This window comes from Dipteris shenzhenensis, chromosome 12 (assembly GCF_047967505.1).
Source record: "Dipteris shenzhenensis isolate YYH24624 ecotype China chromosome 12, Dip_SZ_1.0, whole genome shotgun sequence".
NCBI lineage: Eukaryota > Viridiplantae > Streptophyta > Polypodiopsida > Gleicheniales > Dipteridaceae > Dipteris > Dipteris shenzhenensis.
Window position 1 is genome coordinate 29,673,551 of NC_141607.1, and position 72,089 is coordinate 29,745,639.

At 43.0% G+C, this 72,089-nt stretch overlaps 1 protein-coding gene across 3 annotated transcripts; it reads right to left on the minus strand.

Annotated features, from left to right (window-relative positions):
• Window positions 1–7,065: 7,065 nt before the first annotated feature.
• On the minus strand, window positions 7,066–45,444 carry LOC147896073 (uncharacterized). Of its 3 annotated transcripts, XM_087382970.1 has the most exons (6): window positions 45,319–45,444; window positions 44,983–45,276; window positions 44,527–44,774; window positions 44,204–44,423; window positions 8,746–8,787; window positions 7,066–8,623 (listed from the first exon to the last, which is right to left on the minus strand). In XM_087382970.1, the coding sequence occupies exons 3-6, from the start codon at window positions 44,770–44,772 to the stop codon at window positions 7,599–7,601; spliced, it is 1,533 nt and encodes a 510-aa protein (XP_087239096.1). In that variant the 5' UTR covers window positions 44,773–44,774; window positions 44,983–45,276; window positions 45,319–45,444; the 3' UTR covers window positions 7,066–7,598. The 3 variants fall into 3 exon arrangements, with proteins under 3 accessions (XP_087239096.1, XP_087239097.1, XP_087239095.1); XM_087382971.1 differs by having other exon boundaries at window positions 44,983–45,372; XM_087382969.1 differs by lacking the exons at window positions 44,983–45,276; window positions 45,319–45,444 and having other exon boundaries at window positions 44,527–44,939.
• Window positions 45,445–72,089: the final 26,645 nt, after the last annotated feature.

Sequence of the window (72,089 nt, forward strand, 5' to 3'; positions counted from 1 at the left end):
AGCGGACTCTGACAATAGATTGCACTATTTAGATACATAATCCTATTTTCTTTTGAGAGAAGCAACTAGGAAATCATATATTTCATGTAATATTGAGTCATTATTTCTCCATAATGAGGCTGATGTGACAGCATGAAGAGGAAGGAGAGATGCAATATTATTTTTGGGCATGACTACTCTCTCTAATGATATTGTGATTAATCATATAGTGGGTAAAGGGCTTGCTCGCTTGCATGTTGTTTAATCATGCTCGCTTATTTGGGCTCGTTTGTGTCTCCTTGCTCGCTTTTTTGTAATCCTCGACCTTGTAGAGTCTAGAGCCCCATCAATGGATTGAATGTAAGAGCCATAGAGGATGATATAGCACACCGAGTGGAAGACATGCTTGAGATGGGTGACCACTTTGTAGCCCTTCAAACGACAATGATGAGGATTATCACATGGTGCTATGCAAGCAACCCAAAAGAGTCATGTTAGAGAGAGTCAAGGATGGCTGGGGTAATGTGCTCAAAATTGGAGATGAAGTGGTCTATGGAATCTTCTATGCAAAACTCCCTAGTGGAAGAAGCAATTATCTCCTATGTGATGAGGCACCACCTGCTATAGTGCATGTTGATGCATTGTTGGAAATCAAGTTCTAGATATTGCAAGTAAAGCACGAGGTTAGAGGCCATAGAATAGTGTATCGTGTCCTCCGAGAGGTGTATGAAAAAATATTGGAAAACATTTTGTTGTGAGGTCTTCATGATAGCGAAGAGAACAATATGCAAATCCAACTTGGACATCAAATACTTTTGTTTTAGTACTTCTTTCATCTCACTGGTTTAGTACTAATTTTGTCATGATTTAGTACTGGTTCACAATTGATTGATAGTGTTTTATACAAAAGAGGCGTTGATCAAGTTATAACAATGTCTATTTCTGATTTTAAGAAAGATGCAATCCTTTCAGAGGCCTGTTAGAGAGAACTGTTGCATTCATATCTATGTGTACATCATTTCAAAATTTGTATACTAGCCAAATGTAGGAGCAAAGAGAGGCTTTCATCATGAGGATTTGTTCTAAGCTCATTAGAGGTATTCATTCCCTATTTAGAAAAAGAAAGCAAACCACAACACTCTCCCCCATTGCCAGCATGGTGTCAAAGCATGTCATGTTCCCTAACACCAATTTAAAGTTTTAATCTACAGATCTCCATTCTAGAAGATGGCCAATAAAAAGATCAGTGATTTTTTGAACCAAAAAGAGGGATAACTTATAAAAAGAGGGATATTTTATTACAGAACCAAAAAGACTTCATTATATGTACATCTCCATTCAAATGAGCAAATCAAAATTTGAGGCGAGTGCAACTAGGGTAAGTAAACTGGATTCTAGACTCCAGGGGCATAACAAGATACAGCTCAAGGCAAGTAAAGCAGGGTAAGTAAAGTGGATTCTTCAGTCCTCCTTTGCTCCATTCTCAAACAACACATTCCAAATTCTATGTGTAATTACCAAATGCTCACTCGCAAGAGTAACGTCCTTCTTGAGGTTGTCGTGGACCTTATTAATAAGGGCATCTTCTACTTCAAAATAAAACTTTTGGGCCTAAATGCATCAACCAAGAAACACCTACATTTGGTATTAATTTGATACACTGCTTACCAAATGGAAATTGGCATCTCTAAGTCTAATTTAGTCCAACGAATCCTCCTAACACAACATCTCTTTGGATTTTATATGTGGTTTGGTCTCATACTTTGATACAAAAACAATGAACAATATTCAATCATCATTAGCTAAACTAACATATTTTCTGGCCATTTAGGACAAAACTTTCATCAGTAAAAGAGTGGCCACTAAGTCTTTGTTTAATGCTCCTAGTGGCAACCATAAGGAAAGTCACAACTAAATTCCTAGGCATCAATGTATCAAATATTTCATTGAAAAAGTAGAATCCATTATCTAGTCTCCCCTAGCATTATCAAAAATTGGGTCCTCAATGGAGCCAATGTTTTAATCAATAACATCATATTTTACTTTGGAAGTGGCTATATTTAGTTTTGTGGGAATTGGCAGGGTGAGTTTAGATGCCAATGATGTTGATGCTCTATGGTCCTTGAGTGGTTGTGCACCTCGAAGTGATCATTTGCTCAATGACTGCACAGGCCTTTGATAGAGTAGTTTTGGGAGGAGCATAGTAGGGCATCACCAGTTTTTAAGAGGGCATCGAGATAGAGGGTTTTGCAAGGTGTTTACATTGAGTATAGGGCATGTTTTCATGAGTCTATCTAGACAGAGTTGTGCACTCATTTTGTGGAGGCACATTCCCACTTCATAATTTAGTCAGTGAGCTTCTAAGATACGTAAGCCATGGTCTGTGTGATACTCTTGGGAAAGCAATATGTTTTGATGTTAATATTAGTCCGTATGTGAGTTCACCTACTCCATATTGTGTCCATGAGATGACAATGTGTTGTATCATTCTCTTCATTATGTGGTAGGAAGACGTGCCATGTGGTGACTTGGCTAGACTTCCCAAGGTTGAGGAGGATGTTAGTGACATGGAGCTAGAGCATCCTCCTCAAACCTCTTATGGTTATGCAGATGGCATAGTGACTCTAGCATCACCACGATTTGGAGCTACTTTGAAACCAAGCGTGGGAAAGGGAAAGCACGATGGTGCAAGGGCATGCCTATGAGTGGTGTGCATAGCACTTGAGTTCTATTGTAGCCTCTTCTTATCAATCATGTGGTGATATGGTGGCGAGGCAATTCGTTGGTGTGTGGATGGTGGGAGCATTGACCAATCTAGTGCTTATGATTGACCATCAAGTGTATGATATTTTGGATTTCCATTCTACTAGGAGCACTAATTTTGGGGAACCCACAATCGTCTCTCAACGGTTTGCTTGTTAGGCCTATATTGATGATGATGGGGGGAGATGTTTCTGTTGAGACGCAAGAAGGATAATGATTAATTAATAGATCCAATAAATGTTGATGATGTATTTAAAGTGATTGCTCCTAAGGGGAAGGACTACAGTTGAGATGCTCTATATGCTCGACAAGGACATTTCGGATGGCCATGGGATGTCTTTTTATGCTCATAGCACGGTGTTGGTCGCTACCACTTCCAACAAGTACAGAGTCGTGACATCTTCTTCGAGTACAATATATGGTTGGCGGAGATGCATACATGTTTTCTTATCTTGGCATTGTGATTAAGATTTAGCTTTATTGTATGCACTCTTGCAAAGGTCATTCCACTCCACAAGGGCAACTTGTTATGGAGGATCATGAGAGCATACTTGTTACTATTTGCAGGAGAGTAGATCCCAAGGAGTAGTTTTTTTATCATCGTATTTTTTTTTCATGTTTTGAGTGGATAGTTGTATTCATCATTTCATCATTGCCTTGAGGATCCACTTTATCCTTGTATTGGCCATTTCATAAGTTGAGCACACCATTGTATCAAGTATTTGCACACCATTGTATCAAGTATTTGAATTCTTTTTGTATTCACATTTTCATTGTATCCAATGCTTATCTTAGTTTCATTGTATTTACTATTCAGTTTTTTGAGTGGATTGTTGTATTCATCATTTCATTATTGCCTTGAGGATCCACTTTATCCTTGTATTGGCCACTTCATAAGTTGAGCACACCATTGTATCAAGTATTTGAATTCTTCTTGTATTCGCATTTTCATTGTGTCCTGTGCTTATTTAGTTTCATTGTATTTAGTATTCAGCTTTTTGAGTGGATTGTTGTATTTAGAACTATTATCATGGTATGCATGTGTCAGTTATTGCCAATTCACTATATGGTATGGTTTACGGTTTTTTCAATCTTGCATATTCGATTGGATGCTCATATATGAGATATGGTATTCCATCAATCTATTTAGTATTCGATCCAATGTATGATTCTTTTCATACACATTTGCATGCACACGTGAAATTGGGGCATTTGGCCTGCCTGCCTGCACAATTGGAGTCCAAACAACAAGAAAATTTACAATGTATGCAAGGAACATGAAACAACACACATGCAAATTTGGAGCACATTTTTCCTACATACACGTTTGCACATGCAAATAGGGGCATTGCTTTGCCCATTCCAAAAATCAATGTCGAAGGCTTAAAAAACACCTGCGAAATTTTAAATTTTGAAACCTAGACAAGTGCAAGTTGATCACCATTGCATATTTTTTCCACTTGCACATGCAAAATTGGGATATTCGGCCTTCCCACGCACATAATCGGTGTCTAAACCACATGAAAATTTGCAAGCACATGCAACCAACATGAAACAACACATGTGCAAAGTGTGGAACTATTCCAATACTTTATGGTATTGAAACAATGAACCAATTCATAATTGTACCATCTTGATTCAACCTCATTCTATAATGCACATGCATCCCCAATGGGATTCATGATTAGTCTAGCGTTTCATGAGAGCATTGTACTCCTCGTCCCCATGGCATGCTTCCATTTAGAAAAAGAAGTATGCTTTTGGCCATTAAACTTTTATTTTCATGCTATTGACTAGTTTTGGCAATTTCCTCCCCTCAAATATTCAAGAATTAATGTCCCATTATCATCGGAGTGTTTGATCTTATATAGGATGAGCCATAATCGATAATGATTTTGTTTGCTTTTGTCTAGCTTGACACTGTAGAGCAAGACTATGTCTTTTACAAATTCTCTCTTTTTTATGTAAGCCTTCATCCTCCTTTGGATTGCACTTTTTGATCAAAGTGCAATTTACCAATCTTTCTTGATTCATCCAATGTGTTTCTCTAATGATTCCTCTTGACCATTCATATGCTGCATTACCCTTAATCTTGGTACAAAAAATTCCACTAGTACTACTGCCTCTTGACCAAATTGAGATTTAGCGTCAATTTATCTAGAACCTCTTCGAAAAGGATTTCTTGATTCATTCAATAGACTTATCTGGTATCGTCGTGGGAAATACATCAAGGACTCCCCATCTATATTGTATTGCAATATCTCCATCATTTACAAATGAGAATGGGGCTTTTAAGCCTCTTGTCTCTTAGACTGAGCACTCTGTTGGACTTGTGTCACTCCCTCGCCTTCATGGATTGGGTGGAGTACTACTACTTGGTCCTTTATGCCAAGATACACTTGGTCTCCCTTCAGATGTAGAGCCTTGGCTCTCTTAGCCATCTTTCAATCCTCCCTCTTTGATGTCCTAAGCTTCAAATCCAATTTTTAACTGCTCAAGTTTTCCACTCTCTTTCCCATCTTGGATTTCGTCATCCTTAGCAATAACCTTCCAAGAGTTTTCTAATCCACTCTTCTCTTCTCTACTGATATCTTTTTATTAGGTACAAAGTGATGTCAGCTTTGAAGATGACGATCATAAGGAAGGAGACCTGAGGCCTTTCCTTGACCGTTGGGCTCCATGGTAGAGGTTCAAGAACGATCAAGGTTGAGGATGAGGCACGAGAGGCAATGAAAACATTGAGGGAGCACAAATGATTGCAGGTGCCAATAGCGTGTCTGTCTCTACTAGTAGACTATTGCAGAACCGAGATAATCACAACTCCCTTGAGCTTTGGACTTTGTTACAGAACTGAAGGGGTGATGGCACCACCAACTTTGCGTGCTCAATTGCACAACCACACATACTTGTGTAAGGTCTTAAGAATCCTTTAGCTTTGCACGGGGCATGATGAATGAGGCAAGGCTCTCACAAGCCTTTTGTTAATCCTTTGGAGCCTTCCAAGGCTCCTTGAGACTTGAACTTGTGCTTGGGGGTCGCATTGGTCAAGAGCTTAGAAAGTACTAAAATATGCTCCAACGGGAGCTTCAATTGAACAAATGGGACACCAAAAGATGAAGCTGGAGATACTTCGAGAGCCACACGCGAAGACACCAAAATAAGGAAACTTGAACCTTCTCTACAAACCTTCATGACCTTTTACTCTCTTCCTTTATACATAGGCTTACAATACACTCACAATCCCTTCTCATAACATTCAAAAACACTCAAAAGAACATGCCTTGCCTTCACTCAAAATACATCTCTATCACCATAGCTCCATTTCATGAGTTTTATAAGCTAAAACATCAATGCCTAGAGGGGAGTGCTTCAACACACACAATATGAATAAGCACTATTATGAGAGTAGTGTGTCAGAGTGTGGAGTTAGTTACTCCACCCTCCCATTCGATTGAGGAGGAGGGACATAGATACGAGATGGATATACTCCATCGGGAACCCAAGGGAACCACTTTGCCTAGCTAATCCTTCTAATACTCATTTCTGCCAACATGAATCATCCATTGAGAGTGAGTGTGCATGCATGCGCGCGCGCATGTGTGTGTGTGTGTGTGTGTGTGTGTGTGTGTGTGTGTGTGTGAGAGAGAGAGAGAGCACCATATTCAAACTTCGTCATTTGCATCTTCGAGAAGAAGTCCAAGTTCTCCAGTTTTGGCATTCGAGTTCAAATAACACTTTGGCGTCATAATCAAGCCTTTGTCGATTAGGAGCATTGTTCCAATTTAAATCAGCCCCTTTTTAAAATCTCTCTCTCTCTCTCTCTCTCTCTCTCTCTCTCTCTTCTGCAACCATCAAGTTGCACAACAATCAACGATTCCACATGTTCTGCCTGCTTTTTGTACAACAGGGCATAATTAACATTAGCTTGTCACATTGGCATCACAGCGTACAAACTAAATAAAATCCATCCATGCCTAGAAATTCACCTCCAAGTCCATCATGACAGCTATTCTAGCGAAGAAAAACCATCACATATGGTATCGTGGAAGCTTTAGCCAAATGATAGGTATCATGGAATCTCTAGCCAGATGATAGAGAGGGATACAGCTCCAACCCCCTCGGCTCTTTCTTGATGTTGCTAATAATAGGGATCCACCATTGTTGGCGCCCTCGAGTCCAATTAATGCATAGACTATTGAAGGATAGATACTTCCCCAAATCTAACAAAACTTTCAATATGTAGGGTATTTAGATACAACAATGGAAGGAGTCAGGACAGACCAAAAGCACGTAATAAAGTTGTCCCCCTGTTTGTATAGGACATTATAGATATGAAAAAGACTCTTTTTATTCAAACGTTAAGTCTTCAATGAAGATTTGAGCGCATAAAATTGAATACATATCTACCTTACAAAAGCAGTACAAGATTCTTCACTTCACATTACCTGACAAGCAGCAAAACTTCTAACCCCATCAGATAAAACAAAAACAAAAAACAAACACCAGCACTCCACTACCCAAACGTTAATAGTTCATCGAGAACATAACCCAGTGTAAGCCATATCAGAGAAACCAAAGACATTGTAGAAAAGCACATTAAAGAACCACCTGCAACATTGCCAATCCACTTCTGCAGCGAGGCAAAGTATCGAGTCTTCAAGGTGATCTTTCTTGGTCGTTCAACCCAATTGAGATTTCCCAAATACAGGCAGGACTCACAGCCAGTCCAAGGCACTCATGCCCTCATCTCCCAACAATCCCATCCTATGGGATGTGGTATCCATTTTGAGTTCCTGGATCACCCATTCAGGCAACTGGCGTATCTTGCAAGTTGAGATTACTCATTTGAGTGCATATTACAGTCTCAACTGACTCAAAACCTGCCGAGTTGCTGCTTCTCCATTTGATTCATTTTCAGAGTGTTCAAATGAACGCGGTGGAGTGGAGCAGACAGGGACCATTTGCCGCACTCTTACTGGTGGAGCGAGGGATGTTGCACCTTGAAAAGGCCCTTCAAATTTATGATCTTCACATTCAGATGGATGTGGCGGAGAAGAGCAGACTGGGACCATTTGCCGTACTCTTACTAATGGAGCCAGGGAAGTTGCAGCTCGAAACGGTGCTGAAACTGGTTGAACACTCTGCTCCCCTTCCACATTCGACCACTGATTAGGATGCGGCCAAAGCATCGGACTGTAAGATGTCTGCACTAACGGGAGGCCTGCACCTATGGGATTGAAGTCATTATTTTCCATTCTTATAATGACTCTGGAAGTGTCCCCTGGAAACCACTCTTCCTCATCCCTCTGGTGTTTTTCCATTGCAAAAAGAGTAGTATGCCTTTCTATTCCAGGCTCTACAGACAATGTGCGGACCGGCATTGGAATTGGCCTCAAAGTGTTGCCACGTTGTGAACCAATTCTAATTGCAGTATTCAACTCCCTAGTGAATGAAGAGGCATCAGTGACTACCCCTGCTGAAAGATGCTGACCATGAGGAATTATGGGATGATATGAAGATCCACTCTTAATCAAGAAATTCCCATGCTGATGACCAGAAACAGGTATTTGTCCTGAACTAGTATCAATCTTTGAATCCATAGAAGTCCAGGCCAACGAATTATAAGGTGCTTGCATAGCAGTACAAGCCTGAGCAGAAGATTCTGAGAATGGAGTTATCTTGATTCTTGCATTTGTAGGCTTTGCAAATATTGACTGAGATTGTGCACTGGAATTATGATGCATTGGTTGTGCTGTTTGCGTCTTGAAACACTTGGCATCTTTGGCTGCATTTGTAAGAGCGTGAGCAATGCTTATCTGCTCCTGCTCTTCATTTGTACCTGACTCTAATGGCTGAGAAGAACTGCCACTGTGAACAGAAACTGCAAAGCAAAACCAGAAAAAAAAAGGTATCTAGATTACAAACTTATGGCTCATAGTCCTCATATTGTGTGCATTTATACGAAAACGAGCCATGATATTTTTTCTTCCTCTTCGTTCGTACCTGATTCTGACAACTGAGATGAGCTGCCACTCTTGGCCGCAACTGCCATGAAAAAAACACAGAAACCAAGGACCCCCAGTAAGCTAAATTCAAGCAATGGTAAAGTGCATGGATTCTAGCAGACCATACTTATCATCCTTGGTACATGTATATCAAGAAAAAGCCCATAAGAGTGGAAACGCAGATCCATATGAATATATTTTGCAAGGCTGCACTAGAAAACTTGAAAAAACCGAATTTGCCATCAACCCAAGTACATTTTCATGAAGGCAGGGGTGCGCATTCACCCTTTAACATTGTTGAAAACAAGAGATTGCATCAGTGATCAAAACAAGAAGAACGAGAATGAAAGAAACGACCATGCAAAACAAAGACAAAACTCTGACTAAAAAGATAATAACAAGCATGTTCTATGCTTATAACATCATCAGTATTCCCTGCCACAAGATTTCAAGTGATACTAAAATTGAGGCACATCCGGTGCTGACGGAACTGGTAAGCAGGGGAAAGGAAAAGGGCACATGCTTTTTCTCCGTTTTTTGTGGGTGAGAAACGAGGTAAAAAAGGGCATACATTATGAGTAGACCTTTGCAGTCACTTCAAGAATGACCACGATTCGCTGTGTTGCTGCTATGGTTGAACATTTTGGTTGGCATGTGCCTCAGTCAGACATAAAAACGGCCTTTCTTAATGGGGACTTGCAGCTTGCTAGAAGAGGTGTATGTCAATCAGCCCATTGACTTTGTGATGCGTGGTAAGGAGAATAAAGTAATTGAGAAATCCGTGTATGGATTAAAAGAGGTGGCAACAGAAAGCAGACTTTAAAGCTGAAGTATAGTCTATATTTGAGATGTCAGACTTGGGATTGCTGCACTATAATTTGGGTATTCAGTTTATGAAGACTGATATGGGCATAGTGTCGACACAGTCAAATATATTCACAAACTGCGAGAGAAGTTAAGATTTCAGGATTGAAGCCTATGTCCAGCCCTAAGGCTTAAATTGGATATTCATGATGGCAGTGAACCTGTTGATGCCACTATTTACAGTCAAGCAGTAGGATGCCTCATATATTTGTGCAATACGAGACCTGATATTCAGTTTGTGTCACGACTCACAGTTGAGCAGATATGTGCATAGCCCAAGGACACAATATTGGAAAGTGGTTAAGCTTGTATTCCATTATTTGCGGGACACATAGGCATATGCATTGTTATTTCCCAAGGGGGGTGACTTGCAGCTACCATCTTTCAGTAATTCACATTGGGCTGGATATTTTGATACCCTGCACTAGTAGCAATTGTTTCTGTTATGTCCATGATTGGACTAACTAGGGTATAGTCTTATCAGAGCCTAGGCCTGACCAACCTTGGATCTAAGAATAATTATAAGGTTAGACGTGGTCTAACTCAGGGTTAGGAATAACCTAGGGTTAATACCATACCTAGCAAAGGTGAGGTCTAGATCTTGTGGATAGAGCTAGCCCGCTAAAGGCAAGGCATGGCTGAGTTATACTTGGCAAAGGGTGGCCACAAAGTAAAGTAAAGTTACTTTACGCATGCATGCTAAAGTACAGGCTCACAGCTGAAGATAGCTGCGGCCTGGTCTATAAGTATAGGCCAGGGGCTCATTATCAGGGGTTCAAGGAGTTGCTGGCCTCGAAGCAGGAGCTAGAGGAAAGGGCATGTGATGTGGGACGCATGTCTGGGCTTTGAGGCTAGCTGGTTCTTTTGCAGTGGTCTAGACCTCTAGCTCGGGGGTGACTCAACGTACTAAGCCTAGGGCTGGGAGGTGAGCTGCTAGCTCCAACCCTTATGGGTTGTTTGTGGGAGCATCCTATGGTTTGATTGGACTCTGGCTTGAAGTTGTACCTTACCATGGTCTAGGGCTTACCAGACTTGGTTAGGGGCTGTTTCATTTTCTTTCTTGGAAACTCATGCATTTCTTTCGAGTAAGAAACAGCCTACGATGGCTACCTCATCATGTGAACTTGAGTACAGGGCAGCTTTCACTAGGACGGTGGAATGTGTATGGCTTAGGAGATTGCTTGCGGATTTTCATGTTAAGTTGGAGACTGTAGGCCATCTTCTCCCAGTTCTAGTGATGCCCTATGGGCCCTGGTATGTGCCTTGTAGGCATAGGTATAGGCACTTTATTTTGTGCCTTTTATGCCACATAGGACACTTAGTCCTATGTGACACCTAGGACACTTAGTCCTAGGGTCTAGGTACAAGTGCTATGTACTTCTCTTTTCTATTACACTAGTTGACGTGACGGCTGCTATCTTCAATTCTTTGTACCTTGCACTCTCTCTCTCTCTCGTTAATCGATCCTACAGTGGTATCAGAGCGAGGACCTGCTCCATGACCCCGGACCTTCATTGCTTTCTGCCACCCCTTTCCGTACAGTCCGTACGACTGTACGGACGTCCGTCCGTACCTACGCCGTACATCTTGCCTGCGTTCTGTACAACAACCGTAGCATTCCGTACCTGAGCCATCGTACCAACATTTCGTACTTGAGCCACCGTACGTGCATCCTACCTGTGCCGCCGTACAACCGTACAACTCCGTACCTACGCCGTCGTACAACCGTACAAAAGGCTCCGTACTGCGTTCCGTACACCGTACAGCTTAGTACATGCTTCCATACACTCATACACCTTGCATCCGTACATTGTACCAGTTCCGTACCTGCTCACGGTTGTACGTACACAGTACATTGGACATGCTCCGTACATCCGTACAATTGTACGTGTTTCAGGATCTCCGTACAGGTTTTGCACGTGCGAAGTAATATTCAGAACATTCTCAAAATTTGGGGCTTTTGAGGGCTTTTGCTGTCCTTACCTTCCTTTTACTGTTTGAAATCTTCTCAAGCCATTTCAACAGTTTGAAACGCCTACCTCTTGAGGTCTATACTTTGGGACAATTGCACTTTTGAAGTCAATTTGTGGACAGCAAGTCCTAATTCTGCAGTTGAAAGCCCTGACGCTGTCTTTTGGGATTTGGTCTGCAATTTCTTATTTGATTGCAGTACATTTGGGTCAGATTGCAGGACATTGAGTCACATTTGCAAGACATTGAGTCACATTTGCAGGACATTGAGTCAGATTACAATACATTGGGTCACATTTGCAAAAATCTCAGCAAAATTTGGGGCTTTTCTGCATTTGCCCTCTTTTGGCCTATTTGCCCTCATTAAATTGGGGCTTTTGCCAGATTTGCTGTTTTTGCAATGAACATTGCCGGACACAATCACATTTGGGTCAAATCTGCATTTGCCCTTTGATTTGGGTTGGAAATTTGCAGATATTTGCTGTCATTTTTGGACAGCCAGCTCTTTGCAGTGTTAGCCTTGAGGCTTTTGGGTTTTCAGGTCTTTTTCAGGGTATCACATTTGCAATGGCTGGGAACAATCAAGATCTATTTGGCATTCTTCGTGAAGATGATAAGTTGGATGGCACCAACTATCCGATGTAATCTTATCTCATGAAACATATTCTTGTTGCAAAGCATTTGTGGAATATTGTTTCTGGGGTTGATCTGAGGCCATTCAATGCCACAGTGGTTGCCTCTACTGCTGGTCCCTCTGCAGGGGGTACTCCTCCTGATGCCTTATCTTCTAGCACTCCTATTGCTGCTCCCCCAACTCAAGAACAATCAAGATGGGATGCAAGAGATGCAAATGCACATTCCTGTATTGCTTTATCATGCAAGAGAATCATTATTCCACACATCCGGTCTTGCAGGACAGCAAAGGATGCTTGGGACAAATTGGGCTTCTCTTTATCAGATTCGCAATGAGGAACGTGTTGCATTTTTAAGAAGACAGTCGTAGGAAGTCAGTATGAATGAAGGTGATTCCATGGATGCATACCTGACAAAGGTCAAGGACCTCATGGAACAACTTGCCAATATTGATGAGGTGGTGCCAAATTCTCAGCTTGTCAGTACCACATTGAATGGACTGCCAGATACATATCAAGGGTTTGCTACAACCCTTCGGTTAGTGACCATGGGTAATCCATACCACTACTCTTTTGATCAGCTAGTTACTTTGCTTTTGCAGGAAGAGCAAAGTCGTGCTAATAGACAAGCCATTATTCCTGATCATGCATTTGCTTCACAGCAGACAGGAAGAGGCAAAGCTTCCAAGCCTATGGGGAAGCCTAAGTGTGCACATAGCAGTGGCAATTCTTCCAATGCATCTAAAAATACAGCATATAAGTCAAAGAAGAAAAGATGTAACTATTGTCGCAAGCCTGGACATGACATTTCAAAATGCAGAAAGCGCATTGCTTCGGAGAAAAAGAAAGCCGGATTGACAGTTAATGCCTCACATGTAATTGAATCCCACGAGCCAGCAGATGCTTCACATGCACATGCTCTCCAGGATGATTGGGCATGGGCTGTCCATTGTTCATTTGATCCCTCCAAAGTTGATGCACTCTTTACTCCTAATAATGCTCAGTCTTGGTATTTTGATAGTGGTGCTTCCAAGCACGTCACATCTTGCAGACAGTTGTTTCATTCTTTAGCTGATGCACCTCGAGGGGGGACTGTCACATGTGCTAATAATGCTTCCTATGCTATAAAAGGAATTGGAGATGTGCAGCTCACATCCATTTCAAGCCATCCTGTCACTTTAACAAATGTTCTCTTTGTGCCTGGAATTGAAGTCAACTTCGTGATGACAATGCCATAGTTCTCACTGGCACTTTGAAAAAGGGGCTTTATCACCTTGATGATCACTCAGCTGCACTCTCTATTGAAGCATTTGCTATTTCAGATTCACAGCTTGCTGAAACTCATCTTTGGCATGAGAGAATGGGTTATCTCAATTATAGAGCTCTTGCAAAGCTACACTCACAGCAGATGGCAAATGATGTACCTCAAACTCACACAGTTTCCAAACATGTGTGTGAGGGTTGTCTTTTGGGTAAGATGCATCGGTTTCCTTTTCAAAAGAATTGTCCAAAACTCTCACAAAGGAAATTGCAGCTAGTGCACAGTGATGTCTGTGGCCCAATGAGGACAAATGCCATTGGGGGGTACAAATATTTCATGACTCTCATTGATGATTTCACAAGATATTGCTCGGTATATCCCTTAAAAGCCAAATCTGAAGTGTTCTCATGCTTTCAGAGGTGGCTGAATATGGTTGAGAATGAATCAGGATGCAAGCTTGTCACCCTCAACACAGATAGGGGGGGAGAGTATATATATACATACCTTTGTAAGACTAGAATAAGTCCAATCATACAGATAGGGGGGGAGAGTATATGTCAAAGGAGTTTGATGCATTTTTGTCTTCACGGGGCATTGTTCACTCATGCACTACTCCTTACACTCAGCATAATCTTGTTCCTGAAAGGAAAAACAGGTCTACTATGGAGATGCCCAGATGCATGCTTAAGGCCAAGTCTTTGCCCAATAAATTTTGACTTGATGCAGTGATGTGTGCCAACTATGTGCTGAATAGATCACCTACAAGGGCATTGAAGGCTGTTACACCTTATGAAGCATGGAAAGGCAGGAAGCCTTCACTTTCACATATGAGAGTTTTTGGGTCTCTTGCATATGTTCATGTACCATCTCAGCTGAGACATAAGCTTGATGACAAGGCAATCAAATGCATATTTATTGGTTACACTCAGGAGAGCAGAGGGTATAGGTTATACCAACCAAATACTGGGAAGATTATTGCCAGTAGAGATGTAATCTTTGCTGAACATTCAGCTTCTCCTCTTGTGGACTGCAAAGCTAAGCCAGAAGTTGATATGTTTGATGCCTTTGACTCTTCGTTACCTCTGCCTTCCTCAGAAGGGGACTTTGACCAGCAACATGAGCCTCCTGCAGGCCCTCCAACAAGCAATGATCAGCCAGTACCCCATGCTGATTTGCAGTTTTCTCTTCCAGCACAAAATCACAAAATGATCCCACTATTCATGATGCAGTGATTGAAGAAAGAGTTGTCAATAGACAGCAAAGGCAAGTTCCCAGATGGCTTCTTGATACATTGAGGGACAGCAAACAAGATCAGCCTTTTGCTGCCCGGACAAGGTCAGGGAATAGACAGATGCATGGTCACTTTCTTGAGTTTGCACTCCTTGCTACAGCTTGCAATGAAGAGCCTTTGTGCCATAAAGATGCTTTTGACAGCAAAGAGTGGATGGATGCAATGAGAGCTGAGTTACAATCCATTGCCAAAAATGACACATGGGAATTAGTAGATCTCCCTCCCGGCAAGCATGCCATTGGTACCCGGTGGGTCTACAAATTAAAAAGGAAACCTGATGGCAGTATAGATCGACACAAAGCCCGTCTTGTTGCAAAAGGGTATGCCCAACAACAAGGCATTGACTTTGAGGAGACATTTGCTCCCACATCCAGGATTACTACCATTAGATGTGTCATTGCCATTGCAGCCCATCATCATTGGCAAGTGCACCAACTTGACATCAAGACTGCTTTTCTTCATGGGGATCTGCAGGAAGAAGTCTATGTCACACAACCTCTTGGCTTTGAGGTTGTTAATTCTGAAAACAAGGTATGCCGGCTTAGAAAAGCCCTTTATGGTTTGAAGCAGGCACCCAGGGCATGGTATGCTAAAATTCATGCACACTTACTATCTCTTGGTTTTCAGAATAGTCCCACAGAACCCACTCTTTATGTCCGTGGGAGTGGATCTGATTTTTTAGTGCTGATTTTATATGTGGATGATATGCTCATCACGGGCCCAGATACTCAGCATATTGCAGCTTTCAAGGCTGATTTGCAGCAGTTTTTGAAATGTCAGACATGGGACAGATCCACTATTATTTGGGTATTCAGTTTGCTCATGTTGAGGGGGGTATCATGATGTCACAGTCCAAGCATATTGGTCAGCTCCTTGATCGTTTTCAATTCGAGGATTGCAAGCCAATCTCTACTCCAGTGGACCCTGGCTTCAAATTCTCAGCTCATGATGGGAGCCCACCATGTGATATCACTCTTTACCCATTTATTTATGTCACACCAACCTGACTTACAGTATGCAGTATCTCAGCTCAGCAGATTCATGCACATGCCCAGCTCACAGCATTGGTAGACAGTGAAGAGAGTTTTTAGAAATCTCAAAGGCACTCAGAATTTAGCCCTCTTCTATGGTGATCAGGGCTCACTTACCATGCATGCTTACACGGATAGTGACTGGGCAAGATGTTCCGACACTAGAGTGTCACATACTGGCAATTGTTTTTTGCTTGGCAATTCATGTATCTCTTGGCTTAGCAAGAAGCAACCAATAGTTGCCACATCTAGTTGTGAGGCTAAGTACAGGGCAGCTTTCACTGCTACAGTAGAGTGTGTTTGGCTTCGACAATTACTTACAGATCTTGGTATTCGCCAAACATCCTCCACTATGGTCTACACTGACAACCAGAGTGCCTTGGCCATTGCACGTAACCCAGTGTTTCATGCACGTACCAAGCACATTGAAGTTTATTATCATTATATTCGAGAGTGGTTGTCAGCAGGAGACATAGAGTTGTCCTATCTTCCCACAGAGGACAACATAGCATATCTGTTTACAAAGGCACTTCCTCGTCCCAAGTTCGAAGTCTTCCGCTAGGCTTTACACTTGGATCCCTTTGTTACGTGATCTGACATACCTTGTACATTCATACGTGGCTATATCCTTTTGGATGAACATGTGCCACCATGATCAGAAAATACCCGGTATTCTAAGACGTTTCCAAAATACTTCAGCCCATACCATGGAGGGGGGTTTGTAGGCCATCTTCTCCCAGTTCTAGTGATGCCCTATGGGCCCTGGTATGTGCCTTGTAGGCATAGGTATAGGCACTTAGTTTATTTTGTGCCTTTTATGCCACATAGGACACTTAGTCCTATGTGACACCTAGGACACTTAGTCCTAGGGTCTAGGTACAAGTACTATGTACTTCTCTTTTCTATTACACTAGTTGACGTGACGGCTGCCATCTTCAATTCTTTGTACCTTGCACTCTCTCTCTCTCTCTCTCTCTCGTTAATCGATCCTACAGAGACATGGATTCCAATCACAGACAATCAGTGCTATTGCGATAGCATGTTTCATTCCTGCATGAAACACATTGAAACAAATTACCATAATGTTAGAGAGACATTTCATGCAAGGGAAATCAGCTTGGTCTAGTGTTGGAATGGTCACCTCCCCATCTGTAAGCCCCCAAATGAGGAGAGCGTGGGGGAGGGAGACCTAGGGCAGAAGATGCCCAGAGAAGAGAAAGGGAGGGGGACTGCCACATGGGCAGCACCTCACACAAAGCAAGAAGGGTACGTGGCAAGTCGTGGAGCAACTGATGTACAGGGCAGACACGTGGACATCAGGGACCTGCAGAAGCCTGATTGCGCAGGGATTTCCAGCAAGGACAGACGGCGCAGCAGTACAGAAGGGTACGGTATGCGTACGTGGCTGTACGGGGCTGGTGAGGGCCTGGCAGGAGGCAAGGATGCTGCAGCAGGAAGGCGCCTGCATGAAGAAAGATAAGGGGCAGATGGCAGAGGCTATGGGCAGGAGTACAGCCTGCAATAGGGTCTCCAGCAGCAGCAAAGGGCAGCCTAGCAGCAGCCCAAAAGGGCCTGGCTAGGGCCCTTATATAGGGCTGGGCCCTTGCCTTAATTGGAGGGCCAAAGGCCCTAGAAGTTTGGGCCAAAGGGCCCCGGTTTTAGAGCCCTTAAAGGGCTGGACCAGCAGCAGACTGGTCGGCCAGTATGAGGCAGGCTGGTCGGTTTTTATGACAGGCCCCTGGGCCTATAAAAGGAGGGCCTCCAGCCCTCATTCATCATCCAACAGTTCAGCAAAAGCAGGAGCAGACAGGAGCAGCCAGGAGCCACTCCCTTGGGCCTCACACTGGGGGTGAAGGAGAGTTGAAGGTGAGCTGCAGACTGAGTTCCTAGAGGCTGGACCTTGGCTGTCTTCTAGGGCAGCAAGGTGTTGTGATCACATTCTCTGAAGCAGCCCTCTGACAGCAGACAGGAGCAGCAAGAAGGCAAGCCTTGGGCCTATACACAGGAGGTGAAGGTGACCCTGAAGGAGCTGCACACTGAGCTTGAGTGGCAGCCCACCTAGGCTGGTTTCCAGACAGCAAGGTGGAGAGGATCGTTCTGGACGGAAAGTCTATAGACGCTCGAGGTGGAGAGAAGGACCTTGTCGTTAGATCAGAGGACCACACCATTGGTGGGACTCTGAATCTATCTATTTTGTATTGTGTCCATAGTTTTGGACGGAAATATATATTTTGGTGGTTTCTCTATCTGGCTGGTTCATTGTCTATTGATGAGTTTGGACATCTATATTATGCACATTAAGTTAAGAAGTTTGTGATTCCACACCCACACCACACTGTGTGAGCTCCTGGGCATTACTATAAGTCTTCCGCTGTGCGTACCCTCTGTTGGGTCATTTCTAACATGGTATCAGAGCCCAAGTAGGAGGCTCACAGGTGTGGGAGCTTGAAGGCAAGGACCTTGTTGGACGACCCTGATTCAAAATCTCTAGGGAATCGACTTCCACGACTGGAGGATTGTGCCCTTGTGAGAAGGAGGGTGACTCAGGTTCAGTCAGGTGCGTTCAGAGTTCTGGTCTACTGAAATTGAGTTTGGCTGACTTTGCTATGTGGTATAAACAGCAGAGATGTCGACCTCAACAGCCTCTTCAACCCCTGCTCTCCCTTCCTCCTCCCCCAGTTTTCTCTCATTCACTATCCCTAACTTTGGAGAGTTTGGGAAACTGGACGAGACCAACTACCCAATCTAAAAAGTGAAGATCCGGAGTCATTTAGTGGCTCGGAAGTTGTGGAAGCTGACCACGGGAGTGGAGGCGAAGCCGGAGGACAGTGTGGATAGGCAAGGGAAGATATTCATGGCAGTAGACAAAGAGGAGCTCGAAGCTTGGGAAGAAAGAGATGCCCATGCCTTGGCAATAATCATAGGGACTACGGCAGACTCCGTTCTTCCACATATCCAGCTCGTCGAGACATCAGTAGAGACATGGGTCACCTTGAAGGATATGTATGAGACGGACAACACCTCCCCGATTTTGCTTCTACAGCATCAACTCTACAATCTTGATATGGAAGAAGGAGATACGGTACATAGCCATTTGACGAAGGTCAAGGTGGTGAGGGATCAACTGGCAGCAGAAGACAGACTCATGCCATTTGGCCTTGATGGTACTAAGGAAGCTACCTCGGAGTTTCAAGAGTTTTGTTACGACTGTGACAGCAGGACAGAGGACCACACCTCTGACGTTTGAGGAGTTGGATCCATTACTGCTACAGGAGGAAGCTCGGGAGAAGCTCTATAACGAGGACAAAGACGACAAGGCGATGCTGGCGAAGGATTCCGCTGGCAAAGGAAAGGGCAAGCCTAACAGTGGCAAGTCCAAGAAAGACGACTCTGATGACGAGGGGACTTCTAAAAGTAAGTAGAAGAAGAAGTGCTTCTACTATGAAATGCCAGGACATTTTGCAAAGGACTGCAGAAAGAAAAAGGCGGATCAGAAAAACAAAAAGGAGTCTGACTCAGATTCAGAGGGAGAGACCAAAGCAAATGTGGTAATCAAAGAGTTGTTCCTGGTGACATCACCGAGTGTTACCGAGGTCAGATATGTTAATCCAGAAATCACAGTAAGGATGTCTGACATAGAGATGTGGGTCAACGAGGAGTCAAATGCCTTTGTGAAGGTGAAGGACAGCATGGAGCACTTGGTACCTTCCAAGTGTGTGGCTGTCGACACTGACATGAGGGTGGATTCCATGGAGGGCTCTGGGTTCTCATGGTCAGATGGATGTTGTACTTCAGAAGGGGATAGTACAGGATTACACAGGCTCTTGGCGGGTGCCTCAATGAGTTACAGGGTTTGCTTTCAGGGCAAACATACAGGCAGTACAACAGTCTGATGTACTTGATATTTTGCATTTGAGCCTTTATAGCATGCTGTGGAGAGACTCTGTTCTTCATTTGTCTCAGGTGATACGAGATTGGAAGGAATTGGCCTTCTTCGAAGGCAGAAGGGGAAGTATTGGTGCTTCTTCAAATCTCGGACGCAAAATTGTTAGAAGGTGATGGACAAAGAGTACTGAAGCCAGAAGAGTACCTGCTTGAGAACTTAGCGAGAGTTCATGGTCCTGGTTACAGACCTTGCCAAAGGAAGGACAGGTTGAAACAGACCCTCAGAGCATGGTGCCTGGAAGACTCCAGGTTGTTCACTCATTATGAGGGGGACAACTAGAAGATCGTGACGGCTCGATTGCTCAAATTCGAAGGCAAGAACGTGACTGAAGGAGGTGGTGCCAGGAGGTGCTACCAAAGATGGACCTGTGTACCAGGATGGTGTGCGGAAGCGGAACCGGACCTAGTGGAGCAGGAGCCACTGGATGAAAAGCCAGGAAAAGATTTCGACATCGAAAAGTTCCAGACGACTACGACCAGGGAGTTACTGGAGCATCTTCATCGACGTGTTGGCATTGGGCCTGGATGTGTCGGTGAGAGGGGGTGTTGGAATGGTCACCTCCCCATCTGTAAGCCCCCAAATGAGGAGAGCGTGGGGGAGGGAGACCTAGGGCAGAAGATGCCCAAAGAAGAGAAAGGGAGGGGGACTGCCACATGGGCAGCACCTCACACAAAGCAAGAAGGGTACCTGGCAAGTCGTGGAGCTCCTGATGTACAAGGCAGACACGTGGACATCAGGGACCTGCAGCAGCCTGATTGCGCAGGGATTTCCAGCACGGACAGACGGCGCAGCAATACGGAAGGGTACGGTATGCATACGCGGCTGTACGGGGCTGGTGAAGGCCTGGCAGGAGGCAAGGATGCTGCAGCAGGAAGGCACTTGAATGAAGAAAGATACGGGGCAGATGGCAGAGGCTATGGGCAGGAGTACAGCCTGCAATAGGGTCTCCAGCAGCAGCAAAGGGCAGCCTAGCAGCAGCCCAAAAGGGCCTGGCTAGGGCCCTTGCCTTAATTGGAGGGCCAAAGGCCCTAGAAGTTTGGGCCAAAGGGCCCCAGTTTTAGAGCCCTTAAAGGGCTGGACCAGCAGCAGACTGGTCGGCCAGTCTGGTCGGCCAGTATGAGGCAGGCTGGTCGGTTTTTATGACAGGCCCCTGGGCCTATAAAAGGAGGGCCTCCAGCCCTCATTCATCATCCAACAGTTCAGCAAAAGCAGGAGCAGACAGGAGCAGCCAGGAGCCACTCCCTTGGGCCTCACACTGGGGGTGAAGGAGAGTTGAAGGTGAGCTGCAGACTGAGTTCCTAGAGGCTGGACCCCTCGGCTGTCTTCTAGGGCAGCAAGGTGTTGTGCTCACATTCGTGAAGGTGACCCTGAAGGAGCTGCAGACTAAGCTTGAGTGGCAGCCCACCTAGGCTGGTTTCCAGACAGCAAGGTGGAGAGGATCGTTCTGGATGGAAAGTCTACAGACGCTTGAGGTGGAGCACGCGGGCTCGAGTCTAGAGATAGCCAGCAGATTGGAGAAGGACCTTGTGGTTAGATCAGAGGACCACACCATTGGTGGGACTCTCGATCTATCTATTTTGTATTGTGTCCATAGTTTTGAATGGAAATATATATTTTGGTGGTTTCTCTATTTGGCTGGTTCATTGTCTATTGATGAGTCTGCACATCTATATTATGCACATTAAGTGAAGAAGTTTGTGATTCCACACCCACACCACACTGTGTGAGCTCCTGGGCATTACTATAAGTCTTCCGCTGTGCGTACCCTCTGTTGGGTCATTTCTAACATCTAGTGTCCAACACATTAGATTGTTGCATAACTTTTCACCAAGACACTACCTAGTGAAAAGTTTGAAGCTTTTCGCAAAGCTTTCGGCTTACTTCCTTTTGGTGACACTTGTACATTAACATTTTGATTTTGCTCACAGATTGTAGATCTACTTCCATGCAAATCTAGGCACCTGCTCCAATTTGAATGCTGCAATCAAGTTGCTGCAGCTTGCACAAGGTTGTGTGATCTATTGGCATGGTCTCTAGGGCCAGGGTTGGCCATTCTATCCAAATGGCAATTTTTTAAAGGCTGGTGGCTACAGATAGGCAACACAGAATTGGCCAAACGGGTAATCGAAGGTATCTTAAAAAACTGCTGATATGTGCTCGTGTGTTTCTTCCTAGATGTCAACGCTTGCAAACGTTGATGCTCGCGTTGCTCCACAGACTCGTGGGCTCACAATTCATGAGGCATATCTTTCTGCTCTCCCAATAGGTATAGAGCATAGCCAAGCCCACTGAAACCAAAATTCAAGATTCTTCACACAAAGCACCACTTGACTAATTGAAAGGAACACAAGCATAGCAAGAGGATGCCGACACCAACTCGATACAATCTCCCCTTTCTAGACGAGTGGTTGCTATGTCAAGTGGCCATTGGAGACATCTGATAGCATGGTCTTATTTACAAGGCTAGAGACCCAATGGACCCCATTCATCATCATATTATCAAGGTGGGTCACCTTGTGGAATACCTAAAAGGATAATGACATATGTTAGTCTCTAGAGTCTGTGGAGGTCTAGGCTTAGAGCAATGAAATAGGTAAGGTTCCACGTAGATTACTATATGCTAAACCACATCGCTACTTTGAGCGCCATGATTGAGAAGGCAAGGAATGGATTCGAAATGCATTTGACCTTAGTGTTTGATCCACGAGCTCCATGATTAGGAATGCATGATAAAGAGATTTAGGTAGGAAGTTATACAGGCATTTTGTGCAACAGCCACATAAATATAAATTCCACATGTGGTTTTGTAGACTAAATTTTGGAGATTGCAAAGCATTTGCATTTACTATGCAGTTTGGGAGACCTTGCAACAACACTACTTGGGGATTTCGCATCACATGAGTGCAAAATGGCATATATATCAGATGCAATTATAGTTAACGATGCCTCTCACATGTAGAATGCATTATACAACATGACTTAACACATCCATAAAGCGGTTACTTTGTTTGAATGTGCTTGTACCAGGTCTCAGTTTGTTCATGATTAAAGCTAGCTATTTAGAAGGAAATTGTAAAACTGCTAGCTTGCAAATCGTGGTCTTGATGAATTTGCCTTGTCTTAATGCGTCTCTCCCTTGATCCAATACCCTACCAAACCGTTTCTCTAAATGATCACATCCATTGCTCTAGTGCCAAATGTCACAAACATGGCTGGGTCACGCCTATGCATGCAAAGGCAGCTTTGAGAACACTTGGAACCGAGGCAGCATGGGAGAATTAAGGTTGGCACTGGGTAATTCACATGAATGTAACCTTGACTCCGGCTATTGATGAGTAGTGGCTTGTCACCATATGTTGGTACTCGGCTCCCTTGGGCTACTTGCCCTTTGGACTAGGATAAATAGTAATTCTTTGTCGGGTTTATTTTTCATTGGCCTTCACCCGAGTGGCCTTTTCCCAATTAGTCTTTAGAGAAGCCAATCAGGCTTCCCTAGGATCCTTCTACGCTTGATCTTTCTTACCATCATAGACATTGATGGTTTCTCGATGAGATACTAAACTACCCTGTCTCTTTCTATCTCATAGGTAGATGTATAGTATCATCTCAAGACTGAGTCTAGATTTGGACTGATTATTCTAGTATAGCCTAGATGCCCTCACCATGCATCTATTTAAGACAAGAAGAACAAGGTTACATTAGAAAAGTAGAGGTAGCTTGCTTGCTTAAGGCCAAGGCCACTCCACAACGGTGGATGCACCCGGAGATCACAAGATATTAATGTGGAACACAACTCGATACACATGCTTTACTTAAATGTAAAAGGGCAATCCAGATATGTATAGCCAACAACAGAACGATATATCAATGAATCTTAAGTAAAAAGCTTGCCCACATATGTACCAACACCTCTGGAAACAATCTCTGAGGCAAGTTACCAAACAGCCTTGGTTTTGCTGCACGCTATGTAGGAAACTCTTTCTGTTTGCCACCCACCTTTGTGGTAGGCTTCAGTAGCTGCTCAGGGCTGGTCATTCCTGCAAAAGTTCTGCTCCACTGGATATAGGTCCGCTCTAGATCTGCTTTGTGTATGCTCCAACTGTTTCTGGCCTCTTTACTGGCATGGAATGCACTCTAAATAGTGTGGTCCTTGAATGACTTTGGCCCCCTGCCTGGGGCCCTTTCATATAGGGCGTTCTACAGACCAGCCAACTAATTCTGACAGACTGGCCAACCAGTCTGTCAGCCAACCATGTCTGTTCAGCCAACCTGCTGACCAGGCTATTTAAGACTTCTGTACCTGCGCAGTTTCTGATCCTCTCTTGTATGCAGGTCTGCTGTACTGGCAACCAGATACCAGATCTGATCCTTTGCAGGTCTGTCCTGCCACTGCCAGCCTGCCGCAGACCTTCCATACTGCCTGTCCGTACTGTACTTGCTGCTCTGCTGCTGTACCATCTCCAGTTCCATCTGTACCTGCTATACCAGGCGTACCACCTGAAGTTCCTCCGTACTCGCTAACCACTAATGCTGTGCACTATCATGCCCACTGCTTGGGCTCATAGCTGGACTCCTTCCAGCCCATGAGGACATGCCCTTTTGGCTGCCTCAAATAAAACCTGGCAAGGACTATGATCTGCTGCCATATGGCGGCCATGTTGGTGCCCACATGGCAGCCTCACCCCTGATGGTTGCTAGATGTTTGGAAACGTGCCATTTGGAAATGCGTTTGAAAACGTTTGGAATTTTTTCTGACGTGTTTCGAATCAAAACTTTTCCCAAGTGCTTGTATTATTAAAAATTTTACACCTAGTATAAAAATACACATGCCTAGGTCCTAAAATGCATGATTTGATGCACTAATGGCACCCGGAACACTCAGCAACATAGAAGAAAACATTTCAACAATCAATTATGATGACCTCATGTTTCAATACTTCAGAGTGAGCCCCTCTTGCACCAAAAACACCCTCCACCAAAAGCACTCAAGAGTGAGCCCCATTTGCACCAAAAACATCCCTTTTGAAGTACAATGGGGCAAAAAGCCCCTTTTGCACCAAAAACAGCCTCCAAAAAAATGTGTTTCAAAAACCCAAACGTTTGTTGGTCCTCCATCTTAGCTTGGTCTACCTTCTTCTTCTGCAAGCTTTAGGAAAGTGTCCAGGTGTGTCACAATAAAAGCATTTCTTTTGAGTCTCTCTCTTCTTCTTGTTGTCACTCTCTCAAGAGCGTCCCCATATTCATTCTTGGCATCCTTCTTTCTCTGTGGCTTCCGTTTGCAACCCGCTTTGCTCTTCTCTATGAGAGCCTTCTCATCGCCATCGTCATCGTCCTTCTTGTCGTATAGCTTCATTTGTGCTTCTCCTTGAAGCAATAATGGACCCAGCTCTTGAACATGAGAGCACTTGTTCGTTCTCCAGCAACGAGAGCCATCACCAACTCTCAGTAGCTCTTCTAACTAGAAGCATGGCTAACTGGTTACTGTCCACCTTCTGACCCAATGATCTTTGAGTATATTTACCCTTAAAAGGGAATCGTAGGCTGATTCTCTTTCATCTCAGCTTAAACAGGTGGTTTTGAAGCATTATAATCCTCATGTGTTGGGTCTGCTAGCTGGATGTGAGGTATCACCGAATGCACAATCGCCCCAATGATCATGGAAAGAGCACCTACATTTCTTCAGTTCCACTCTTTGACCTTATCTGGGTCTGCCGGCATTATGATCTTGACCGAGGCATCCAACACATGAATGGGTTTCGGCTCCATGGCTACGAAGCTTCACTTTCCAGATTGGATAGTTGCTTCCGTCCAACTTCCCAGTCTCTCGAAAGTTTGGAATGAGTGGGCTGGATCCTATGGCTTGGTGTCGATGACCTGAAGTCTGCTGACCTATTTTGCACTAATTGCAACTCATACAAGCATCCCTGAATGCTCAGTCTGAAGAAGGTCTCTGGTCTTCAATCTCTTGGGCTTCTTGTCACGAGCAAGGCTATCCGTGGGTGATAACCTTTGGCTCTGATACGATGTTAGAAAAGTAGAGGTAGGTTGCTCACTTAAGGCCAACACTATTCTGCAGCAGAAGATGCACCCCGAGATCACGAGATATTAATGTGGAATACAATTCAATACACATGCTCTACCTAATGTAAAATGGCATCCCAATCTGAAAGAGTACTCGTATGCATAGCCAACAACAGAAAGATAATATAGATTTAAGGACAAAAACTTGCCCAGAAATGTACTCTCTGAGGCAAGGTACCAAAAAAGCCTCTGTTTTTCTGCACCCTCTGTAGGAAAACTCTTCCTCTCTGCCATGCGCCTCGGTGGTGGGCTTCAGTTTAGCTGCTGAAGGCTGAGCACTCCTGCAAAGTTCTGCTCCGTTTGTTCTTTGTTGACAGATGCTTCCTTTGTAGATCCTTATGCTCTGCTACTGGGTGTAGGTCTGCACCAGTCTGCTCTGGATCTCTACTGTTTTTCTGCTCCAACACGAACTGTTCTGACCTCTTTGCTGGTTTGGAATACAGCCTAAGGAGTGTGGTCCTTAAATCCCCAGAAAAATGGGCCGACTGCCCTTCTACAGACCAGCCAACCAAAACTGACAGATTGGCCGACCAGACTGTCAGTCAACCATGTCTGCAACCAGGCAACCATGTCTGTTCAGCCGACCTGCTGGCCAGGCTATTTAAGGCTTCTATACCTGTGCAGTCTCTGGTCTGTTGAGCAGGCTATTTAAGGCTTTCTGTACCTGTGCAGTCTCTTGTATGCAGGTCTGCTGTACTGGCAACCAGATCTGGTCCTTTGCAGGTCTGTCCAGCCAATGCCAGCCTGCTGCAGACCTTCCGTTCTGCCCCGTACTTGCTGCTGTACCATCTCCAGTTCTATTTATACACGCTGTACCAGCAATACCACGTGCAGTACCCTCCATAATTGCTAACCAGGCTGACCCACAGCAAATTCTCAATGGTGTGACAAGTAGATCAGAAGATATCTGGGTCTCTAAACGAAGCCATCCTCTATAAATAGTCAATTGTAGGAAGTGTACAAGGGAGCTCAATCCAAGAACAGGAAGTATGTAGGTATGATCGAATAACCTGTTGAAGAAATAGGGCCAATGCCCCACCTGTGAGCCCTCAAACGAAAAGAGCTCCCCTTCGCATACTTATGGGTAGATGAACCTGTAGGGGAGCAGTAGCATGCAGGAGACCATAGTCCTTGTCAGGGTTTATTTTGGGCCAGCCACCAAAATATGTCCTCATGGGCTGAAAGGAGTCCAACCATGAGCCCAAGCAGTGGGCACATAGTGCGCAGCATCAACAGGCAAGCTCAGACTTTCATCACAAAGGTTGAGGATGGAGACAAGACTGAGGATCCTTTAGATCAAGGATGTGCTTGATATGTGACTCCCAAGAGGTCTAGGAGGGCCATGAAGACAACACAAGGCTCGACCATCGAGCAGATTCCACGGACCAGCAGCCTCGACAGACAGGCATACATGCTAGCATTGCCTCATCTACTAGCCCATGCACCACCTCAGCTATCGTACATTTTGTCGAGATCTCCATCCTTATAGGTAGAGGGGCCGGCAAGGATGCATCTCATAGCCTTGGCAGCAGCCAGATGCCCACCATGAGCTTTCCCTAGGTAGAGGACACTCATCCTCTCTTTTTCTTAGAAAGAGGATGAAGGTGGTGGTGCTGATAAAACACACATAGCTTAACCTCCGTGGGCCAACAGCCTTGATGAACAAGCACATGTGCATGCATTATCCCTTTTGCTATCGTGCACTTGGCCGAGATCTCTTCCAATCTTGTAGGTTGTCCAACTAGTGAGGTAGACGGGGATAGGCCAACAGCAACAGATCTGTAATGTGCAACAGTGAATGATCATGTAATGCGCAGCAAGACCTTCTTTAAACCTTTGTGCGAGGCATGTGTGTATGCACCGTAAGAGAGAGAGAGAGAGAGAGAGAGAGAGAGAGAGAGGAGGGGGCGGGGGGTAGAGAAAGAATGTAGACGACACCAGATTGGGTCCCTGTATCCACTGAGGGCCCCCCTCCCCAAATGAGGAAGAATTTACTTTATACTTGGAGAACTGCAAAAGAATACAACTGACACTCCTTCAGAGAGCTTGGGAGGCAACTTTGACGATGACCCTTCAATAAGGAGAGCTGACCCACAAATGCCTAAGAAGAAACCCAAATCTCGACCAAGGCCACGCTACCTATACAGTAGATGTGGACCACTATGCAAGGCTATTGAAGAGTCTTGTGCATGTCCCCAAGCATGCAACGGAGCTGCGTGAGTGTGAGAGATGAAGGGAAGACGGAAATCTGAGCTATGGAGCCTGAGAGATCTATATGAAAACTGAGAGAGATGGAGCTAAATAGGGGGGCTATGAGAGATGGAGCTAAATAGAGCTGTGAAAGAACTGAGAAAAGAGCTGAAAACTGTAAAAGAAAGCTGCGGAAATAGGAACCCCAAACCTCAACTCCAAGCCAGGCTATGGTGTTGCGTGGTGATACATCCCCAGCACTCCTGAAACCTCTGATCTCCAAGCAAACACAAGAACACACCAAGCTGCTCACCACCCAACCATGACATCTACGGGATGCGATTCCGAATCAGGAGATGTCCCCTCTGAGCCACGAGAAATAAAGCTGCCCCAATCGCAAAATCACTCGCATCGGCCACTAAAACATAAGGCCGGGTAGGGTCGGGTAATGCAAGAAAACGTGCTTCCTTGATAGTTCACTTCAAGGTTTCAAAAGCCTTGTTGAATGCATCATTCCAAGAGATCGGCTGGGTAGACCTACGTCTGCAACCTTTCAATATGTTGGTCAAGGGTAGGGGAGGGCGCGCGCCGTGATGTTCGAATAATCACGCACAGACTTCCGTAGAAAAACCCTGAATCCTAGGAAAGAACGAAATTGTTTCACTGTCTCAGGGATGGGCCATTCCAAAACCTTCCATATCAATGCTAATACCTTCAGAAGAAATTTTGTGTCCTAAGTAAATGATCTCCTTCATAAAGAAAGAAGTCACATTTACTCATCTTGGCATAGAGCTTATGCTGTCGTAGAATGACTAAGACAATCCAGAGGTGTCCAATGTGATCCTCTAGCGTTCGGCTATATACCAAGATGTCATCTAAGAACACGACAACAAATTTGCCCAAAAAATCTCGAAACAAATCGTTCATCATTTGCTGGAAGGTAGCAGGAGCATTGGTCAAACCAAAAGGTAATACAAGAAACTCGTAGTGGCCATACCTAGTTCGGAATGCGGTTCTATCTATGTGTTTAGCATAGATACAGATTTGGTGATAACCAATATGCAAATAAATCGTAGTGAAGTACTTCTCTCTAGCCAAACGGTCTATCAAATCATCGGAACGAGGAAGAGGGTATCGATTCTTAATTCTCACTTTATTCAATCGTTTATAATCTACACACAGTCGTGACAAACCATCTTTCTTCTTTCTTAAGAGGACCTGTGCTCCCCAAGGTGATTAACTTGGGCGAATATAGCCCATATTCAAATAATGTGAAGCTAACTCATCCTCCTTAAGCTGGCTCATCCTATAAGGTGGAATACTAATAGGTTGAGCCCCAAGTACTAAATTTATGCGATGATCTACTGCCCAATCTGGAGGTAAACCTTACGACAGTTAAGCAAGGAATACATCCATGAAATCATCCAACAACGTTCTCAATTCATGGTGTTCAAACATGCTTAAATCATTTTTGTTATTAACAGAGACAACAAATGAAGAAAGTAGAATCAAAACACACTGATACACATCATAATGAGAAGTGTTTATTATATTCCGAAGCTGCATCGCAAATACAATAGATCCCCGAGAAGAGGGAATACAATCACACTGAATACAAAAGTGGGTATCCTTATCCAAAAAAGAGAGTGAATGCTCTTTCCATCCAATCCGAATATTGTGGGTTTTAAACCACTCTATTCCGATTAATAAGTCCACATGTTCCAAGTGCATGACATAGCACGTAAGAGCAGCTGTGTAGTCTTGAATCCGGATAGAAAGTGCGTCGACCTTGCGATCCCACAACTGCTTCCCAGCTGGAAGTTGCACCTCATATGTGTGATCACTAGGTATCGTGGACCATCCTCTGCACAAGTTTGTAATTAACAAAATTGTGAGAGCTGTCTGGGTGAGAATGTGAATTCTTTGGTCCCTTACTTCTCCATAAACTCGGAAAAGGTCATTGGGGCCAAATAACGAATTATTAAAAGTGCAATTACAAGAAAGTAAGCAGGTAATGACATTTACAGAAATACATGTCATCGAAACTTGGTTAGGTCCCCATGTTGCAGGCTTTGGTCGGAGTTCCTTCCACCACAATAAAGCCTTCTCTAACATATACCCTACTGCAAGCTCCATTTTCTTTTCATCTGGGTAAGGGTGAAACTGAAAGTGTACTTGCCACTTGTGCAACCAAGTGTCAACCACCTCCTTGGTTCTGGATTTTTTATCTCGGGGATAAGGATCTAGAGTGATGTTCAGACCTAACACTGAAGCCAAAGCATCTACATGCATGAGCTTGAACAGTGCTAGTCAAAAAATGAGAGTGAAGTATGAATGCCTTGGAGTTGCTGTGTCAACCCCATTTGATTCGCATTAACTCACTCAAACTTTTCATCGAGAGTAGTGGTAAATTCACTGAAGGAAGTCTTCATAATCAGATCATCGTAGAGGCTCTCTGTAAACTACTCGGTGCTTTCTATCAATTCAGACAACGGATTTTGCAGAGGCATTTGAATGAGATGATTGCGAGTTGCCAAACACATATACTTGAACTTAAGAGTTTGCAATTAAGCTGGAATTAAGACTTATACAGCTTAAACACAAAGTGACATCATTGGAAAATGCAATATGATTGAGGGGCCAAGACGGCCCCTCCCCCTTATCCAGGCTCACTTTATTCTTGAAAATGGAGATACAAGACCAAGGTGCAATGCACCTTCCAAACTGATGAACTCAGTGAAAACCTAGGACCTAGATACAAGACTCAAGAGCATATGTACAAGGTAGACAACAAAAAGGAGGACTTCAAACTCAGGTTTCAACTCTTGGCTTGCCCAATCCACAAGGAAGAAGCCTGCAACAATCACCACTTACATCCAACATTAGAGACAAGCACTAGTTTCTAGAAAGATAGTAGAAACAACATGAAATAGTGCTGTAAATGAGATAAACTTGATAATACAGGCTCCCTTCGTGACTTGACCCTTTTGTAGATGAATTCCTTGATGCCTCTGAAGCTACCTTGGGTGAGGAGAGTGTGGAAATGGGGCTGGAATGAGAACAGCTTAGAAAAACAGCCTGTAGGCTAGAGAGAGAAAGCTTTTATGGAGTGATAGCTGTACAGAGAGAGTGCCAATGCTGATCCCAAGGGAAGGAATGTAAGAGAGGAGCTGCTGCTGTTCCAGAGGTGCAGAGAAAGGCAGATTTTTGCAAGGGGAAGGGGCTGGAACAGTAGAGAGAGAAATTCTGCAGTAGAGAGAGAAAGACTGCAGCAGGAGAGAGAACGGAGCTGTGGCTGCTCCAGGCTAGAAGAAGGAGAGAGGATGCTGCTGCTGTTCTAGAAGAGCTGAGAGGGGGCAGATTTCTGGAGAGGAGGGGCTGGAACTGTAGAGAGAGAATGTGCTGTTGTAGAGAGAGAAAGTGCTGCTGAGGTGAGAGAATGGCCTGGGGAGAAGCTGCACCCAAGGAGCTGGAGAGGTTCTGCTGCATCATCCAAAAGGAGGGAGAAGAAAAGTGACGAGTTTTTCATGTGAGGAATGAAGGGGAGAGGCCTTCTTTTATAGGCTCAGCCCCCCCCCCCCCCGGCCTAGAGTGGAAGGTGGACACTTGTCCCAGATTTTTGGTGGGCTGCAGTCCCAAAGAGGACAGCCCACAACCTGCCCCAAATCTACCAGATTTGGAGCCAAACACTTGGCCTACATGCCCTGCCACTTGCCATGCATGCTGCCACATGAGTGGGACAGGTGGACTGACCTGCCAGCTCAGATTCCATGTGGCAGTCTGCCACGTGTCAGCTGCCACGTGTCACTCCCAAAAACCCTAAAGTTTCAAAGTTGTCAGAATTCAATTCTGATCGCACCCACGGGTTCCTAACAGCTTAGATTATCTAAGTCATAATTGAGCCATACTGAGCTCATTTGTTTGTCGTCTTATCTTGTATCTCCATTACTCTTGGCATGCCACACCCAAAGCTCAGGGAACATTCTCTTGAATGGTTCCTAGGTCGGTATGCAATCTGTGCATTTGATTGGTCCCATGTTTGGGTACTCAGGTGGGGTGTGGTTTCCAGATGTCCCTCTCAAAGAGAGGCCATCACTCTTGTGGGTCACTAATGCCCATAACCCCAAGCAAGGGGGTCCACCCTCAAATGCTAGACCTAGTCCCCATTGTCCGTAACTAAACAGTAGGAAAACATTTCATTTCTTAATAAGCATACTATTGAAAAACAAAAAGAAATAGTACCAAGCAAGTGGATACATGTTGAAGCAGGATGACACTCTGGTCATCATTTACCTGATAATTCATATCTTGGTCTCCCATCGCAAGCCCAGGGCCTACGGAATCAGCCATGACTAAAATCTGATCTGATGAAGAAGGTAGACTAGAGAAGAGAAGCAATCAAGTGGGCTCAGAGCTAGGAGGCAGGAACGGCTGGCCGATGAAGAGGGTAGGCTCGTACGAGCTGACGATCAACTGACCCGGAACTCCTGCTCTTGGCTATACCGTACAGACGTCTACAGTAAGCCGTATATCGTATCTGGCTCCCGAACTCGATGGCGTAAAGTAGCTTGGAGCATGCACAGTCCACAAGGAGATGAAGTGGCCGAATTTATAGGCGGGTAAGCAGGCTTTTAGGAAAGCCCTGCTTTTCAAAAGCCCACCTTCCAAACTTGGAGGGGATGGTGCTTTTTAAAGCCTCCAAGCCCCCCCGAAAAGCACCCGGCCCAAATCGCGATCTGGCCCTAGCCTGCTACGCACCTTCCTACGCTCCTCTTCTACCTGCCAACGCGTTCCCTGAGCAGCCAGCCGTACGTGGGATCCTCTTGGTTCGCCTCAGCTCTACGCTCGCATCACGACTCCCTTCGCACTTCTCTACCCGGACCTCACTACCTCCTCATAACTACACCTCTCTCTCTCTCTCAGCCCTTCACATCTTGCAACAAATTCACCCTTCTTACTGTCTCTCCTTCCTTCTTTCCCAATCCAGAACCACAACCCTTAACGCGATGAACCAACAAGCATTTGCAGGGCATGAACATGAATTTCGAAATTGAGGCATACCTGGAGGAAATCACGTCCAAAATTACTCGTAACAGAGATTCCTACCTTAGGAGTTGGCTCTGATACCAACTGACACTTCCCCAGCACTCCTGAAACCTCTAATCTACAAGCAAACACAAGAAACACCAAACGTGAGGAATCTGAGCAGGTTGCTCACCACCCAACCATGACATCTACGGGATGTGCTCCCGAATCGGGAGATGTCCCCTCCGAGCCACGAGCTGAGCTACTGGCACAAACTCCCAACCAGATCCTAACCAGTCTGGTGTCCCATACCACTAGGTGGCGCCTAGAGGCCTAGGATATGCTGCTGGGCCTTGGGCTACACTAAGATGCAGGCGCGCGTCCGCGACTCAATCCAAGATCAGACCTATCACCTAGGAACGAGACTTGCTCCCATCGGCTCACTGAGAACTGAACCTCTGGGCCCCTTTTATAGACTCGGGCCCAATGCGCCAAAAATAGTGAAGACCCCTAACTGGTTCGTACCCTTGCCACTCAACCCGAGAATCAAGCTTGCCTAGCCCTAAGCCTCCCCAAGCATCCTGAGCTAGTCTTGTGTACCCCAATACACGTCAAATACCAATCCGTGCACATGACACGTGGACACCTTCCTGGATCACCCTTAGGGACTGCTGAACTGATCGCTGTCTTGCAGGGAACTTCTAAAAGGGCTGAGGGCTGCACCAGGCTGGAGAACTTGAGGCTTTTGCTAGGGAACTGGATGAGAAATGAGGCCAGCAAGCCCCCCTTTAAATAGGGGGCTGTGGGGCTGGAGGGAGTGAGCCAACCAGCCAGAAACAGGCCGACCAGCCAGTCGGGCTGGTTAGGCTCACTTCCCAAGCCCTTTGCTGCCAAGGGAGGGGCACAGAGCAGCCTAAAAGGCAGCCCTTCTCCAACCCATTCTCTTCATGGGGAGCTCACTTGGTCCAGCTCCTTTGGGGGCCCTTCAGGGCTCCTAACCTAGGCTGAGACCTAGACCTATCTAGAACCCTGATTGCCCGTCGGTTTGCAAATGAAACGCGTTAGACATCTGGAGCTTGGTGCCCAAGTTTTCAAACAGAGCCCTCCATTGATGTGAGGTGAATTTGGAATCTCTGTCTATCGTAATGGTCGTGGAAATCCTCCAATCGGATTCCAATACTTGATAAATAAGCGAGCTATGTCTTCTGCATTGGCTGTCAGCAGATGCAGGAAGGGGTCCCACAAAATCCATCGTGATGTCCTGGAAAGGACTTTTGGGGATCGGTAAGGGCTGAAGCAATCTTGCCGCCTTCTGATGGGACACTTTTAATTTTGGCAGATTTGGCAGCTTTGCACATAGCTATATACATCCTTCCGCATTTAAGGCCAGTAAAAGTATCGCTCTAGCTTCTCCAATGTACTATTGATGCCTCGATGGCCACCTGTGAGGGTGTCATGGAGTAGAGCCTGCCGCTTGTCTTTGAGCACACAAAGTCTTTGCTTATAGAATAACCATCCTCTTGAATTGAATTATGGCCGGATGCAAGAGTCAAGGCAAATTGATATTGAGTGCCAAACTCTGCAGAGTCCGTGTATTGTGTTTTCATAGAGTCAAGGTCCTTCCCTTTAATCTCTAGTACAATGGCCTTTTCCAATGGAGGCTTTCTTGTTGAGAGCGTCGGCTGGGGTTATTACTTGCCAGGGACATATTCAAGAACTGCTGGAAAATTTGACACCATCGGGATTGCCGATCGCTCCACTAGGAGCTGGCCATTGTCTGCAACCACTTTAGGGCTTGGTGGTCTGTCTTGACTGTGAAGGTCCATCCATAAAGGAACGGCTTCCAATGTTTTGATGCCTATATAACGCCAAGTTATTCCATGTCGTAGACTGAGTAATTCTTTTTCGTAGGGTTAAGCTTTCTGCTGTAGTATGCCACGTGTCTTTCTTCTTATTGTAAGACTGCCCCAATGGCTTGCTGGCATCAATGATGCCAAGAATGGACCTCCCATGATGCGATTGTCATTACTGGCTGTTGTGGCCAATTGTTGTAGGTCATGGAAGGCTTGCAAAGACGGATATCGTATGATGGCGACTCTACACCCCTTCTAATAAGTCGCTTAACGGGACTAAGGTGGTAGAGAATCCAGGCATATGTGAACTATAGGCATGACAAAGCCCTACGAAAGATCGGATCTCCTAGGCCGTCGTGGGTACTGTCCAGCTTGTGAGAGCTTGAATTTTTTCAGGATCCAAGCGAATGCCATTGGCGTTGATGATGTAACCCAAATAGTGACCCATCAGGCCAAACTCACTTTTCTTGGCATTGATTATCGCGCAAGAGTTGAAGAACTTTCCGCACATCTCGTATATGCTGCTCCACTATGGCTGAGAAGATTAAGATATCATCTAGAAAGATGAACATGCTTACCCTTCTAATCTAGGATTTCCAAGATATTATGCTCGGGGACGATCTAGCTATGTTCTTCTTCTCTCTACTGCTCCCTGATGTTGGTCTATGTGCCCTTTCCGAATCTCAACAAGACCATGCACTCGTGGTAGTCAAGTTGGATTACAGACCGACGCTTTGATACCAATGTAGCATGCAACGGTGAATGATCGTGTAATGCGCAACAAGACCTTTAAACCTTTGTGCGAGGCGTATGCGTATGTACCCTGAGAGAGAGAGAGAGAGAGAGAGAGAGAGAGAGAAAGAGAGAGAATGTAGACGACACCAGATTGGGTCTATGTACCCACTAAGGCTCCCCCTCCCCAAATGGGGAAGAATTTACTTTATACTTGGAGAGCTGCAAAAGAATACAACTGAACACTCCTTCAGAGAGCTCGAGAGGCAACTCTGAGGATGACCCTTCGATACGGAGAGATGACCCACAAATGCCTGAGAAACAACCCAAATCTCAATCAAGACCACGTTGCCCACACAATAGATGTAGACCGCTGTGCAAGGCTATTGAAGAGGCTTGTGCTGTCCCCGGGCATGCAACAGAGCTGCGTGAGTGTGAGAGATGAAGGGAAGACGGAAATTATATGAAAGCTGAGAGAGATGGAGCTAAATAGAGCTGTGAAAGAACTGAGAAAGACTGAAAACTGTAAAAGAAAGCTGCTGAAACAGGAACCCCAAACCTCAACTCCAAGCCGGGCTATGATGTGGCGTGGACACCTTCTTGGATCACCCTTAGGCACTGCTCAACTGATTGCTGTCTTACAGGTGACTTCTAGAAGGGCTGAGGGCTGCACCAGGCTGGAGAACTTGAGGCTTTTGCTAGGGAGCTGGATGAGAAATGAGGCCAGCAAGCCCCCCTTTAAATAGGGGGCTGTGGGGCTGGTAGGGAGTGAGCCAACCAGCCTGAAACAGGCTGATCAGCCAGTCGGCTGGTTGATTGGCTGGTTGGGCTCACTTCCCAAGCCCTTTGCTGCCTAGGGAGGGACACAGAGCAGCCTAAAAGGGCAGCCCTTCCCCAGCCCATTCTCCCTTGATGGGAGCTCACTTGGTCCAGCCCTTTGGGGGCCCTTCTGGGCTCCTAAGCTAGGCTGAGACCTGGACCTATCTAGAACCCTAAGACAGAAACACTAACCTACTGTTCTCCAGTGGGTACTAGTGAACAAGGACTTGATTTCTGACTTGAATTAAGGCTAACTGTCCCTAGACAAGGGCTCACAATGGGTCACGGCATACCACAAAAAAACCTATCATAGGAACTATTTGCACTTTGTGGTTGAAGCCAGATGTCACCTTGCACACAAGTGCAGGGGTACTTGTGACAAGATCAGAGGGTGTAAAGATGCCAGACCTCCCTCACCTTGTCCAGCAGCTCTAAACTCTAAGGTCCTCTACATGCATAGTCAGCAAATTTGTTTTGTTCTCCTTTAGTAAGTGGGAGAAGCACAGGGTTCTCCATCTGGTATTTTGTCTATTTGTGCTGTAATCTGTCTCAGGCCAATTTGGCCTTCTGATAGACATTTATAACCTTTCTTTTTTCTTTTTTTTCCCAGCATAGCCTTTTGTGACCAGCCGTGCCTCCACCTAACTTCCTTTTTAGCTTATACACCCATTTCGTACTGATTGCCTTCTCAGCAACAAGCAAATCCAATGCAAATTCTCTCGTGCATCCTCATAACTATCAGCTTCATCCATGTTAAGCATATTGCTCCTTTTGAACCTCTTGAACCAGCCCTTGTTCTAGAGAAAGGAGCTGACAGCTCACTGTCCTGCAGTGCATAAGCCACTGAGGGACTTATACAGCTGTACTCCCTTCTCTGACAAGTTATTCCATATCATCATCTACTATAGGAGTATCCAAAGTCCGTTTTGCAGCTGCAACTGCAAATACTGATCCAAAATCTGCTGTGATCCTCTGCTTGTTATCCTAATCTGCTATCAACTGGCAATGGAAGCAACCCTTCAAATTCTTCTTGTAAACCTGTGGGAAGCTGTCTTTCAAACTCAGTCATGGACTGATCTGAGTTTTCTAGAAAAACCATATCTCTATTGACAAAAATGTGAGGATTGTTTACTTTCACTACTGATGACAAATAATCTTCCCACCTCCCTTCACAAGATATGAAGAATTGTTGACGACCTGCTTGTGATCAAAATCCAATTCAAAAGTTGACACGACCCCGCAAGATCTGACCCTATCACTAACCTAGAATCTCGTCCTCAATCCAACCAGAATCATGCGCAGGTGCCTCGATCCTCCCGACCACCCCCGAGCACGTGGGCTATAGCTCGACTCATCCATAGGCCCACATGTAACCCACGCGTCCCATACCACCTGAGCCCGTCCAGAGGACCCTCAATACACCACCTATGATCCGCCATGTAGATGGCTAGACCCACAGGGGTCCAAGCCCCACCCATCAATTGAGGAGGGCTCCACACTAGCACTGGCCCTCCCTCTATATAGAAGGAAACCCGGTAAAGATAGCACGATGCTATGAATAGCTCCATCCATATAAAGTGAGCACTATATATGAATCAATCTCTATATATAGCAATCTCTACTAAAAATAGCCATCCAGCCCTATGCTATCCCGTAACCCACGTTTAGCTGCTATCCAACCCTAGGTACAGCATGCACATGACATACTCCCCTTCCTCTAAGAACTCAATCCTGAGTTCACCAGAAAGCCCAAAAACTCTCTGTGAAGATGAGTCAATGCCAATAACTATACTCTGACTATCAGTTTGAGTGTGCTATACTTTCCATGAGATTCAAATCAAAGAGAATCTAAGGCCAAAGACACAATCTTTGATAACCAACCCAAGGAAATTAAATCTCTCTATCTAAACAAGGTTACATATCGTCGAGTATTCTCCCTAAAACTGCCTCCAAATGATGTCCAGACACTTGTATTGAAGGCAATCAAGTCCAAAACAGTGGCAACAGTCCACAATCAAGTGCAAATAGTCCATGAACAAGTGATGGCAGCTCCAAAACAAACTTGCCTAGTCAGTAGAGAGCCAACCAGCCAAAGTTAACTTGACAGAACTATTCCAAAAGGTGGTGGCCTAACCAGCAATGTTTGTCGTGACTGCGGGTGCCAAGTGAATTGGGCAGGCCTAAACCCTTAAGCAAAACCTGCTCTGATACCAAATGTGAACAAATGGAAGCGAGACTGAAAGACAATAAGGAGATGGTGCTGGAATTCGCCACATTCTGAATTGGGAAGAGCAAGAGAATGAAGTACAAAAGGGTGTCAACAGGAAGAAAACCCCAACTCAACCATTAACTAGGCTTGAGAGCGTGTGCACCTTACTAACTCAACACCAGCTGTGATTAGGAGAATAAACCTTATCCAAGAGAAAAACTGCCCCTGACCTATTAATTCATTGGCACTACCTTAATACAGGTCTGCATCGAACTCGACATCAAAGCTTCAATTTAAAACCACAATTTGGGATTTGCAAGTTGCACTTCTGCTTTGCATATTCAGAACTCTACACAGTTATGGTTTGGGAGTCTATGATGTTGCACAGCATAAATTCAGGATTCGCTTATACGCTAGCCTATAGCATGGTAGTGCAGAGTCCAAACTAGCTGCAAGCCTGGTCTCAAACAACCATAGTCATGCCACATCATACTATAGACTTGTCTATTAACCAATTGCTGTCTTCCATTATCCACATCGACTCCAGAAGGGTTTATACATGTATGTATGTGTGTATGTTTAAAAATATAAAAATGAAAGAATCTTTGAAGATCTTGAAGTAAGCCTTGTACATTAAAGGCTAGATAAATACACGATTAGAGCTTCAATCGTGGTCCGCCCATCCAACAATCGGTCAAGCACAAGCGGGAGTTTTTCTTTGGATCTCTTCACTATAACAGGCATGAAGGCTAAGAGTCTCTCCATAGCCCGTGGCATGCTTCCTACGGACTGCAGCGCCATCAAATACGCCAGGCAGCCTCAAAAGACAGAACAGGTCAAAAAAATGCAGAGTTGACTTTTTTATCAAAAAGTCACCATGTTGACTTTTTGTCGACGTTGACTTTTGACCGACCTGGTCAACAGTCAGCATCGTCAGTCAATCTGCCCTAAAAGCCTATATAATGCCAGCCCCTTGGCCTCATTCTTCATCCACTTCTCAAGGCTTCTAGATTCAGCAAGCAGCAACCTTTGGGACTAGGATCAAGGCAGGAGAAGTCTGCAACAGCCCCTTCCAGCCCTCCTTCAGTTAGTCCTTATCCGGTTCAAACCGATACAGCAGTCTTTAGTTCTCTCTTTTACAGTAAGGGTTCTCCCCTCCATACCTTACTTGTTTCTTTACAATTGTATTCAGCCCTCTGGGCCAAACATTGTTCAATATTTATTTTCCCTCTTCGGAGGCCCGCAATATTCTCTCCCTCTAATTCTCACACTTACTCCACAGTTTCGATAGTAGTGAGCAGGAGAGAGAGTGAGTTAGGCTATATCCCAGTTGCATTGGTATCAGAGCTTCAAATTTTCATTCCTAAGGTCAGTTTAGGGGCAGCCTCACTGTTTTATGGTATAGAAAAGATCTATAAAGGACACCACAAGTACAAGTGAGAAGTAATGGGAAGAAGAAGGAAGAACACGACCGTCAACTCGTCATTTCTCTACTTCAACCACATGGGAAGGAAAGGGAGAGAGTCCAACCACCCGTCAAGCATTCTTTACCTAGGAAGCTCAACTTCACTCGGTACACCGGTAAGCAAGAACCTTTAGTGTCGACTTTGTGACTCAATCAATCTGAAAGTTACTTTTCAGTTGTGCCTACAAATGACAACGAGCAATACATCCTAGCATCCATGCACCTTGCAGGTGAGGCAATCACCTGGTGGCTCAAGTCCCAGAAGAACCACTATGATGCAGACGAGGTAGATCAGGATTCATCAGCCAGGTACACTACCATCAGTCACCTCCTTCAACATATTGGGAGGCCCCTTTCATGTACTAGTTCAAATTTCAGCAAAAGGTGATGTCACAGGCATCCACAGCCTGTGGCATGCTTCCTACAGACTGCAGCGCCATCGCATACCACCAAGCAGCCTCAAAAGACAAAACAGGTCAAAAAACACAGAATTAACTTTTTGGTCAAAAAGACGCCGCGGTCAATGTTGACTTTTGACCACCCTGGTCAATGGACAGCGTTAACCAGCCGACCAGGTCAGTCAATCTGCCCTAAAAGCCTATATAAGGCCAGCCCCTTGGCCTCATTCTTCATCCACCTCTCAGAGCTTCTAGCCTCAGCAAGCAACACCTTTGGGACCAGGATCCAGGCAGGAGAAGCCTGCAGCAGCCCCTTCCAGCCCTCCTTCAATTAGTCCTCATTCAGTTCAGTCCGGTACAGCAGTCTTTAGTTATCTTTTGTTCTCCCTCCATACAGTACTTGTTTCTTTACAGTTGTATTCAGCCCTCTGGGCCAGAAGTTGTTTAGTACTTATTCTCCCTCCACGGAGGCCCGCAATATTCTCTCTCTGATTCTCACACTCACTCCACAGTTCCACTTGTGTTTTGACTGCATCATTCTTTCAGTTCAGATAGTAGTGAGCAGGACAGAGAGTGAGTTAGGCTATCTCCCTATTACAAAGCCCATCCTGACTAAGTGCGGAAGCTTGGAAATGCTAATTGAAATAGCACGAGAGAGAGAGAGAGAGAGAGAGAGAGAGACTGAAGCATATTGAAATAGAAATGAACTTAGCATTTATACTAAGCTACTATCTTTCTTGTTCAAGATTTGGGCCTGGCAAACACCACATATCCTTTTAGAACTATTGATACTCATTAAAGAGGGCTGAAGCTGTATGATGGAATCCCATAGAAGGGCTATAACTGTAGGGCTACGCTTGAGCTAAGTTGAAGTTGAATTAACTGCTGTGCGAGGCTGAGGCTAGCTGAGGGGAGCTGAGTCCATGGGAGGACCAGTAGAGCTGTTGAGGCTACATGGGGAGCTATTGCACCTGCCAGGGATACTATTGTAAGGGTCTCGGGAGCTGTGTGAAGATGGACCTGCTACAGATGTTAGGGCTGGTGCTGCTAGTCCAAGGGCTGGAACTGAGGCACTATATGCGGTTGTTGGAGCTACGCCTGGACAAGCTGGAGGAGCTGTTGCTATACCGGAAGATGCCAGATGCGATAGAACTGGTCGATTTTACAGGAATGGGGCTGCTGACTGGCCATCCCTGGTAAACCAGGTCGATCAAAAGTCAACATTGATTGAAAAGTCGACGCATGAATGAAAAAAACTCGTCCCTGCTTTGCCTGCTATGCTGCTGATGAGGCAGAATGTGAAAGGAGTATGACCTAGGCTGTGGATGCCCATGACATCCCCTTCTGCAGGGACAACCTCAGTGGTCATCGAGGAGCTTTGAAGATCACAAAAGGGGGAGCCTCGTCAGTTCCATGGACAGATTAGTGGTCAAAGCATCATCCTGGAGCACTCCCCACAACAAATATCCTTACACAGAAGTTAGCACAAATTAACGAGGTTTAGATCAGGATTCATCAGCCAGGTACACTACCATCAGTCACCTCCTTCAACATATTGGGAGGCCCCTTTCATGTACTAGTTCAAATTTCAGCAAAAGGGGATGTCACACGCATCCACAGCCTATGGCATGCTTCCTACAGACTGCAGCGCCATCGCATACCACCAAGCAGCCTCAAAAGACAAAACAGGTCAAAAAACACAGAATTAACTTTTGGGTCAAAAAGACGCCGCGGTCAATGTTGACTTTTGACCGCCCTGGTCAACGGACAGCGTTGACCAGCCGACCAGGTCGGTCAATCTGCCCCAAAAGCCTATATAAGGCCAGCCCCTTGGCCTCATTCTTCATCCACCTCTCAGAGCTTCTAGCCTCAGCAAGCAACACCTTTGGGACCAGGATCCAGGCAGGAGAAGCCTGCAGCAGCCCCTTCCAGCCCTCCTTCAATTAGTCCTCATTCAGTTCAGTCCAGTTACAGCAGTCTTTAGTTATCTTTTGTTCTCCCTCCATACAGTACTTGTTTCTTTACAGTTGTATTCAGCCCTCTGGGCCAGAAGTTGTTTAGTACTTATTCTCCCTCCACGGAGACCCGCAATATTCTCTCTCTGATTCTCACACTCACTCCACAGTTCCACTTATGTTTTGACTGCATCATTCTTTCAGTTCAGATAGTAGTGACCAGGACAGAGAGTGAGTTAGGCTATCTCCCTATTACAAAGCCCATCCTGACTAAGTGCGGAAGCTTGGAAATGCTAATTGAAATGGCGCGCGTGTGAGAGAGAGAGAGAGAGAGAGAGAGAGAGAGAGAGAGAGTGAAGCATATTGAAATAGACATGAACTCAGCATTTATGCTAAGCTACTATCTTTCTTGTTCAAGATTTGGGCCTGGCAAACACCACATATCCTTTTAGAACTATTGATACTCATTAAAGAGGGCTGAAGCTGTATGATGGAATCCCATAGAAGGGCTATAACTGTAGGGCTACGCTTGAGCTAAGTTGAAGTTGAACTAACTGCTGTGCGAGGCTGAGGCTAACTGAGGGGAGCTGAGTCCATGGGAGGACCAGTAGAGCTGTTGAGGCTACATGGGGAGCTATTGCACCTGCCAGGGCTACTATTGTGAGGGTCTCGGGAGCTGTGTGAAGACGGACCTGCTACAGATGTTAGGGCTGGTACTGCTAGTCCAAGGGCTGGAACTGAGGCACTATATGCAGTTGTTGGAGCTACGTCTGGACAAGCTGGAGGAGCTGTTGCTATACCGGAAGATGCCAGATGCGATAGAACTGGTCGATTTTACTGGAATGGGGCTGCTGACTGGCCATCCCTGGTAAACTGATCAAGACCAGGTCGATCAAAAGTCAACATTGATTGAAAAGTCGGCGCATGAATGAAAAAGTCAACTCGTCCCTGCTTTGCCTGCCATGCTGCTGATGAGGCAGAATGTGAAAGGAGTATGACCTAGGCTGTGGATGCCCATGACATCCCCTTCTGCTGAAACTGCACGTGAGCTGATTACCTGTAGCTGGTATTGAAGAAGCTCTTACGAGAGCTCCTATGTCACAGCTAACCAATTTTTCTAGACCATTTTCTGTAGCTGTCACGAATGCTATTGGTCTCTTACAATCAAGATCATTTATCATAGTTGTAACTGATGCTACTAGTTACGGGATTGGAGTAGTCCATATGCAAGATGGGCTTGCCATAGTGTATGAAAGCTGAAAAAGGAAACCAGAGGAATGCGAGCATGAATGAAAAAGAGTTAAGTGCTATCGTACATGCTCTAAGAATATGAAAAAAAAATTAATGGGAGCAAAAATTCTCATTAAACCAAATCAACAAAGTTTTCTATGAAAAGAGACTATGCATCTCGCAACCCTTAAGGCGACTAGTAATGGAAGCAATGCATCAACCACCATACATTGGAATAGGGAAGTGATTACTACTTTGCAAGTGATAGCAAGAGAATTCTATTGGCCAACTATAAGAAAAGATGTGGCAAGATTTGTTGAAGAAGGCATCAATTCTCAAAAAGTAAAGAGATATAAGAAGAAGACACCTAGATTGCTGATACCTAGGGCTACTCAGAAACTCACGCCATATTGGAAGCCTTGCGAACAGTGAAATGTAATCCATAAAGATTCACAAACCCATCTCAGTACACACGTGCAAATTACTAGACCGCTACAACTCACTCTGTTTTAGAGAGGCCCATGCAGCCATGGCTGCATTCTTCTCCGCTTGCTTCTTGATTTTGGCTGATTCGCCGGTAAAGCTCATTCCTGCAATCTCCACAGTAGATACAAATACCGGTAGATGTCCTGGCCCTGACCTGACAGTTGTGTAAACGGGTAATTTGACGCCTGCCCTTTGTGCGGTCTCCTGCAGCAAATTCTTGCACACTCCGGTCTCATCCTGTTTAGCCAAATTATTTAAAAATTCAAAATGTCATTTATAAAAACAGGACGAGTTGCATACACAACACTTATGCAGAATGCCAGAACTGTATTTAACGTACTAGAATCCGGGCAGCCAGCGACTGCGTTGGACCCCTTTTTGAAAGATTGTTGAGAGCGACCTCTGCTGCAGCATGCTCAGCCTGCCGAAGCGTATTACAGAAGTTTGGACTTTCGAAAGTCTCTCCATTAAAGGTCACTGTAGCTTTGAATCGTGGAGCATGGTCAGGACCTTCTCTAGTACAAGCATATGAAGGCAAGTTGAAGCAGCTCCGCTGAGCGAGCTCTTGAAGTTGATTTTTATACATTCCTGCTTTGTAAAACATGGTGCCACGGATTTAAGCATCAAACTGGTGTAGTCGCTGGAATGTAGAGTATTTAGGCAAGCTCTATGGATCCCAAAACCGACTCCCCTTCAAATTCAGTACGCAAAAGTATGCAGAGGGTCCACAGGATGACGAAAATGAATCGTTTTTGCATGACCCAAAAGCAACAATTGATGGAGGAAAGAACAATACCTATCACATCACCTAGCTCCACAGAGTTCGGAAAGGACGGCCTGCAGAGGGTCAATCTGCGGTGGAGATTGATGGAAGTTGAGGATCAAATGTCGATGAGCAGGAACGATTTCGTCAAATCGGGAGACGACCCAAATGAGATGGAGGGGCGGAAAGGTCACGAAGCTAGGGGAGAGGGTCGAAACGGGCCGAGGTTGAATTGGGCTGCCGAGATAGCAGCTAGAAACTCGCGGGAAAAGAGAGAGAGAGAGAGAGAGAGAAGTAGAAGCTTCTTGCAGGAGCAACTGTATATACCTATGTATGCATGTGTGTGTGTGTGTTTTTTTTGCTATATACCTGTGTATTGCGTGTGTGTGTGTGTGTGTGTGTCTCTCTCTCTCTCTCTCTCTCCGAGAGATTTGACCCAAAACAAGTGTGGGCAGATGGTATGTGTTCCGTTTTTGTTTCAAGTTGCCTCTCACATGCTTGCCTCAAGTATGTTGGACCTTGTCGGATTTTTATGGGCACATGCTCAGGGAGTGTTCTCTGAGCATTTCATTGGTCGCCGAATCCTTGCTCGCCCTTCCCTGCCTGTGCAATTCGATTGCAAGAGTCAGACAAGGTTTGGCCTTCCGATGGCCTTCCGTTTGCCACCTCAACTAGAAGCTGCCTGAATGGCTCTCATGTGCTTAGGGTGAGAGAGAGATTTCACCACACACAAAAAGAGTGTGTGTGTGCGCGTGCACGTGCACGTGTGTGAGGTGTAACTAGAGTGCGTGTGTGTGTGCACGCATGCATTGGGATAGAGGAGCAAAAACCAGAAACCTATATGTTTGTGAAAAACCTTTGACTTTCCACCTCACAGGTTTCCAAAGTTTTAAGACCAAAATAGAAGTAAAATCTTTGAATTGCAAAAAAAAAAAATCTTATGTACATTTGAAAATTTTACTTGGTGTGTGTTTTCTATTATAATTGGAGAGGCCGAGCAAAAATGTGTGTGTGTGTGCGCACGCACGCATGCGCGTGGTGTTTTCTATTATAATAATAACATTGGAGAGGCCGAGCAAAAATGTGTGTGTGTGTGTATACGCGCACGCACGTGTGTGTGAGAGAGAGGCATAGTATGAGGGCATCTGGCCTTATCTAAAATTTTGCTTCAATTTGAGGCCAACATACTTCATTAAATTGCTCCTTCCGCGTTGCTTTTGACAGTGTGCAGGCGAAGAGCAAAGTTGTACAAGCTCTCCCGTCAAATTTGGAAGAAGAAGGGAAGTGATTGGGACTGCCAAAAGAAAGCCATAGGGGATGCATTAAATATTGGAGTCTATGTTTGTTGTAGATTGAAAACCATGAGGCGGGGAAGAAGGATGTTACTGATGACATTGTCTTTTTTGTTTGTGGAATTCTCACAAGCATAAATAAATATGAGGGCATCCCGCCTTATCAAAAATTTGCTTTAACTTGAGGCCAACAAACTTCATTAAATTACTTCTTCCTTGTTGCTTTTTACAGTGTGTAGACTAGGAGCAAAGTTGTACAAGCTCTCCTGTCAAATTTGAAGGAAGAATGGAAGTGATTGGTATTGCCAAAAGAAAGCCACATGGGATGCATTAAAGGTTGGATTCTATGTTTGTTGTAGATTGAAAATTGTGAGGCGGGGAAGAAGGATGCTACTGATAACATTGTGCTTTTGTTTTTGTTGAATTCTCACAAGCAAGCACGTTCTTGTATTGGGAGATATCATCATCAAAATAAAATGAGGCTATGCAAGCAAGGTAGGCCATAAAGCTTTATTGCCACTTGGGATGGAGTGTTGTTGTCTCATTATTGGTATGCATGTCACTCCTTTATTGTTTTGTTTTCTTAACTACACTAGAATAATAGATTGAGGACTCGGACTTGGACAAAGAACCACGTATCTCGAGCAAGTAGGTAGATTTTGAGAAGGGATAATTCCTAGAGAGTGAGTCAAAATTTCACGATTTACATGAAGAGGATGTTGATTGTCCATGTATGGAATGATACATTTGGACTATCAATACATACAAATTTACCTTCTACAGTATTTCCTACGTCAACCACTCAGCCTCCAAATACAGTTCAGTAGGTAAACAAAAAAAGGACAAGAACATCATCGATTAAGGTGTAGCTCCAGTCGAATACAAAGAATTCTTCTCGAAAAGATGTTAAAATGATTTGCCATCAATTCTACTACTATCAATCAAGGGATCTTGCAACCTAACATTATTGACATGTATGCAAATGTATCTTTGCAATAGCCCTATGAAACGTACTGAGTAATAAGGAGCTTCCTTGAGGGCAAACGTAAGGGGAAAACACAAAGAAGGAGCAAAGAAACCACTTATAGTGCATATCTAATCCTGCCACCTTTGATTCGAGTGGCTAGAATTGAATGAGGTTCTTGCAAATTGAGGTACTTGTTGCTTGTCCTTTCCTATTTTAGTGGTTTAACTTGAATTTATATTGCAATGAAAGATTCAACTTGATGCTACTCATGTCAATCTTGTGCAGTTCTCATGATAGCACCTTCTCTAAACCTTGACAAAATTGATGTGAAATTTTTAGATTCACCAAAAGACTAGTGAGCTTTATTCATGTTTATTTGGAGCAGAAATAAGATTCTATGATACTATGGATCACATGACATACACTGTTTGTTATATCCCTAACTAACCCCAGCTAGCTATAGTAACTCACCTATGAGTCAAGGAAGAGCCCGAATGTTAAGATGAGTAATTCTAACAAGAGTATTATGTCTACATGGAGGTCATGGGGGACTATAATGGGTGGAGTCAGGAGGATAGGATGAGTAATTCTATTATATCTAGATAGAGGTGTAGAAGGGAATGGGGCCTATACGCTAAATATAGCCGCAGACTATGGCTATACATTCACATAAGGGCTTAGTGTTATGGGATACTAATTAGTACTTGGACAGTGATTCCTATTAGAGGTATGGTTGTACTTGACAAGCTAGGTCGATGCATCCCTCATGGATGGGACTTTTCGGGTATGGGACATGGAGGTTTGCTAACCTTATATGAAACAAGTGACTATGGTGGGTGGACAAGGAGAACCATGAGAGAAGAAGGAAAGCCACATGAATGAAGCGTAATGATAAGGAAGAGAATCTAGGTACATAAAGACCATGGAGGCTATAGCCATAATATCATAGATGATATCTAATCCATGATCATATCTACTGCCAAAGGTTCCTTCACCCTTCAAGCTCTCAAGACACCAACTATATCACACCACTCAAGGTGACACACATGAAAATACCAACAAACTCCCCTTCAATTGAGCCTATGACACGAAACATGAATAAGACTCTAGGGGAAGTTCTTACCATAAAAAGATATTGTCTAATCCCAGGGAAAGGACAACCATAGATTGTAATCACAAGTGATAACATGGCATGTTCTACCAATGAGCTTAGAGACTTATAGTAAAACATGTTCTACCAGGGAAAGGACAACCATAGATTGTAATCACAAGTCAGAACATGGCATGTTCTAGCAATGAGCTTAGAGACTTTTAGTAAAACATAACTCAGAGGTATATACACATGGCTTAGAAGCTCAACAAAAGTAAGCATAGCTTAGAGGCATATGCACATAATTAAAGCTCTTGGGCTCGACTCAAAGGCCATGTGGAACTACCTTAAGAGATAACCTCTGAAGAAAATGAAAACAACTACATCTCATTTTCGGAGGACTACCAAAGGTAGAGCACTTTTATTGACTCAAATACACAAGGACTTAGAAAGCCTATCCATCAGACAGTGAATCAATATCGAGAGACAATGAGTCAACAATGATTGTCATTGCATTTTCTTTGATTGTGGATGGCTCAGGATCCTCATCAGAGTTGGTGCAAGAAGTTGCTACCACTTGAGCATGATGTTTCTACTATTATTCGCCCATCTTCTTGTAGCATTGGTCAATTGTGTGACCAAGCTTTTCACAATAGCTACAGCTCTTTGGTTTGTCTTTGGTGAGATGAGCTCTTGTAAATAAATCAGCGTCGAGCTTATGCTAGTCTTCCTCCATAAAGATTACTACCATCTCTTCATAGGACATTTCTCTTTCTACTTTCAAAGCTCACACAGTGGCCCTAACACGTTCTTCATTAATGAGATTGTTAAGAAGGACAACCTTCTTATCATTGTCAAGCTTACATTTGAGGGTGGTACACTACTAAAAAAGGAGACTAAGGGCATCCAAGTGTTGTTTAAGTGTATCAGACTCTTGATATGTCATGCTCTATAATTGCATCTTGAGAAACAACTTGGAATTATTTAAATTACCACCAAAGTTTGCTTCAAGATCAGTCCATACTTGCTTGGTAGTTTTGGTGAGATCTGAACTATCAAGGAGATTATCAGCAACACCAAGACCAGTAATTGGCAATGCACTCTCATTCTTTTCGACACAAGCACGTTGAGTTGGGTTAACTTGCTCAGGTTTTCCACAATCTTTGTCGCATGGGGAGAAGCTGCATCTTGGTCTTCTAAAGAGAAAATTTGGTATCAAAGAATTTCTTGACAAGGTAATTCTTAAGGGCAAGCGTCCAATGGCGAGAATCTAGAAACTTCCCCAAGTTTTGCACCGGGGGGGGGGCTAATAGTTAGAGCTTAAAATTTGATAAATTTGCCCAAAAGTTTCACCTAACTTCCTCATATGATGTCCAAATATAGCCCTTCAAATACACAAATTGATTGACATAAGTCATTTTGAGCCATATATGAGGTTTCTCAAATTATAGCTTATGAAAAACCTGTATTTGATTTTTAGTATATATAAACCCATTGAAGCCGTAGCATGGGCTACTATTTTTAACTCTATCCTAGGAAAGATTCACCCAATGACCTACACTTTCATAACTCTATAGGGAAAAAGTTCACCCAAGAACCTACACTTCCATAATTGTGTTCCTCTCTTAAAAGTTGTTGTGCTTCTAGATGGAGATGCCATGATGTCAATGGATGCCATTCTTGAAGCCAAATTTTTAGATGGGTCCTTAGATAGCCCATGCAAAGATGAGTTTGATCTGCTAGACTAGAGATACAAGTAGAAGTTTTATTTTAAAAAGGGCATGCCCCAAATTAGATGAGAACTCTAAAAGAGGATAAAATATTGAAGTCAAAGCTACAAAGCAAAATGATGTCTGCATGAGGAAGCTATCCATGAATTTGTCAAGCAAGAAATAATGCTATTTCTGCAATGCAACGGCTAGCCTTGAGCTATAAAAGTTCTTTTTTCCAAGGTGTTAGGGCCCAAAATAGCTCTCAAATTGTCCTTTGAAAGGTTAAAGGGGGAAGTCAAGTCAAAGGTTGACCTCCTAAAAACCTTAGCCAAGGAGAGGAGATGAAGGGGGCCAATTACACCAACCATGTGTTAGCAAGAGAACCTCGGGAGAGAACTTTGGAAGCTAAGCTTTTGCATAGAAAAGAAATCCGATGAGTCATAAGTCGCATAGTAAATTAGTTGCAGAAGAGGGTGGTTGCTTTAGAGCTACATATCAATTGCTCCAAAGATAGGTAAAGCTCCAGAAACCTTTACATCCAAAACCTGAGTAGGTGCATCAATTGTAAGTAGTCCCATTGCATAGTAGCAAAAAACATTTGGCAAAAAAAAATTGGCCCATAACATCTTCTAGGGTAAGTAATAGCCGCCAATATTTCTAGAGTTGAAAAAATAAGTGCCCAAGAAGTTGCCACTATAGTAGCAGAATTATGAACAGAGCATGCGGTGATGAACCCCATCTTTGGAAAGATTCCCAAGGACAAGTAGGCTGTAATGGAATACATTGATTTGGTAAGAGACGTCCAATGCATTGACACACATCATAGTTCATACACGTAGTTTGAGCATCCTTAAACAAGGTTTCCACCATAAACTTGCTTGCAAAACTTTCCTTGTGGTCAACTCTCCTTGAAAATGTCCACTTGATGGACATGAGTGAGCTTCTTACAGAATTATCATCACTTTCCAAGGCAAGTAGTCTAGACAAACATTCAGCTTCTACATGAGTTTTCCCGACCTTATGAATAATCTTAAAATTGAACTCCTATAAAATAAGTATCCAACGTATGAAGTTTTGTTGATGAGATAATGCAATGCCTACTGATCAACATAAAAAACAAAGTAGTTGCTGAGTAAATAATGCCTTAGTTTTTGCACACTGATACCATGGCCGAAGCTTCTTGCTCTATAGTACTATAGTTAGACTCTGTGGAAGTTAATATTTGATTGGCATAATATACATGATAATCCAATCGACAATCTGGTTGAACCAAGATAATACCTAAGGCATAACCAAAAGCATCCACATGTACATGTAAAATAACATCCCATCTAGGTTGCCTCTAGCTATAGCTTGGCTTTTCAAGTCATGAAAAACACATACAACTCAACTATCCATTCAAACTTGACATCCTTTTAGTCAACCCATACAATGGAGCTGCAATCTTAGCAACGTCTTTAATGAAAAATATGTAGAAACTTATAAAACCCATAAAAGAATGCAATTGAGTTAAATTTTCAGGCTCTGGTATTTGTTGAATAGCATGAATTTTACCTAGCTTGGTGCATATACCACCTTGTGAAATGACATGATCGAGCAAGATACCACCTTGGACACAAAACACACTCTTAGCTAGGTTGAGTGAAATACTTGCTTATTAGCATCTCTGAAATACCTTTTCCAACTAGTAGGGATGATCTTTATCTGATGAATAGACATAAAAATCATCCAAATAAATGGCAATTAATTCAATGAGGTAGTCTCAAAAAGTATTTACCATAAACTTTTGGAAAGTTGATGGAGCATTTCTCAAACCAAAGGGTATCACTCAGGCTACATAAGCTCCCCATTCTATACTAAATGTAGGTTTTGATTTATCTTTGGGAGCTTTAGTAATCCAACTATAACACTGTAACCATCCATGAATGCGTACATCTCATGTCCTGCAAAACTGGATCCAAGATTTCTTCAATAAAAGTTATTGGAAATGGGGTAGAAAAACAGTTTGTGCATCCAACTTTCAGTAGTCCACACATACTCAGAGTTTACCTTTTCCTTTGAGACTACCACAAATAACCAATCACTGTGGTCATATAAAAATAAAGCCATCATACAAAAGTTGATCTAACTTTGTTTCACCTATTTGGCATAGTTTGGAGTCATCCTATACCTTTGTTATCGAATTGGTTTAACATCTCGCACGAGAGGTATTTTATGTTGACACAACTTGGAAGGAACCCCATGAAGATCAGTATAGTTCCAAGCAAAAACATCTTTGTATCTAGTGAACAATTCTTTTGACAACCTTCAATTGCTCGAAAGAGAGATTGGCACTTACCACCACCATTGCAGGTTTGTCTTCTGCTCTGGAATTAAGTTCTTGGGTTGGTTCTGGCAAGAACTATTTAGTACCAAGTCATGTAATAGTCATTGGTATCTCAGCTAACTCCCTTTCTCCTTCAATGTCCTCAATGAAGTTACTCGAGAATAGATCTTTTTGTTTAGCAATCTACTCAGCCTTCAATTTTTGCTTATGTCTGAAACCACTTTGAAAATATCAATCTCACCCACAAGAAGTATTTGTAGTTCAATCAATCGTGACTTGACATCTTGAGGAAAAGGATCTGTAACTTCCAAGTCCTTAGGCTAACAACTGCTTGGAATCTCTCTAGGATTTGTAGGAATGCAAACATCTTGGCTACCTATTTTGAGGATAATTTCTCTTGAACCCCAATCATGGAGTACCTTTGCACTTTTAAGCCAACATCATCCCAACAAAATTGGATAGGCACGTTGCTCCATGGTGATTACAAGAAAACTGATTGTATATTAAATACCACCTTTAGAAATGACAACATCCTGTAACATACCTTTTGGGTAAATTGGTTATTGATTTGCCATGCGTACTCGAAAGGGACATGATTCAAAGGACTTCAACTTCTTAGCAATTTCTTGAGAAATAATTTTTATTTAGAAACCAGCATCTACTATCACAATTGGTATGGTCTACTTTTTTGAAATTTATTGGTGATCACTACTGGTACTTCTTCATCAACCGTTGGGGTGCCAATGATAGGTATGGTGACTAAAGAGTCCACGTCTCTCAACTACTTGGATAATTCTTTAATCTACCGAGTGAATAAATCACAGCAATACGGAGCTATTCGCATCAATTCAGCAAATGTCAAACTGATTTTCATGCTCTTGAATATTTCCCATACTCGATCTATTGGATGCGTCAATTTTACAAGCAAAAACCTATGAGAAAGTTTATCCAAGCGTGTTTTTCAAGAGATTTAAAAAATTGTATTTCTTTATGAAACATGGTTTTTACACTTTTATTTTCACTAGAACTAGATCCCTTTATCATAAAAATATACAAAATTGTCACTCATTCAATTTTACATAACATAAATTTTCTTCTTCATAAAACAGAAACACACTACCAAATCTTCTTGCTAGAGCCCAAGCTCTGATACCATGTAAGAAAACAATACATTATCTGTGCTCAACAGATAATAGGATCTCATATGCAAGAGAGAAAAGTTGATAGTATGGAGAATAAAAAATTCAATTACTATAAAACTGATACAATAGATGGCGCTGCGTCCTAGCCGTGTGCTCCTATGTGAGAAGCTTCGATGGCATGCTGGAAACAGTAGAGGATGGAGGTTGGATGCTAAGGAATCAGGGTTGCTATAGCCAGTGATGATGATGGGCTTCACGGGCTTGCTCTTATATATAGCCACCAGTCGTAGTCGATTAGACCCAATTGGGAGACCGACTCAGCCAGCCCAAAACGGCTGCTCGGTCCCAAAATAGGCCACCGACCACTCATTAGAACCGTGGCATAGAATAGAGCAACTCGCCTACGGTGTCTGTTCGGCCCAAAGCCATCTGGGATCATCTTGGGCCCCGTAACTCAAGAGTGGGCTACCCCGGGAAATGCTCCGTCTACCCTCAGTGTGGTCAATCATGGGATGCCTTCCTGCACTTGCATGTAGCCTAGTTGGCAGTGTGCCAACTCTATCTGAAGCCGTCCAGCCATCATGCCACACTTGGCCCCCATCTAGTGTCCAAACCAGGACCTACCAAATAACATAGGTACTCAAATGCCTTCTCCTCATATGGGGGGCTCACAAGTAGAGTTAGCTTGTTCTTGCGTAGTTACACAAGAGTGGAGCATTGATGTCTAACAAACTAAAAATTTTGGAGTTGTAATGTTTTATTTGAAATTGTAATCGTCGGCTATATATGTGCTTGCAAGAGTGCTAATTAAAATGTGGTTGGCTGTAAGAATTGAATTACACAATGTGGAAATGGGATTCCTGTAACTACATAGCATACACAACATACATAGCATTCTGTTCAAGCACACAAAATTTTGCTTTTATTAACAAAAAATATTCTGTAATGCGTCTATTAGAGCATCTATAAATGCTTCTATATATGCATCTCTCTATTCAAGAGGGCATCTATTTGCACGTCTATAGACGCATCTATAAATCCGTCTATACATGCATCTATGTACATTGTACACGTTTCCCTATTTTTTTTAATTTCTAGCAGAGCGTCTATTTATGCATCTATATGCACGTCTATAGGCACGTCTGTCTGTCATATAGACACGAGTCTATAGATGCGCCAATAGACGTGCAGATAGACGTGCTCGTAAGTTTTTGTTTTAGTTAAGTAAATGCATCCATGTGCGTGTCTGTAAGTGCTTTGTCTTGTTGTGCATGTTAATGGGTGTTTAGAATGAGGATTATTGGTTTTTATTCCATTATAATGAGTTTTAGGTTTAGGCTTTTGTCTTTTTGTGAGGGTCCTAAATGATTTTCTCACTTTGTATGGATTAAGTTTGTGGCTTTACATACATGAGAGGTAGTGAATTATTTTGTCATTTAGCTTCTGTGACACCACCAAGTTTATTAAAAACATGTGAAATGAGGGTCTCTTTCATCTCTTTTCTCTCCTCTTTCATCTATTTTCTCTCCTCTCTTTTCACTAATCTACCTTTCCCCATATTTGTTCACCTTTACCTTTCCCCATATTTGTTCACCTTTACTTGCATTTTTCTCTTTCCATTTCATACACCTTTCATTTCCCTTTTATAAGTTATTGGAAAATTTTTTTGTAATCTTTTTTTGAGCTACCTTACATTTTCTCTAAATGGGGACTGAGAGAAGCATTCCTATTGGATATCCCCCTCTTGCCGGACCCTACCTGCCTGTGTAGTCCGATTGCATGAGTCCGTGTCCGATTGCCTTCTTTCGGTAGGCTTCCGACTGCCTTCCCTACCTGAACCATGCCTGAACCACCCCAAAAACTCTGCATGTGCCCAGGGTGAGAGAGGGGTCTACAATGTACATGTGCCAGTGCCACCATCTTCCTGAGCTTGCCAACTCCCAATTCCAAGGTGTGATGGCGACTCATGGAAATGAGATGCCTTTGATTATATGGCGACAAGTTGCCTTGAGCCGCCCCCGGACTTTTGACGGGCAAGAAACATTTTCTTAATTTTGCTTTCTAGAGCAACAAAGAATTTGTAACCCTACATAGCATGTACTGAAGCATGACGAAATCCTCGCACCATTTATACAATACTCAATCTGATCCAGCACCTGCACCTTGCCTTTGCTGCATTCCCATCCAATCCATCTCATCACCCACCTCCTTCCTCCTCCCCCTCTCAGAACCTACATTACTCCCATGACGACGCATCTCCTTCAACATCTTTTCATCCTTCTTCTCTTCCTATATCTCCTCTTCGATGCCACAGTTTCTACTCAGTATTCTCACTCTCCCCTATCTCTTGGCTCTTGACTTCACCCCTCTCAAAACCAAAGTTGGGTCTTGGATGACGACCGCTTTGCCCTGGGCTTTATTGATCAAGGCAAGGAAAATTACAGCCTTGGCATCTACTATCTCCAAATTCCCATCAAGACAGTGGTCTGGACGACGAATTGGGGTAGCACAGTGAGCTTGAATGCCTTGCTCGAGCTCACAAATGATGGGAATCTGGTGCTTTTGGATGGTGGGAATCCAATGTGGTAGACAGGCACAACGGTTCAGGGCATAAGCAGCGCCATAATTTCTAGCTCGAGGAATTTAGTCCTCAATTCCCCTTCAAGAACTGTGTGGAAGAGCACTGACTTCACAGACACTCTTCTCCCGAGGGAGGAACTCCCTGCGTCTTCAGAGCTTGTAGATGCCACAGGCTAGTATAAGCTTTCAATGCAGACAGCTGGAAACCTGGTGCTGTATTATCTAGGATCGCTAATGGGAGGCGTCAGTGTTGTGCCAGTGGGCCTTGTTAGAATTCACAACACAAACTAGAATACGAAAGACAAAGTTCACTGTTTTTTCCATAGAATGTATACATGCTCTTATAGAGCTTGATCTCTCGATCATTGCCTATGATTTAGGTAGCAAGCTTGTGCAATCTTTGAATGCTCAACCTCCCTCCATGTGATACAGGGTGGTGCTTGCAATAAAGACATGCACGATGGTCTCATACAATGATATCACGTGAAGTTCTATCATCCCCCCCTCAAGCACCACCACCTTACATGTGCCTTGAGAAGAGGATGGATGCAATCCAAGAAGAGATCTCAACATCTAAAATCGTGGACGAGGGAGTGGTTTGGTTAATACGTCTGCTGGCATATCAACTGTGGGAAGATATTGAACTTGAAGAAGATGATCCTTCACAAGATCCTTAATATAATGAAAATAGAGAGCAAAATGCTTGGTTCTTGAATGAAGAATTGGATTCTTGGTAAGGGCAATAGAGCTCTAATTATTACACCACAAAATTGTGGGAGTAGATAGAGAACCAAGGATGTCTTCTAGCAGTCGTCTAATCCATACAATCTCACGAGAAGTAGTAGAAGCTGAAATATACTCAGCTTTAGTAGAGGAGACTGCCACAACCTTCTGAGCTTTGCTGATCCAGCTGACAGTAGTACCATTAATAAAAAAACAACATCTTGTAATGGATCTACTTATGCTCTTATCAGTTCCCCAATTAGCATCAGAATATGCAGCAAAATCAAATGAACTCTGACGTTGAAACAGAAGCCCAAAACTGTGTGTGCCGTGAAGATATCTGATGATACATTTAAGGAGTTGCCAGTGAATAGTGGTAGGAGATGAATTGAACTGAGACAGAGTGATGATAGCAAAGGCAATATCTAGCCTACAACACACCATAGTATAGAGAAGACTACCGACCAAATTTCAATAAGGAAATGGTACTGAAGGACTCAATGTAGGTGAAGATGAGTGCAAATGCGAAAGAGCACTAGGATCCATGGGAACAACAGCTGGATTACAATCAAGCATTCGGTACTTAGGTAACAAATATTGAATGTATTTACCTTGAGACAAATGAATGTGACCAGTAGAATGATCTCGACTTATCTGCATCCCTAGGCAATATCCTAGTTCTCCTAGGTCAACCATATCAAAGTGAGAATGAAGCTACTGCTTAACATGTGACATGGTAAAGGTATGATTGCTAAATAAGATGATATCATCAACATATAAAGCTAGGAAGAGCATGTGTGATGACTCTCTGAATAGATAGAGGTTGGAATCTGCAGATGAAGACACAAAACGTAGACCATGTAAGAAAGAATCAATCTTTTCAAACCAAGACCGGGACACTTGTTTGAGGCCATAAATCAGAGGGTTTCTCATACCTCTGAATGAGTCAATCCTAGAGGATCTTGCTTGTGTCCCATGAAGCCTCCAGAATGATCTTCTTTTTCAAGCTTAGCCCAATTAGAGCTAAAGCTTTATCTTCTCTGGCCTGCCACAACTTGGCTTCTCCATCAGCATTAGGCTCCACTCATAATGGCGAAGTATCCTTCACCCTTGAGGTATAACGTCATCATGCGTTTCCAAGCATGAAAGCTTGTTCCATCGCAGATAGGAACTAGGCGATGGAGGGAGCTGGACGAAGAGGATGACATGACTGAATAGATGAGCAACCTTGCTCTGATACCAATGTTAGGATTCACAATACAAACTAGAATATGAAAGACAAAGTTCACTATTTTTACGTAGAATGTATACATGCCCTTATAGAGCTTGATCTCTCAATCATCGCCTATGATTTAGGCAGCAGGCTTGTGCAATCTTTGAATGCTCCTCCCTCCATGTGATACACGGTGGTGCTTGCAATAAATACGTGCACGATGGTCTCATACAATGATATCACGTGAAGTTCTATTAGGCCTAACATACTGGAATTCTGGTACATATACCGGCGGTAATTCCACCGATTGGACAGCCATCTTCAAATCTGATAGCTTCACGGTGGTTCACTTATCAACTACAGCGATGCTCTATCAGACGCCAAACCCAAGGTTGTGGATGAGGTTGTAGTTGACGTCTTCAGGGCTTCTGCAAAATTTTAATTGGTCAGGGGATGCATGGACTAGTGTCGCACAATTCCCAAATGATCAGTGTCAAGTGGGACAACTATGCGGGCCTTACGGCATATGCAAATAGAAACCGGATAAAATCCACTACTCATGCACTTGTCTGCCGCCCGGGTTTCAGTACATCAACAACAATAGTATGTCTGCTGGCTGGAGGCTGGCTGCATGCGCAACATTCCGTTGGACACTAATTTGGGCACTAAATTCCTTAGAGTACCGGGAGTAGGCTATAGTAGCAAACAATATTATTCCGATAGCACGGCCACAGAGAAAAATTGCATCAATAATTGCCATACATATTTCTATTGCATGGCTACTCAATTCAACAACAATTCAGTATGCTTTCTCAAGATGGTCGGATAGATTCATAGTGGAAATACGCTTGATGCGACTACCGTAACTTACCTTAAGGTTTCCATCTTGGAACCTAGTGATGATGTGCTGCATTCACCGGCCAACAAAGGCATTTCAAAGGCTACTATTGTTGGCGTTTCGATTGCATACATTGTCCTTTTCAGCCTTGTCAATCCGGCTTCGTGCTATGTGTGGCAGCACAGACGTCAAGCATATGGTAAATCAGAAGGCGAGGAGGAAGAACTCACTTACAAGGCAATTGCAGGAGCTCCGGTGAGGTATTCATTCCAACAATTACAAGTTGCAACCAATTGCTTCCGAGAACCACTAGGAAAGGGTGGGTTTGGCTATGTGTACAAGGGAGTTTTGGTAGGCGGTAGTCCAATGGCCATGAAGCAACTGGAGTCCCTGAAGTCGACGCAAGGGGAGAAGCAATTCCAAGCAGAAGTTGTGACTATTAGTGCAATTCACCACATAAATCTGGTATGTCTGTGTGGATTTTGTGTGGAAATAGCACATAAACTCCTAGTTTATGAGTTCATGGAGAATGGATCTCTTGACAAATATCTCTTCCCGTCAGCAAACAACAACGATCCAATTAGGCGTCATCATAAACTCAATTGGAACAGAAGGTTCGCAATTGCGCTTGGAACCGCAAAGGCTATCTGCTATTTGCACGAGGAATACAAACCTTCCATCCTCCATTGTGACATCAAACCAGAGAACATTCTTCTGGACCATGATTTCTCTCCTAAAGTCTCCGATTTTGGATTGGCAAAGCTAATGGCCGGGGATAAACTGGGATCCATGACCACCGTTCGAGGAACATTTGGCTACATAGCTCCTGAGTGGATGTCATCTACAAACATTATGCTGAAAGTTGATTTGTATAGCTATGGGGTTGTCCTACTCAAGATCTTGAGCAGAATAAGGAACAAGAACACAACATATGTGGAATGGGCATATCCTCAAGTGAGCCTTGGGGACTTATACATGTCAATATTGGATCCCAGTTTGGAAGGGAGGGCCGAGATCTCGAGCAAGTAGAGAGAGTGGCTAAAATCGCCTTCTGGTGTATCCAAAAGGAACCCATTTCAAGGCCTTTCATGAACACAGTGATCCAAATGTTGGAGGGCACCATCCCTATCCCACATCCTCCTCCACTCTCTATCCAGCTTCCATATATTCATGAAGATACAATGTCTTCCCAGCCAACTGTAGAAATATCGTCCGAAGGACATTGAAGTATAAGGGAATAGAGCTTGTAGACATAGTGGGTAGTTGGCAAAGCCCGCCAATCTTGCCATTCCACCCCTTTGGCCATTTCATTAGTCACTCTTTAGTTAGGTCACATGCCTATTGTGTTGGCAATCACCCTTATTCTATGCATCTAGCTTTGATCCCTATATAGAGATGAGTAGGATTACTTGCATGCATAATTTTTTTTTCTCCAAGCACATATCATTACAATACTAGCTTATTCAAGAAACATTTTAATTTTCTACATACACAATTTAAGGTCGGATGGTCTGTGTAAAGTATAGGCCTCTTAGATTTAGATAGAATTGCCTTATGCATATATAAGGAGTTGTGTGCAATATTCCCAATCATAATTGTTTGCCTTATGAAAAATCCAACAAGCAAAGCTATATTGAGCTTAAATAATGTGATCATAATAAATTTGGTGTTCTTAAGGAGGCTCCTAAAAGTCTTATGCCATGTTGCAGAGGATGTGACATTGCTTTCATGATTACATCAGTGCAAGTTTAAGTAATGTTATATTTTCAAAGGTAAGGATAAATTGAAAATAAAGTAGCATATCTACTACATCATGTTGAACTTGGAGAAGTGGGAGCTCATACTACTTATACATGGAATAACGACATATATATTTAAATGTAAAGGCTATTTGGAAGCATTGGCACTTTTGATACATGTTAAAATTTTCAAAAATAAGAAATCTTGTTTTGTTAAATACCCAACTTAAAACATTAAATTTAATTTTCATAATTGTGTGTAACTACCTTTGTATAGAAATTCCTAGATTATGCAAAAATGTATATGAATATAGTGTCCTTTCTATAAACACATATAACCCATGTATGTGTGTAGATATAGGGAGTGATATACATGAAAATTGAATTAGAATAAAAGAGTTCTCCCCATTCTTAATATAACCTTAGCTTCCATACATCAAGTACACACATATTGTACATTAAGATGAATGAAATCAATTAGATATTTCAATAATTTTAGGCCTTTAGGGACCCTTATAAATGAATAAACAATAGGACATAATAAGAAAAGGTGGTGAAATTTTCCTACAATATCTGTTCACATGGGACTAAATAAGATCTATTGATAATACCTTCATGGTTTGCACTATGTGAAATGCACTTCATTGGATCAAGTTCATTGTAGTGAGAATTTTTTGGATAAAATAGTAAATATGGATTCTCATCTAAAAGGTCCATAGGATACTAAAGTATAGAAAATGACAGCCTTATGTAGAATTTATCCTTGCAATGTACCACCTGCATGCCAAAACTTTTTGAGTTCAATTCTACAAACCTCGGCAACATTTTCAAATGGAGCATTCTCCAGTTCTACGTAGTGACTTGTGTTCTTCATGAGAAGATGGATGAATGCATTTGTGAGTATGATGCACCATGCTTTGTTCCTAATGGAAAGCACAACTCCTCTCTTTATGAGTATTCTCTTTCTTTGCACATCCAAACATACACATTGTGCACTACAAGCTAACTAGTAGTGGCCTCATTAGCCAAAAAATCCCTAAAATAAGGTTTTGGAAATCCAGTTTTTCTTAACCACCTCATTAAGCATTTTCCAAAATTTAGTTTGTGCAAACCTATCTTCAACCCCAAATTCACAAGTAGCAATAGTCCAAAGTTGCACATAATGGTCATACACATGTGTTGACATTATAGGCTAACCAGGACTCCATGAATACAATCAAATTGCCTACAAACATCGCCCTAGTCTCATCTTATTAACGAATTCTCCCAAGGTAGTTACCCTGTAGCCCAATGGACCAAATCTTCATATAGTGAAGATGCAAAACCACGGTAAAAAATAAGTAGGGAACAAGATTATGATAGTATAGGTCAATGGGTGAATCTTTCCCCATATAGAGTTACAAATATTAGCCCTACTACCACTTTTAGGGCAAATTTATCAAATTTGAGGCTCTAAAAATTAGCCAACCTTTATTTTTGGGCTAATTTGTCAAATTTAAAGCTCCAACCAACTTGGAAAAACCTCTAAATTAGCCCTTGGGCTAAATTTTTCCCTGTGCACAACCATCTTGGCAGTCAGTTTGCGGATCTGACTCGAGCCCAAAACTCTTAAAATCATGGCCATTAATGTAAGGGTCACTTGAGATCATCCCAGATATACCTTTCCTTGCAATTGATAGTAGCAGGTAACCTGAAAATAGATCCTAGCGATAAATCATTCGTCAAGCAACATGCAAAGAAAAGAGGAGTTACATAGTCATTTAAAACATAGTGAATCCTCATCATAATATATATGGCTAGCACAACTTGTAGCAATAAGAGGTGTTATAGACAATCGAGCAAGGACTTCATTGATAGGCTAGAGGCTTGGAGTCATAAGGCCATCTCAAAATGAGTTTTTATGTCTCTTTCATGGCCAAATAGCTTCCAAAACCATCAAATATGTGGAAATCAAGTAGTGAGCAACTTCGAAAAAAAAGAAGACTTATATTCTAAGTAGATATATGAGTATATTGCATGATCTATCATTTTGCATAGCTAGCATCCACACTCAACCAATCAATTGATCTTTATAAAAAGAATCTATTGTTTCGTATATGTAAAAAGTAGGGAGATTCATAGAACTGTATGTGAGATCTATATATGCAGAATGGAAGATAGAAAGGCTCATAGGGCAAACATCTTCTATCATCTCAGCTAGAACATCAACTCATAGTGAGTCTAAGGGCAAACAGCTTTCATCATGCTGGGTGCTTAATTGCATAACATGACTTACTGCATCAAACAATCTGAGGTGTTATGGGACTAATACTAATCATACATGACCTGCTTATGAGTCCATAAAGGGGAAAAAAAAGATCTATGGTCCATCTCCATGGTTCTTAGACTCTAAGACAACAAAATGGTTGTTCAATTTCATCTCTCAATTTTAGTCTTGGTAGATTGTAATGTAAACATTTAAATAATTAGAGATCAATATAAATATCACATACAAGTGAAGTCTAAATGACATGTTGTTACGTGATTAAGAACTATGTATACTGTTTCATGTTTAAATATGACGTACAAGGTTTTGCTTCTATCTATGTGGTTCATTATTTTATACATATATCTCGTGACTCTACATGGTATTAGGTCTATAATGGAGCCCAAATCCATCTCATTCCTCTAAATTTGAAGCACCACCAATGTTGATGCTGATCCAGATAGCAGTCATGATGGGCAATGCACCTTCATGAATGAATTGAGTACTGTGCCATATGATAAGTCTATGCAAGCCTAGCTGGTTATGAAGTGTACTCACAGGTAGACCTGTGTAAGCCAGAGATAGCCAATTTGACTAAGACTTATGAAGAGTTCCTAGACCCAACTATTGCTCTAGAAAAGAGTAAAGTCTTAAGGAGAAAACCAAAGAAGAAAGATGTTGATAGTGATACTGAGGAGACACCAGCAAAAAAAGATAAGCTAAAGACTGAGCTAAAGAAGGTTGTGAAGGAGTTGGGCATTCGAGGAAACTAGGTAATAATGAAAAATGTTGAAATAATTGTTCTAGAAGTGGACAGTTGGAAGAAGAATGCAAAACAAAGTATTGCAATACCTCTACTAAGTTTGGGCATAATGACTCAAAATGCTAGTTCAATGGCAAAAATTGTCAAATATCAGTCAACCAAGTGACTACTGACACTCGGCCACCGAATGGTAAGCCATCACATCCTGAGCAGAAGGACAAGGGTAAGAACGGCAAGAAAAAAATAGATCCATCCAAGATCAAATGCTTTTGTTGTGGACAAAATTGCTCAAGGAGGTCACTCGGTGTAAATGTCTATATCACGTGCATTCAAGATTTCTTTTCTAAATGCCTATGTACTTTATTTTTAGCATTTCCTTACACCCCCTTTATGAATTTTGGTAACTTCTATAAATCCCATTATGTAATTATATTTTTCTTCCTAAAGGAATTTTAAAAGTCATTATGTGAGAGATACATTACTACTTTTGGAGTCACTTTGGAGGTAGTATGAGATATTTAAAATGTAAGATATGTACATCATGTGTGTTATTTGAGTCTACACACAAAAAGGGGAGCTATGGCCAGTTGCAACAATGGACAACATGCAAGTTCATATTGGGTTTGACTCTTGACAATTCCATAAGACTAAGAGAAAAAAAGACTAAACAGAAACAAGACAAAGAATATATGCCAAAAGTAAAAGAAACAAAGACCAAACAAGGCAAATCATGCATCCCCTATACCAAGACCAAGAAATGTGTGGTCACTTGAAATATATGCAAAGAGATCATGCAAGATAGAAGAAACAATTGTTATAGAAACACTTTATCAAATATTGGGAAATTTTAGAAATGTTATATATGTTTCAAATTGTTACAAAACCATATGTATGGATGTTCCAACTAGGAGAAGTGACGATAGATTAGTCAAATTTACAAAGCATTCGATGATAATATATAACTCTTATTTCTTTCCAAATACAAATATCTAGACCTCTCGAATGTCAAGGATTGGAAACTTCCATAAATGATGTATATTTGAGACTTATTAATTTCTTCCACTTCTTCATTGTTAGATAAGAAAAAATTCAAAACACCATGCTATTTGCCATGTTCACAAAAGACCTTGCCCCTTCTTCCAATTATTCATTGTTAGAGAAGCTATCTCTAAAGATACCATTCTACTTTGCCACATTCACCGAAGACCTTTCCACCTTTTTCTTTCATGAAAGCCCTTGCTAAGACATACCAACCCATGGTACACAAACCATAGAGGCTACATTCATACAGAATCTTGCTATACTCCATGCCAAAATTAATGCTCAAACTTGCTTTACAGCATTCATATAAACAAAAGTACCCAATCTTGCATTGAATTGGTTGCAAGTGCAATGTAGTGACAAAACTAAGCGTGGGAGGGCATCCTGCAATGGGTTTGCAAGAAAAACTCTTACACATCCACAATAACACAATTCTGAAATCCAACATATATTCATATTCTAAATAATCAATGAACACAAAGTTAATTGCAATAAAGAGCACAATGAACTACACTCTTATAATGAAGGCTAAAAGTTGTTAAATTAGTTAGTGGAGAGTTAGTCACAATGAAAGGGATAAGGCTTAAGATGGGTTTAACATATTCGTGGAAGCTAGTCTCTCATATGGCCCAACCGACATAATATGTTAAATGTATGGTCGGTTTTTCTATGGCAATTGAAGAAAGTAGACTAAATCATTAATGACTTGAAGGGACCAAAACTCTCTAATGCAAGAGCTTGAGCTACTCATTTTCAAGCAATAGGTGAGTCCTATCCTTGATATGACAATTGGGGGTTTACCGATTTGTGGAGTGCATGAGATGGTGACTTTGTGGATGGACATGATAGTGAAACCTAAAAGTAACAAATCTATTAAGGAGAGAACCCATCCTTTAAATGCTTTGGATCCCTTAAAATGCTTTGGATAAGGCTATAGATGCTGTTGTGAAAATGGTTAGGAGTTTTAGTAAAGAAAGCACAACCCTATGGAGAGGATTGCTGGATTGATTGCTAGAGCACTTAAGAATAAATCAGTAGTAATCTCTGTCTCTTGTTGGAAGTTGAGATCACAAATTTTAACATGTGATTCTTGAACTCTCATGGAATAATACTAGGTATAAAGGGTGACAATTAGATCTATAATGCATGAGGTTATTCATATTTTCTCACTTGAACAAACTAATGTGTGCTTACAATTGTTGGTTGTTGCAATAGAACAATGGGAGCCATCAATTGTGAATTCACAAGTTAGATGCATTAGAGGTGTTCATAGTGTTAAATGTCATTGTCTTGAGAAGAACACATCCCTTCATGGCTGAAAGTGGGCCATAGAGGGGCCACATTGGGACTTGTCATACAAAGATATGAAAACATGATTGGCCATCTAAACACATGGTAAGCCCTCAATCACTTGAACATGATCACATGGACATTAAATCATTGATAAATATTGTTTAATTCTAGTGTCACAATGAATGGATAAACAAGATTTACTAACCCTAAGGTCAACACTTTTATTGATGAATTAATTGGCTGCTAGAGCCTACCTTGCCAAATAAATATTTAAGGAAATTAGAGTTGTGATATTAAGGCCTATGTATTATCCAAACTAAGCCCAAATGATATTGTTATGGTGTTGATATGGTGTAATTTAAAGCCATCATTCATTAAGGTTTAATTCGCATAAAGGTACAATTTTCAAGTTGCTTTGCATACCCATGGGTTTCCAATGTACCACCAAGGCTCATTTGGATTGGATGGTTCAAAAGATCAAAGAGAAGATAGCTAAGCAACTGGTCCTTCAACCTTCCCTAGCTAGAAGAAAATTTTTGCTCAATCATTTTATCTACCCATCTTTAATCTACATTATTTCATGTTGGTTTCCTTCCAAGAAGGGGATAGACCAGATCAACTCTCTATTTAGGACATTTTTATGGGGAGGGGAACTAGGTTAGAGGAAGATAGCTAAAGGTAAGTTGGAATTCTATATGTTATCAAAGGGAAAGAGAGATTTAGGGATAGTGAATGTAGAGAGATCATCCACGAGGGTCATGGGGAAATGGTGGAACTTGAGCAACTAAGTTCAAGCAAGTTGGAGTTTGAGCGAGGACTTTCGTTGATTTTCACACCCTAGTTAATGTTGCAAAAGTAGCAAGAATCGTTGAATTTTACAGTTGATGTCCAACACTTTGCTCTTGCATGAAAATAGCAACAAAGTTTCCATGCTTCCCCATGGACTTCATTCATATTCTTGGCCCATACTGGTCAATGGTAGACTAGAAGTAATTGTTTATGTCCATCTTCCTTTTATTAGTTCTCTTGCTTGCCTTAAATTGTTTAACCTTAAACATATTCTCATGAACTTTGAAGTTATTTAGTAAAAAGAAATGGCTACTTTAGTTTTACTGCTAACTTTTATGGTTGATGTCCTGCCCATTATGGAGTGAGGCCTTCCATTGATTTTCACATTCTAGTTCAATTAATTAAGTTTCCAAAGTGGCATACGATTTTGACTTTTATGGTTTATATCCTACCCATTTCTATCACAAAAAACTTATATCAGAATCTCCACACTACCCCTACAAGGATTTCATTCATGTTCTTGGCCCATAGTGGTCCTTGCAAGAACATGCGTAATTTTTTAGGTCTATCTTCCTTTATTGGCTTTCTTGATTGCCTTAAAGAGTTTACCATCTTTAACAATTGCCCATGAACTTTGTAGCTCTTTAGTAAAAAGCAATGTCAATAATAGTTTAATGACTAACTTTTCTATGGGCAATGTTCTACCTATTATTTAGTGATAATGATTCTCCCACAACTATCCACTCTGGAAGTTTAAGATGAAGACCATCCTGAGCGCATACGAGCTTTGGGATACTGCTACTGGGGTGGATGTGAAGTTGATTACGAGGCCGGATCCAGCCAATGTAGGACAACAGATAGTACCAACTATAGATCAGATTCTCGCGTGGACAAAAAGAAATGCAGATGCACTGTGTTCTATTGTTTGCAGTGTAAGTGATTCTATAATGGCGTTAATTCAACATGTCACCACAGTGGAGGAGGCATGGATGGTCTTGAAAAATCAGTACGAGACCACGAATCAGACGCGGATTCAGAATCTGGAGACTCAACTTGCGAATGAGAAATTGTCTGAGTCTGAAACGACAGAGAAGTTCATCACCAGAGTGAAGAATCTGTGCGATCAAATGACTGCGATTGGCATCACCATCACCAGTGAGAATCTACCACGAAGGTGCATACGGATTCTCCCACCAAATTACAACGGTCTTGTTATGGTGCTAAATACGCAGAATAGAAATCTGCCCCTCAACTTTGAGGATTTCAGCGCGATGCTTCTGGAGGAGGAGATACGTCAAAAGACGAGGACTAGAGAAGATTCAACTTTCTTGGCTAGATCAAAGAAAGGTAAGGGAAAGGACTCTGGTAACCCATCTTCTTCCGAGGATAAAAAGAAAAAGAAGAAGATCAAGTGCTTCTATTGCAACAAGGCAGGGCACAAAGTAGAATGAGTGCCAGAAGAAGATTGCAGATGAGAAGAACGGAGTAAAGAAAGAGTCCAGCAATAGTGCACAGGTAGTACCAGTAGAGCTATTTGTAGCAATTAAGGAGATTTGCATGGAGGCAGTTCATGTACCTATAGATGAACCTTGGATTATTGACAGTGGTGCATCACGCCACATGACCAGTCATAAGGATTGGTATACCTCTCTACATCCTGTAGGGAATGACATCCTGCTAGTAGTCGGCAATGATGCAAAATGTCCAGCAAAAGGAAAAGGTACGATTGCTCTCAAGTTAGATGGAGTTGTAAAACATTTGTCTGATGTTCTTTATGTGCCAGATATCAAGAGGAATTTGTTGTCCATTTCTACGATCACTGATTGGGACCTCAAAGTTCACTTCGATAAGAATGGCACATAGATTTTGGATCTTCAAGGGAAGATCATTGGTAAAGGTACACGGCGCAACAACATCTACAAACTCTCAGCTTTTAGTGGTCGAGCCGATGTGAGCAACAATAAGCTGTGGCATGAGAGGTTTGGTCATCTAAACCTTAATTCTTTAAAGGAGATGCATAAAAGTGGAATGATTGCAGACCTACTAGAAATTACAGATCTGGCCGATGTATGTGAAGCTTGCATGATGGGCAAGCAGCATCGGCAACCCTTTCCTAAAGAGGCCAACAGGGCAAAGGCTCCTCTAGAGCTCGTTCACATAGACCTCTATGGAAAGATGGAGATAGAAGCTTTGGGTGGTTCCTGCTACTTCATGATGCTGATCGATGACTACAGTAGAAGGATATGGATATACTTCCTGAAGACTAAAGATGAGGCTTTTAGTAAGTTCAAAGAATGGCATGTAATGGTCAAGAAAGAAACGAGGAGGAAGTAGCCGCCACATACATCACAGCAAAATGGATTAGCAGAGCGCAAGATGTGCATCATCTGTGAAATGGGCAGGAGTATGATGAAAGGGAAAGATTTGCCAAAGACTTTCTAGGCTGAAGCATGTAACACGGCATTTTACATTCTAAATCGTCGCTACACGAAGGCTGTGAATGGGATGACTCCACTACAGGCCTTTTCTGGTAAGAAACCTTCAGTTGCACATTTCAGAGTTTTTGGTTGTGACTGTTTTGTGCATGTCCCTGATGCTAACATGATCAAATGGGAACCGAAGAGCCGGAAATGTATTTTCTTAGGCTACAGTGAAGAGGCAAAGGGTTACCGTCTCTATAATCCTATTACCAAGAAGGTAATAGTAAGTCGTGATGTGGCCTTCTGAGAACAATCGCATCAATTGGAGGAGGATGCTTCCTTCCTATACAACCAGGACCAGGATATCCATCTAGTACAACCACCGATAGCAGACCTAACTCCCCCAATGGTGCTTGGGAGGATTCAAGATAAAGAAGAGGAAGATGAGCCTTTAGAACCACAATGGCAACGGCCATTCCCGAAGTGGGCAAAGCAGCTTTTGGATGGTAGAGAACCTCTAGCCATTGAGGAGGCACCATCCGAACACCGCCGGTCCAAGAGAATAGAGGAGCAAAGAAGGGCGCAGGAACACTTAGTCAACTACGCTTTGATGACAGAGGTGATCCGTGCTGAAGAACCCAAGTGCCTTGAAGAGATAGATGATGATGATAGGTGGATGGAGGCTATGCAGTCGGAGTATGGCTCCATAATGAAGAACAACACTTAGGACCTTCTGGATCAACCACCAAAACGCAAGGTAATCGGCACCAAGTGGGTGTACAAGACCAAGTACAAATCCGACGGCACATTGGATAAGTACAAAGCTCGGCTCGTAGTAAAGGGATTCGCACAGGTATATGGTTTTGATTATCAGGATACTTTTGCTCCCACAGCTCGACTAACCACAATTGGTAGTGTTTTGGCTTTAGCAGCACATGAAAGTTGGCCCGTGTTTCAGATGGATGTAAAATTCGCCTTTCTAAATGGAGATCTCAAGGAGGAGGTATACGTGGAACAACCACCAGGATTTGTGATCCCCGATTCAGAAGATAAAGTTTGTAAACTAAAGAAGGCACTTTATAGGCTGAAACAGGTCCCACGAGCGTGGTACCAGCAGATTGATGCCTACTTTTTGCAAACGGATTCAAGAGGAGCCCATCTGATGAAAAATTGTATATCTACAGAGAAGGAGGCAGGTGTATGATCGTGATCCTTTATTTGGATGACCTTGTCATAACAGGGAACCATGAAGAGAAGATCTCATAGACAAAGCAGTTGCTAGGAAGAGAGTTTGAAATGATAGACCTTCGACTGATGCATTTCTGTTTGGTGATTGAAGTTTGGCAAGAGCCAAAACAGATCATCATCTCATAGTTGAAGTATGCTAGAGAGATACTGAAGGCATTTGGCATGGTTGAGTGCAAGACAGTTGGTACCCCTATGGAGGTTGATGTGAAGCTCTCAAAGGAGGATTCATCACCACTGGTGGACAAAGCGAAGTACAGAAGGCTTGTGAATAGTTTGATTTACTTGTGCAACACGCGGCCAGACATCGTTTTTGCGACTGGTGTACTAAGTAGGTTTTCCAATAAGCCCCGGGAGAACCATTGGAGGGCAGGGATGCAGGTGCTGAAATACATCAAAGGCACACTTGATTATGGCATCACCTATACCAGGGGCAACACCTTGACCAGATTTTATGACTCGGATTGGGTAGGAGACGTGGACAGTAGGAGATCAGTGACAGGTTATTGTTTCTCACTTGGATCTGGAGCTATGTCATGGGTCAGCAAGAAGCAACCTACAGTTGCTCTTTCTTCTACCGAGGCTGAGTACAAATCAGCATGTTTTGCTTCTTGTGAGGCAGTGTGGTTGAGGAGGATTTTAGGGGACATGGGTGCAATGCAGAACGAGCCTACGCAGTTATCATGTGACAATTAGAGCTGCATGGCAATTGCCAAGAACCCTGTGTACCACGCTCGCACAAAACACATTGAGATTCAATATCACTTTGTACGCGAGCTCATCATGGATGGAGAGGTCAACTTGGTTTATTGTCTGACTACAGAGAATGCTGCGGACATCTTCACGAAGGCTCTTGGAAGAGACTTGCTGGAGAGGCATCTTTATCAACTTGGCATTGGGCCGAAAAAGTAGTTCACTTGCGGGTGGACATTGAGGGGGGGTGTTAGATATCAATGCTCCATGTAACTATGCAAGAACCAGCTAACTCTACTTGTGAGCCCCCCATATGAGGAGAAGGCATTTGAGTAGCTAGGTTATCCGGTAGGTCCTGGTTTGGACACCAGATGGGGGCCAAGTGTGGCCTGATGGCTAGATGGCTTCAGATAGAGTTGACACACTGCCAACTAGGTTACATGCAAGTGCGGGAAGGCATCCCATGACTGACCGCACTGAGGGTAGACAGAGCATTTCTCGGGGCAGCCCACTCTCAGGTTACGAGGTCCGTTTGGAGCCCCAGATGATCCTGGATGGGGCTTTGGGTCGAATGGAGACCGTAGGTTAGTTGTCTATTTTGCGCCATGGTTCTAACGAGTGGTCGGTGGCCTATTTCGGGACCGACCTCCAGTTGGCCGTTTTGGGCTAGTTGAGTCAGTCTTCCAATTGGGTCTAACCGACTACGATTGGTGGCTATATATAAGAGCAAGCCTGTGAAGCCCATCATCATCACTGGCTATAGCAACCCTGATTCCTTAGCATCCAGCCTCCGTCCTCTACTGTTTCTAGCATGCCATCGAAGCTTCTCACACAGGAGTGCACGACTGGAGACAGCAGCGCCATCTATTATATCAGTTTTACAGTAATCAAATTTTTGATTCTCCTTACTATCAGCTTTTCTCTCTTGCATACGAGATCGTGTTATCTGTTGAGCACAGATGTTGTATTATTTTCTTACATAGTTCACAAGGTATTAATTGATAGAACGTTGCACGAGAAAATTGAAAG

Bases quoted from the DNA above. Each gene is read 5' to 3' on its own strand.
- LOC147896073 (XM_087382969.1), bottom strand. From the start codon at position 44,790: ATGTTTTACAAAGCAGGAATGTATAAAAATCAACTTCAAGAGCTCGCT. The intron at 44,424-44,526 runs GTACGTTAAATA...TTGGCTAAACAG, and splicing joins CGCTGGCTGCCCGGATTCTA to GATGAGACCGGAGTGTGCAA. The intron at 8,788-44,203 runs GTGAGTTGTAGC...TTTTCATGGCAG, and splicing joins ATGGGCCTCTCTAAAACAGA to TTGCGGCCAAGAGTGGCAGC.